General features: G+C 41.1%; 1 protein-coding gene across 1 annotated transcript; it reads left to right on the forward strand.

Moving 5' to 3' along the window:
- The first annotated feature begins 8,477 nt into the window (after positions 1-8,477).
- Positions 8,478-37,108, forward strand: LOC145412804 (uncharacterized). The gene is made up of 5 exons (XM_080282586.1): positions 8,478-8,542; positions 9,502-9,591; positions 15,816-15,839; positions 32,402-32,547; positions 36,680-37,108. Exons 1-5 carry the CDS (start codon positions 8,500-8,502, stop codon positions 36,899-36,901), a joined length of 525 nt encoding a protein of 174 aa, XP_080138712.1. The 5' UTR covers positions 8,478-8,499; the 3' UTR covers positions 36,902-37,108.
- Positions 37,109-72,089: the final 34,981 nt, after the last annotated feature.

Consider the following 72,089-nt stretch of genomic DNA (forward strand, 5'->3'; position numbering starts at 1 on the left):
TCCTGCAAAGGGACGAAAATCTCCGCCTGGTTAAATTGAATGAAGTACTCGTTGTTGCGATGGCTGTCTGGGTGGTTGACAGTGATAGTGGTTGGTCAGGTGCTTTTATCAGCAGTAGTTTGGGTATACTGTCTTCTCTTCACCTTTCACCTAAACATGGTCCTGATTTTTGTCCACCTGCAGCTCATTTCACGTAGCTCTGTGGCATAAAATATAATCCTACAGCCATGCATCCTCTCTATAGCATTGCTTCGTGACTAACACTATATTCTGGCGCTAATATATTATGAAAACTCAACATTCAGGGTAGAGAGATGGCAATTTTAGGTCAAGTTAGAGTAAAAGGAGAATACAGTACTCAGTCCGTTATCAGCAGTGGTTTAGTTGTGAATGTTGTCTTCTTTTCCCTTAGCACTTTAACATTGCCCTGATTTTTGTCCTTTTGCAACTCATTTCACGTAGCTGTGAGAGATGGCAGGTGATTGTGACAAAGAGCAAGGTATGTTGAGATTGTACATAATCGGTTTGGTGTTGTTGTCTGCAGTGTTTTAGGTGTGAATGTTATCTTGTTGGTTATGGTGATCTGGCTGGTTTGGTTAAGAGTGTCTGTAGTTTGATGGTGTTATCAGCGGTGATGAGTGGTATTTCTTGTAATTGTTTGTTATTGCCGTCTGAGGTGGTTGTGAATGATAGTGGTTGGTTTGGTTCTTACTGTCAGAAGTGGTATTTAGTGGGTTTAATGGATATTGGATTGCTGTCGTGGCGCGGTGTTGTCCACAGAGAGAGTATTTAGTGTTCGTTTCATTGTTGTAGACAGTGGTTGAATAGATGTGGTATGCTGCAGTTGCATTTCGACAGTCAGTGATTTGTGGACTGGTTAATAATGGTTAGTTGATTGGTAGTGATGGTGTGTTGGTGTAGTTCCCAGACTTGGCTTGTAGTTGACTTGGTTGAAGTAGTGGGCGGCTAAGTCCAGGTAGCTTGATATATTGTAGCCGGATGAGTTTGCCGGGTGGTCTGTGGCAATAGTAAGTGGCTTGGTGCTTTCATTTTCGTGATTGATCAAGGTTGATTTTGGTTGTGTGAGATGGCTAAGGATTTTCTTGTGTATTTATGTGTGTGTGTGTGTGTGTGTGTGTGTGTGTGTGTGTGTGTGTGTGTGTGTGTGTGTGTGTGTGTGTGTTTAATATAAAAACAAATTACCAAAGGCTGAGGACCCGCAAAAATTGTTCTTTCTAAAGAAAGTTTATCAACGGCGTACCAAAATCAAGATTCATTTATTTCGAGATGCCTGGACGCACTGTGTATAGAGTGTAAATGGAGGTCATGAAAATATGGGCAAACTTTTGCATTATATAGCTGTACAGCAGAGAGAGAGTGTGAAGGTCGATGACTGCTGCATGCCTGCCGTAAAGAACAAAGGATGCAGCAAATAGTTCGGAAAAACAGTGACCATTGTAGTAGCGATAGGAGAGAGAGAGAGAGAGAGGGGGGGGGAATGTACTTGTGTGTGTATGTGTCGTGATAAGTGACTACATTAGATGGAAAAGGTTATAGGGTGGTGGTCATTGCCGATTGGGTGCGGTAGGTGGATATTGATGTGTCAGGGATTTATGTTATTGACTTGTATGTCTGATTGACTACAAGTTCCATAATTTGTTGAATCATTGCAATAGTTACTTGTTCTAAATTGTGCCACTGTGGATTCTTATCTTTATATCAAGAATGATTGCTTTAGTTGAGTGTTTGGTTTTATTTTTCAAGGGTCTGTCATTCTGTTTCAGAATTAGGTTGTTGTCCGTTTTCTTTCTTCGATTATTGTTAGCGTTTTTGGGTTTCAAGGGTGCCAGGTGGGGTGGATGTGTGAATGTCACTTTTGAGTTTTTTTTTTTTTATACAACAACACTGCCTTTTTTTCCTTTCTCTCTTGATGTTTCATATATGCTAGTGCGATTGAATATACCAGGAAATATGAATGCCCGCGTGACTATGCATTTATGAATGCATGCATATAGATGTATGAATTCATGTATTTAGTCAGAGGCAGTGCTACCGGCCCGAGACAAAAGCCGTTTTAGAATTCCACCAACAAAATCCCGCCTGTGACCAATTTATAACGAGAGTTTCCCCGCGGCGCCCTTCATAAAAACATTTTCCTCTCGTGAACCCAGCCAGCCAGCCAGCCAGCCAGAGGTCGTGGTTGGGCCTTTGTGTTGGAGGTATTGTGTCGTTGGTTTGCAGGGGCTGGCCTCACGGGGAGCAACTTATGTAGAATGTGATCTGACTTTTGCCAGTATGGTCGCCCCGTGTGGCAGATTGTCTTGCAGTCTGTTTTTACAGTCTTCATATAGACGGGAGTTAAAGGAATGCTGTTTATGTTTATGTGATTGAATAATGTTAATCTGTGTAGTATCGGACTCTGCTTGGGTTTGGTCTGTTATATAAAATAACCCACCCTGACACCAGTAAGTGATGTCATCACACACACACACACACACACACACACACACACACACACACACACACACACACACACACACACACACAGGTTATAGGTCAAGCACACACTCTTTCATTGCTCAACCAAGAGACGCATGATATTCATATAAATGACTGTTTCTGTTACATTTCGGTAGGTATTTAGATTAACAGCGATAACTATCAGAAGCCAGACCCCTGCACTGGTTGACCTTTGTAGTCATTCCATCTCAGGAGCATAAGACGACCACTCCACAATTATTACCACTCTCTCACACCTCCACCCCCTACTGTGCTGTACAGTATGTGTGACCCAAATCAGCGTAGTTTGATGCAAGTTCATTTGCGTTGCGTGGTGTGCTTGACCCATCATACCCTGTGGAGGAAGAGGAAAGAGATGTTTTCGCCCTAAGGATTTTACATTAAGCTGCCTTTGTATTTTCCCCATTGCCTTTAGACTGGTGATAGATTTGAGTGTGGTCAGAGTTACGCTTTGTTCTGATACTCTTAGTGTCGTATCGTTAGTCAGACTGAATAATTATTAGTACTCGGCTCCCCACCGTAACCACACGACGGTAAGTAAAAGAATCATTTATAGAAGACGGAGTGTTAAGAAAGGAGATAGATAGGTAGGTAGATGCGTGTGTGGCAGATTGGGAACGACTGAGTAAATGAATGAGTATCTTGTACCAGTCAACTTACATGAGGGCTTTATGTAAGGATGGGAGAGTCGGAAGAATTTAGTTGACCTTTGTTTCATGGATAGTTGTGGATGTCTGAGAGGATAGCACTAACAACAGAGGTAAGCATCACGTATGGTAATTTATAATGATGGATGATTTTGTTAGTTGTCAGTGTTGGTGTTGCACTGCCAAGAGGGTGTAAGGGCGTATACATAAACAGTACAAAACTTAATTTTTAGTAACAGTGTGGAGCAATGACCACTTTATCGTCGGCAAAACTATTATCAAAGCAGCCGGATATCAGTACCAGTGAGTGACAGTGTCTTATCCAGAATGGGTGATGGTCCATGAGTGTCAGTACGTAGGTGGATAGTACTGTCAGGTTGGGTGGTCCGTTGCGCATGGGTGAGTAAATGTATTGCATCTTCGGAAAACGTATGCCAAAATACTTCATTCTGTCAGTCAGAGAATGCATTTTTTCTTTTTTATTTCAATCTTGCCATCCCTTGATTATTTATTCTGTTTAGGATGTGCATTTCTAACCGGAGGGGTCACATATAGCCTTTATTATCCCTTTCATCATCAGGAACCCTACTGTACTGAATAAGATTGTCTGACAGTAACAGGAACAAATTACAAAAATTCGTCTGTTTTGGAATGGTTAATGGTGGCCGTAGTGTCAGATGTGTGCCATTTTGTACCGATGTGTGGTAGTTGAGGTTCGACAGGGTGTCATTGTCAGTGTGGGTAGGAGGTGTCATTTTCAGGAACAGAGTTTGTTCAAAAAGTTTGGCTTTAAAATCACTGCTGATGCCAGTAATACAGGCTTAACCCTTCACTACAATGACGTCTTTATTATATACATGGTGCTGTCTGACAGTTTTATTCAGCTTAGGCGTGTCCCTAGTAATGAATGGTAAATAAATGTATTTAGCCCCTCCGTTTGGAAGTTTTTCGTAACCTAAATAATATCGTCTGGAAATGGCAAGAATAAAATAAAAGATGATTATTCGTACTTGAAAGTTATAAGACTGCCGTTGTGATTGTGTGTAGTTTACTGTGCATGTTTGTATAATGTATCCAAGTTTCAATGTATGTATACCAGATTATATGTGTTTTAATGCGTTGTAATTTGTTAATACTTATGTTTTAATGCGCTGTAATTTGTTAATACGATTCGGAGTTCGAGTGCGTGCGTTTACGTGCTCATGCACGAGCAATCGGGTGGGAGTTGTTTTGTGTTTGTCAGTCTGGACAGGGGTGAGGAGTGTAATTCCGTGCTAGTGTGTGTGCGTTTGCGTGTGTTTGTAAGTGCGTGTGTGGGTGGGAGTGAGTGTGTGTGTGTGGGTGAGCCAGGGCAGGGGGACATACAGTACAGCCGGCAGTTTTAATTACAGTGAGGCCGCTCGTTAGGCCCGGTGCAGCTGTTAACAGGGCGCTGGAGGGCTCTGGCTGCGACACGACAGGCACACACGATTGAAGAATTGGTTGTCGAGCACAGGTACCGCGCTGCAATTGTTGCTAACTGCCGGCTGCATCGTTTGTCCGGGTTGATTGGTCGTTACTCCGCCCGTTTTAATTATGGCAGAGGCGATTTGCAATATAAGCGAGCGGAAAGAATGGGGGCGGCGCGGGGAAATGGTCGGTGTGCCAGGGTGTCATAGGGTCGAGTTTGGCTCAGCTGCGGCCGCGGAATATGTCATCAGTGCCGCCCTGCCTGATAGACTAACTCTTCCCCTCTCGCTGTTGATATTAATATGTATGTGGAAATTACCCCAGCGTTGCCCGAGGCGCGATAATTGCCTTATTTCTCACTCCCACTGCCACTCCTACCCCTCGCCATCCCCTCTGTTTGTTTATTATCCGTTGGCAGTGTCCCGCCGTTCATCCGTGTGTTGGTTATCCGGTGGTAGGGTATTGAATGCACTCACTCTCTTCCTCCCGCTCGTTCTGTCATCCCTCCCTCCCTCCCCCTCCCTTCCTCCCTCCCTCCCACTCTTGTTCTCCCTAGCCCCCTCCTCCATCCAGCTCCTCCCTCTCTCCATCCCCTTCTCATTTCCCCCTTACCCTTCAGCCCTTTCCTTTCTTCAGCCCCTCTCTTCCTCCATTCTTTCCCTCTCTCCCCCTTCCAGCCCACTCCCCCAGCCCCCTTTCTCTCATCCTTAACTCTCTTGTCACTCACCCTCCTTTCCCACATCCCCTCCCGTTTTCCCTCTTCCCGTTCCTTCCCTCAATCCCATCCTCTCACCATCCCTTCCCTCTCTCCAGTCCCTCCCTCACCGGCCCCTTACCATTCTCCCCCTCCCAATCTCCATCCCGCCCTCGCTCTCATCTTCCCTCACTCCACCCCCCTCCTTCCCACTCTCCAGCCCCCTGTCATTTTCCCCCTCCCTCTCTTTCCATCCCCTCCCTCTCTCCAGCCCCTCCCTCTCTCCAGCCCCTCCCTCTGCCCCCATCCCTTCCCCCCTACCAGCCTCCTGCCCAATAATGCAGGAGATATTTGGATTTAATCTGAATCTACTTATCAGATTAACACCCCAAGTGCGCCCCGAATCCGATATTAAAGTTTGTTTGGGAATAAACCCGCGGCTGCCTTGCAAAACCCTCCCCGCCCCTTCCCTCCCTTTCCTCTCTCTTCCCATCCTCATTCCCTCTCCTCCTTTTCCTTTTCCCTATCCTATCCACTCTTACCCCCATCCTGTCTTCTTACCCTTCCTTCCCTCATCACTCCTTCCCTCCTTTCCCCTCCTCTTTCTTCCTTTCCTCAATAGGCTGCCATACTCTCCTTTACCCCATTCTTTCCTTCAGTCAATTCCTTCCTTCACTCTCATGCCTTCCAGTCACTCTCCTTCCCTCCTGTCACTTCCATCCTCTACTTCATTCCCCTCCTTTCCTTCACTTGCATCCTTTCCGTCACTTGCATTCTTTCCTTCACTTGCATCATTTCTTTCACTCCCATCCCTTCCTTCACATCCAATCTCTCCCGTCTCATCCTCCTGCCCCTCCCCGGTCCTCTCTTCTTCCCCTTCCGTCCCTCCCATCCCTTCCTCCATCGCTTCTTCACCTTCACCTCCTCTTCCGTTCCCTCTTCTTCCCGTGCTCTCGTTCCCGTCTCCTCTTGCTCCTAATCCTCCCCTTTTTATCCCCTCATCTACCTCTTACTCTACTTTCCCCTCATGTTTTCTCTCCTCGCACCGGTCCTTCTTCCATTCTCCTCCCTTCCTTTCCCCTTTTCCCCGCTCCTTCCCCTTCCCATCAATTCCCGTCCTCACCCCTCCCATTCTAGTTCCCCTTCCCCTCCCTCGCTTCCCCTGTTCCCTCTTTTTCTTGTCCTCTTCCCCTGTTGCCCCCTCCCTCTCCTGTTCCCTCCTTCTTCCTCGATTCCGTTACTGCGACCTTTTCTCTCCCCTACCTTCGCCCCCTCCCCCCTCCCCATCATTTCCACTATTCGTCGTCCCTTCCCTCACCCTCTGTCCTGCCCCTTCTCCTCTCTTTCCTGCGCTTCATCTCCCTACTCCTCTCCCTCACTCACTTCCTTTGTCCCCCTCCCCCCCCCTATATTTTCCTTCCTCCTTCTGTACTTTGCTTCTGTTTCCTCGCCTTTCCCTCTCCTTCCCATCCTCTTCTTCCTCTTTCGCTCACTTCACATTTCCCCTCTCTCACTTCCCTCTCCGTGCTATTTCCTCCACCTCCTCTCACCACGGCTCCCCTCCTCCTCCTCCTCCTCCCGTCTTTACTCCCTCCCGCCTCCAGTCTCCATCGCCCCCCCCCCTCCTCTCACCACCGCACCCCTCCTCTCCACTGCTTTTCCCCTTCCTCACTCTACCCCCTCCTCTCCTCTCCACTGCCCCCCTCCTCCTCTCTCTACCCCCATCCTTCCCTCTCTATTGCACCCTTCCTCCTCTCTCAACCCCCACCTCTCCTCTCCATTGCTCATCTCCTCCTCCTCTCTCTACCCTCTCCTCCCCTCTCCATTGCCTTAGTTATTTATTTATTTGGTTACTCATTTTACTTTATTACTTTCTCACTCAGCTCATGCAGACTGGTAGCATATAAATAAAGTATTATAGAATGTAACTTTTCCCTTGCAGTCTTTCCTATGAAATTTCTATGTCAGCTTTTCTATGCTGCATGGTGGTCCTCCTTACTTTTTCCTGCCAGTTTACTGGAGGGTTTGGAGGCAGGGGGAACCTTCATGCTTTACTATCCCTATCCTTCAGCATGTAGGATGAGATCTCGTAGTCATTGTCTACTCTGTAACAAGCAGCCTCGAGAAGACCGTAAGGTCTGTTGCTGTTTGCTTTCCTTTGTATCCCTTTGTATTCCGTGTATTGCTCCCTTCTTCCTCTCTCTATCTCCCTCCTCTCTCAACCCCCCTCCGTCTCTCTCCACTGCTCCCTTCCTCCTCTCCCTACCCCCTCCCATTCTCCAATGCTACCCTTCTCTCTCCATTAGCCCCTCCCGTTCTCCTTTGCCACCCCTTTCTCTCCATTACCCCCTCCTCCTCTCTTAACTCCCCACCCTTTCCTCTCTCCACCTCTTCGTCCTCCTCTCCATCGCCCCATACCCCCACTACCCTGATTCTCTTCCCCCTGTCACTCACTCCCTCTCTCCACCCTCCTCCACGTCCCTCATCCCTTCTTCAGCCTACCAGTCCCTCTTCTGCTTACTGTACCAAGTTTGTAGGTAGTTCACTGTGATGCGCTTTTGTTTGGAGAGAGAGTCTGTGCGTGCGTATGTGCTTGCATGCTGTGGTGTTGTTGCGTGGTTTTATAGAGTTAAGCGTGGTGTGAGAATGTGTAGTGGAGGGTGAAGTAAGGTGCTTGTGTGGTATGAGCGGCGGGGCCAATACTCTCCCCGGTGTAATATCTTGTCAGCCCTGCCACCCGACACCACCCCTGACATTCTTAGCTCACCCTGACACTCCACTTGATGCCTATAATACTGTAGTTTTAGTACTCGACACCTACAGAAAGCGATTGCACAGTGAGGAAAGGAAGCCATTGGACGAGATGAAGAATGTAGCATGTAAAAGTCCCATAAAAAGTTGGCTTTAATTGGCAGCAGGGAGTCGAGGTGAATGATGATGATAATGATGATGACCTGGAAGACGTTTTTGCCACGTGGCCGCCCTGGATGAACTCTGGAATAAAGCTTCTGGTTATAGACAGGTAGACGCACTGTACACTAACTGTGAGTTCTGTAACAGTGCACCTGTAACTGGGACCAACGTGTTTCCTGCATATAACCTTGCACCTGTTACTGGGACCAGCATGTTTCCATTATATAACCTATTCATTATTTGTTGCAGGGATACACGCCGCTACACATCGCCGCCATGTACAGTCGCACTGAGGTGTTCGATCTCCTCGTTCATTACGGTAAGCTTCACTGGTAGTGTTCTGAGAGTTTTAACTTATATCCTGCTTATTGTTCGCTTAAGCTGATGTGGCTTGGTGTTTTAGGTAAGTAATATCTCTTCTGTCCAGTTCACATGTCCACCAGTAGTGAAAGAAGTCAGATTGCCTTGATATAATCAGCCCCTTGTCTTGAAATTATTATGGTGGCAGAAAATGCAAATACTTTCCCTTTTTTATACTTTTGTTTTTCTTTTTTTTAGACACATCTTAGAAGCTGTATGTTTTTGTAATGGTTGTCAGTACTGAGCTGTGGAATACTGAGCCTGAAATTCGGTTGAATAATATACCGGTGTGTAATATATAGATAGATAGATAGTGTACAGTACTTATATAGCATTCATACTTATCTTCGCCAAGGAGGTTATGTTTTACCCCGCGTTGGTTTGTTTTTGTTTGTCTGTTAATTTGTCTGTCAGCAGGGTTACTCAAAAAGTTATGAACGGATTTTGATGAAATTTTGTGGAAGGGTGGGTCATGGGCCAAGAAAGAAATGATTAAATTTTTTATCCGGATTCATGGTATCCTTCACAATATCTTCAAAAGTTCTCAAAGAATTTCAATGAAATATTGTGGAAAGGTGGGCCATGAACCAAGAAAAAATTTATTAATTTTTTGGGCAGATCTGGATCCGGATGCGGATCCTTTTTAATGGCAATGACATTGGCGGAGGTGTGCGCTCTGAATGCTTTCTTGCTGGGTATTCAGGTATGCTGAAAGCTGTATCAATTTGAACTTAAGTTTACTGTAGCATGATATTTTCTATTTTGCCTGCACATTTAACTGATGATGGAGCTCATCGAAATATCAAAATACCATTATTTAATATGATGCGAGTTCATACAATATTTTAAATGTCTAGGCACATTGCTGTTCCTCAATATTTGACGAAGACATGGCTCATCTCTGCTGAACTGTTACAGGAGCTGATCTCAACATGCGGGACTATTCCGGCAAGAAGCCCCGCACCTATAACACCATCAACTCCACTGTCTCCGCCGACACACAGAAGAGTAAGTACATATTCGAGAGCCTCCCCAATCACGCCAGAGAGTTCAGGGAGGAACGATCCGGAGGCAGCAGCGATTTTACTGACGAGGATCCTGCTAGTCTTCATAGGACACGGTCACAAGGGCTGCCTGGGTTAGACAGGGCCAAAAGAGTGGGGTCAAAGAGGTTCGAGCGCATTAAGAAATCGCTAACCTTCAGCGCCAATGACAGGGCCAGATCACCAAGGCCTAGTCGCCCTTTGTCTGAAGTTTTGTATGAGGATTCCATTGACTAGATGAAAGGGACGACCTGGGGAATGGATATTATTCATGGGGAGCATTTTATTTTCTTATCACTTAACTCTTCCCAAGTAAAATCCACTTCAACGCCGTCCCTTCACTCCTAAGAAACAGCACTTCATCCCCATGTAGTGAAACCTGTACTTAGCAGTTTTACTTATACATTATTATGTTTTATTGTCACAAGTCTTTCCCCGATCAGACTCTTCGCCACACCTTTCCTTCACGGTTATAATGTTCCACTTTACTTTTTAAAAATATGTGTCACACATATATAGACACTTCACATGATGGGCCTAAATCTTATACTTTACTCTCACGATCAAAAGTACGCCAACAGTTCCCTTGTGGTTGTGGCAGTGGAAGGTGTTACATGATATATTTTTATGTGACAGTCGTAAGAAACCACAATACAAGAGGAGTGATCAGTGTGGAATCGAGGACAGAGTGCTGGCTAGGAATTGTTGGCGAATTTTTACTCGTGATAGTACATCCCCACGTACATGCAGTAATACATCTAGAGAACTCTACTGAAGCCATGCGAGCAAAAATAGGATTAAGACACAGGAACTGCAGGTCACATTTACCTCTTCACCTTTATTTATTTCACTCTTGCACCCTCCAGACGAAACCTTTCAGCTTGGAAATTAACTCCACTAGCATTGGAGGTTTATGTCTTACTTCTCCAGTTCGATGTCTCCTCAGAGTTAAATACAGTCGTGTAAAGATAGTGCTAACAAAATTTAAAAGATGTCTTCGTAGTGAAAGAGTTAATTATTTAACTGTACCATCCACTCGCTTGATGTAGTGCTGCTCTCATGTGACTGCCCTTTCCTCTCTTCCTTCCTATTCTGTCTGTCTTTCTTTCTTTCTTTCCGGTTCCTTCTCTCTGTGGGTGATTACGCTGAGTGACACGCCAAATGGTTTCCTGTACACCAGGAAACCATTTACTATGCTGGGTGGTAACTTAACCAAACTATGGCGCCTGGTGATTTAGTGGGTAATTAAGGCCCTCCAGCCGGATTGAGCCTGTGTAGGTTTACATCCAAGGGATGGTTGGGGTTTATTGCTCACTTAATGCCACACAGGGATGAGTGAGACTGGTCACTCTCTTCTCAAATGTCAGGACCAACTTACCTAGTCCCGGGCTCCTACGCTACTCATGGGTTAATGCAGGATTAGATGAGGAATATATGTATGCTCTAACGAACATACTGTAGATGATAAGTATTTGTCCAGGTATCTTAAGTCTTTACAATGATTTATGTAAATGCTTAAGAATAATTATATTGCATATATAGATTGTCTTAAGCACCATGTATAATTGAAAGAATATTATCACTAGTGTAACTTGAGTGTTTAGCTAGTGTGTTCAGTGACTTGCATGTGGAGTTTCAAATGGAGAGAGGGAGAGGTAAAAGCTCTTGGTCTGTACATATTAGTAGCTTAACTATTGATGTTCATAAAACTTTACGTAGTCTTTTGTGTTCAGATAACCCCCTGTGATGGCCGTTGTAGGCACGCTGATACGGTTATCATCATTTCCATCTGGTACTGGGCCTGATGCACAAATAAACTTATAATTTATCCCCTCACGTAAATCAGGTGTTTCTATTAAAATAAGATCAAAAGGTATGGGAAGGTTCATCGGTCTCCTTTCCACATCCTTCCTTTGAAGATTGATAAATAAATAATAATCCGTAATAGTTCTCAACCAATTACTAACACTCCTTATCTTTCCTCCTAATATGAGTGTTACGAGTGGGAGTTGATTGTATGTATATATATTATTTTAACCAGCATTCCATCCTTCACATCACCTAAGACAGAGTTAATAAGGGAATGTTTATATGAATGAACATATTTATGAATAGTAAACTGCTGACAAACGAAGCATAGCCCAATAAGCGACTTTTGGAATTTTGAAATATACAGTTACATGTTAAATTTGTTTCATGTTTTCGTTAATATAGTAGGTCATTTATTCGTGATTGCTTTGTAATTTATTATTATTATTATTATTATTATTATTATTATTATCATCATCATCATCAATTGCTGCATCATCGTGGGACTGAGTAAATCATCTGTGCTTTCTTGATTAGCAACGTTCATAGGAGAGATAAAATGCAACACAATTAAGCTTGCATGTCATAAAAGGCGACTGAAAGTAATGGGGAAAATGGTTTAGAATCCCCCCCCCCTCACTTCTTTTGCACAGGAGGTTAGCAAGTTGGCTATCTTGCCGCCCAGCACTTGTGTTGCAAGAAGCCCCTTACTTCCTGCCACACAGATTGGGTGTATATTGTACTGTGAAGGGGCTTTCTTTCTCTGATTCTTGTCGCCGGAAAAAAAAAGAAAATAAAGTTTGGTTCTTGATCTCACCAAGTATGAAGTTCAAAAACTGCTTACGATGATAGATAAATGGATAATTATGTTCACACTGAAATATTCATTATGATTAATGTATTGATCAAATAAAGTATTCACTGTGTAACGTATTTTTAAACCCCTTACATAATAAAAATCAGTATCATTGAATTAAAACTTGAAATCACTACCAAGGCTAGTCATATAAATATTAAAAAGCACAGATGAACACTCAAACCCCCGTGTTGCGTTATGCAGTGTAGATGGCAGCACCCACAAGGTCCACTTTATCTAAAAACCACGGAGATAAGGAAGCTGGTAATCTGATAAGGAACTTCCACTTCCCGTTCGACCACTCAGACCCCGCCCCACTCCACACCACTCCCTGCTGCTCACATCCTCTCGCGCTAGACTTATCATCCTTATCCGTCGTGCATGTTGATAATTCTAGTTTTTTCATCTTGTTTTAATGCAGTCGTGTGTGTGTGTGTGTGTGTGTGTGTGTGTGTGTGTCGACTGTTAGTATGCGTGACCTAGTGTATAGTTATTGGTTGATTGAAAGTATGTAAATTATTGTTCATTGGGGCCAGTACTATTTCTTAATATTAACAAACACTGCGGAAAACTTTGTAGGTTCTTGACGTTGTTATTATAACCATATTATGTTGACGTTGTTATTATAAGCATATTATGTACTGTGAATTACCTTTTTTTCTCTCCCTTTTTTTTTTTTAGCGTTTCATACAGCTCTTCCCATAAAAGTCTTTGATTCCACACCACTCCTTACCAGACTCTTTCACCTCACGTCCTCGTTTGGATATTCACGTTCACATTTTTCATCTAAGTTGTTTTTCTGTTATATACATGAATTTTGTTGTCTTGCCATTTAAACAAAGTGAAGCTTAGATCATGCTTCGTAGTACTGTATACAAAGAAACACACACACACACACACACACACACACACACCACGTCTTGGCTACACCTCGGCGCCTTGGTACGAGAGGAGGCGAGACTAGTGTATTAATAGGTGATAAAGAGGCCGGGGGAGGGTAATTAGCGAACATGGGGGCCGGTTCATATATTCATTCCGTCCCTGCTCCCCTAAGACGTGAGGAAGGGAGAGGGGGGCATCAGCGCACGAGATGGGGAGAGGGGTGATGTGTGTGTGTGTGTGTGTGTGTGTGTGTGTGTGTGAAAGAGAGAGAGAGAGAGAGAGAGGATGAGTAGTAGGCCTGTACGTGCACTTGTAAAAGAGTATTTGTTTGGGCTTGAGTACGTTTTGTGTGTGTGTGTGTGGGAGGGCGAGAGAGAGAGAGAGAAAGAGAGAGAGAGAGAGAGGGAGGATGAGTAGTAGGCCTGTACGTGCACATGTAAAAGAATGTGTTTGTTTGGGCTTGAGTACATTGTGTGTGTGTGTGTGTGTGTGTGTGTGTGTGTTTGTGTGTGTGTGTGTGTGTGTGTGTCTGTGTTTGTGTCTGTGTCTGTGTGTTCCATCCATAGTAGTGGTGAGGGTAACTTGTGTGAGGGAGTGTTGCAGCTAAATCGTTAACGAGGGAAAGTAAGGGATCCCGGGCCCTGTTTGAACTAATGGGTTAATGATGCAGGAAGAAGGTGGCAAGTAGACTGAGGCTGATGAGTAATGCAGGGATGGGGAAGGCTGCGATATCAAGCCCAGACGAGAGAGAGAGAGAGAGAGAGAGAGAGTGTATGCATTTATCCGTATTTGTGTTTGTGTGTGAGAAGTAGTTATGTTCATATTTGTGTGTGTGTGTGTGTGTGTGGTGTGCTATATTTCTGTCTTGTGATATGTATACGCTTTATAATTGCATGTGAACCTAACAACGCATAAAATGTCAAATTCTAATTGGATTATAATCGAAACGTCCATTGGTAACTTAATCAGGAACATCGAACCATCATTACCTTCAAATATTACACCATTTCACACCATGCCAGGATAGTTGTAGAGTTTGTGCATAAGCCATATCACACTCTGTATACCGGAATGTGATAAACAGCAGCCTCAGAAGTGTGGTACATTGTCATAATAGCTGATGGTAATAACAAGGTGTCATGAGCCTATCGCAGCATATTAGACCACTTGTTAGTTCCTCCTCTCCGAAGATTTTGTCTTCTTGTGATTTTTTTTTTTTTTTTCTTGAATCGACGAAGTTGGCTATAGTCTTCAGTAACCCTCCTCACCCTCAGGCGTCTTCCTTAAATTAAATAAAAATTATAGTCAGCACGAACATTATGCAAAATTCGTCATAGGATGGAAGGTGTTGAATGCTCTATGCTTTTGAGAAGTCATGAAAGCTGGCTTCACTAACAGTTCTTAATATTGATATTTCACGGTATGCTACAGTCTTTTAACATCTTCAGATCGATAACATTTTTCATGTAGTAAAGCTAACACCAGACAGTTTTGTTTATTGATTCCATTCAGCTGTAGCAGAGAAGGTATTAACTACTAGTAGCACCATATCTAACCCCTCTGGTTCGAAGTCTAAGCTGAATATAATCGTTTAAAAGTAGCAAGAATGGGATGAGAAATACGTCATTAGTATGAAGAGGAAAGGAAAAACTTATATCCATTATGAACCCTTTCCTTCAGGTGATGCATTTTTTTTCTTTTTTCTTGCTACCACCTGGCGGTTTTCCTCGTTTTAGGGCAGACCTCTAGTAGTGAAAGATTAACGAGGGCATTATCTGACTTAGATAGTTCTATATTTCTCTCCACTGGGTTAATTATAGAATGCAAAATGTGCGTGGGAATGAAGTAGTTAAATTGAAAGCATTAGGCCTCAGCGGTTATCCATCAATAATACCGTTGCCTGATTCATGTCGTGGTAGATGTAACTGAGACGGCTTGGTCTTGTTAACGATGATCTGTATGTATGTGTGTATGTGGGAGGGGGAGCGGTGTGAAAGCTGCCCAACACAACCTCACCACACTCATCTCATTACCATTACCCAACACACACACTTTTGTGGCGCTTCCCTAACCTTCACACTAAACCTTCTGTTGTTCTCGTTCTTACCTTCAGCTGTCATTATATATATATATATATATATATATATATATATATATATATATATATATATATATATAGATAGATAGATAGATAGATAGATAGATAGATATAGATAGATAGATAGATATAGATATAGATATATATATATATTGTGTGTGTGTGTGTAAAGCATGCCAGTGCTAAATAGTGTTTGATTTATAAGCTAAACGATTACAAAGTATACAATCAAACACGGTCATTATTTAATGGGCGCCTGGTGTCTGAATGGCCGACTGATAAATCAGATTGTATGTTGGCGAGCAGTTCAGAACGTTTGCAGGAGTGGGGATTTAGTAGTACTGGTTTACTTGCGACAGTGAGATTGTCTTTGTTGACCTTTAAGTGGAAAGCCAAAGGCAAAATTATATTGAACTACGTGTAGTATGTGTGTCATGGTATTGTCCGATCCACCCCACCCCAATGATTGTTTCTGTAGTAACGACAGTAACATCACTGTGCAGCCTGAACTGTTCATCTAATATATACCTTTCTCCTTTTTCAGAAATCGTTCAACGAAGAAATTCTGGTAAGAATACATCCATATTATGTATGATGATTGTGCAGACGTTTGAGGTAATGTAGCACAAGTTGATACATTTTTTGAGAGGTAATATTTCTCCCCGTTCAGTGCCATGAAATAATGCAGTACATATGACTGTAGCCCAAGAAGTCATAATAGTGGTCCTTTGTGCCAAACTAGTGTGATTTCTACATAATGATTAGGCTACATACCAATCATTACATTTTTTTTTTTTTTTTTTGGGGGGGGGGGTATTTTATGCTGAAATTGCTTTTTTTTTTTTTTTTTTTTTTTTTTTTTTTTTTTTTTTTTTTTTTTTTTTATGGTTGAAGGTTGGAAAGAAGGGTTCATTTTTCCTCTTTTCATTCTCCCAGTGCTTGCTGTAATATCCTTTCCCGCCGTCATATCATTTTTGCCATTTTCATTTAACTCTTTTTGCCAACCTATCCTCTTTTCACGTCGCTTCTCCCTTTGCACTTCTTGTTCCTCACCACCATCTTAGTCTTGCCTACATCGTTTTCCCTTTTCCACGTTGGTTATTCTCCTCACTTGCTCCTCCTCCTCCTCTTAGCTCCCCACCCCTGTATCGTGTCCTTTTATGCCCTCGTCTTATATTTCTGCTTTCTTCCTCTCTTCTGTGCACTCCTCATCGTCTCTTCTGTACCCTTCTTTTCCTCCATATGTGACGTCCTCTCCCTCATCTTTGTGTCCTTTTCTCCCTCATTTTATGCCTCACTGTTCCTCATTTCTGTACCCTCCTCTGCTGTCTTTCTTTGCCCTCCTATTCTCTTCTCCTTTTTTTCTGTTCTCTTCTCCCTCATTGGTGCGCCTTCCTCTTCCTTATTTCTGGGTCCTCTGTCTCTAATTTAATGCTCCCGTTTCTTCCTTTCTGTGCCCTCAGTTTCCACAGTTCTGTGCTGTTATCGCCCTTCATTTTGCTCCTCCATATCTCCACCCTCGTCTGCCTCATTGCTGTGCCATCTTCTCCCTTATTTCTGCGCCCTCCTCTTCCTCATCCCTGCGCCCTCATTTCCCTTATTTCTGTGCCCCCATTTCCCATATTTCTGCGCCGCCATCTCCCATATTTCTGCGCCCCCATTTCCCTTATTACTGCGCCTCCATCTTCCTTAATTCTGAAACTCCCCATCTCCCTTATTTCTACGCCTTCATCTCCTTTATTTTTGCGCCTCATTTCCCGTATTTCTGCACCTCATCTTTATTTCTGCGCCCCATTTTCCTTCTTTCTGCACCACATCTCCCTTATTTCTGCGCGCTCATCTTTCTCAGTTTTGTCCCTCTCATTTCTTTCATTTTTGTACCCTCTTGTCTCTCATTTCTATGTCCTCCTCTCCCTCTCCCCAGCCTTCTGTCCCCTCCCCTCTTCTCACTTCACCTCGTCCACACTCGTCCTCAATCACCACCACGTGAAAAAACTCTCTTAAACATGAAGCCATTAGAAACTTTTCTGGTTGGCTAATTATCTCATGAATATTGAGTAGGGGAGGAAGGGGACAGGGAGAAGGAGAATGAAAGTGATGTCGGAGAGGGTAGAGTAAAAGAGGGGGAGACTCGGGTCATGAGAAGTTAAGAATAAGTAGAAATTTAATTGAAACTGCGGAGCTGATTAGAAGACTCAGAATGCTAAGAAGGGTTGAATGATCTGGACTGGGTAACAGTGATGAGGTTGCTAATGGATGTCAGTAGAAGTAATGAAGGAAAATGAGTAGTCATACGGTACAGAGAAGTAAAGAAAACGAATAGGATATGCAAAAAACGGGAACAGAACAGTAGGGTAAGAATAATGAAGACTGTTGTAAATGATGGGAAATATTAGTGGAGTCTGTAGCTGAGGTACGATTAGAAAGGTCTAATATTAGGTGGCAATGCAGGAGGGAGGGAGAGAGCTGTGATGGTATACTGATGGGAGTTTGATATTAGAGTATTAAAAAAAAAAAAAAACGTAGATAATGCAGTCTAGGCTCAGTTAGATGACTATTATGTTAGGAGAGGGGTGAATGGGTGACGAACGGTATGTAAATGGAAAGCCGTCAAGGGAAACGGTAGTCATGATAAAATAATATAATGAAGCTGGGGACATTAAAGCAGGATAATAACAGTGGTATAAAGAGGAATCTAAAGTATAGATCAAAAGGAGCGAAAGGAAGTAATGTATGGACAGAGTGTAAAAGGTATTTAGAGACATTATATAGGCATAAAGATTGGTTAAAGGAAGACGATCGTGAAACTTAGTGATCGAGTTAAATTGAGCACTTTGATGATAATGTGATTTGAAATAAAAGGTTTAGGTACGGATGAACTTATCCTTATATTGCTCATCACCGTACAAACGTCGTCTTTAACGTGAAACTAGATTGATTCAGATGTTTTTTGCATCATACTACTTTCTATCACGTTTCCACCACCACCTCCCATTTCTGCATTTCCTTCTTTTTGACGCTTGCTTCTTCTTTTTGTCCCCTATGTCTCCTCATCCCCTAGTACCTCCCACATTTGTTTCCATTTCTTTTCATTTCCACTCTGTATCCATCACCTTCCTCCTCCTTGGCCTTCCCGGTTCATCCATCCATGCCTTTTGTCTATTCGCATCTTTCTTGATTATGCTTGTTCCTCGCCCTCACATCTCCTAATTCCTTGTATTGGCTATGCCCTTTACTTTTGTTGTTTTTCCTGTCTGAACCTCCCTCTCACCTATGTCTCGTCAGTAGTACACACACACACACACACACACACACACACACACACACACACACACACACACACACACACACAGCAGGAGAGGCGACGAATGTAAATTAAGGCGGCTGGGTTAAGTTAATCAATTATTCTTCGTAAATAATGAGTCGAGGCGGAGAGTGCGAGAGAGTGCCACTGGAGGAGGCGGCGGAGGTGACTGTAATTGACTCCTGCTTGTTTAATGGTGCACACACACACACACACACACACACACACACACACACACACACACACACACACACACACACACACACACACACACTCTCTCTCTCTCTCTCTCTCTCTCTCTCTCTCTCTCTCTCTCTCTCTCTCTCTCTCTCTCTCTCTCTCTCTCTCTCTCTCTCTCTCTCTCTCTCTCTCTCTCTCTCTCTCTCTCTCCAAAGTTAGTAAAATGTCTGACTTTATCACTCTGTTGTTTAGCATTGCCTCTCACTCTCGCCTACTCCGTCTCTGCGTGCCATTCGTTTTCCTTTGTTTGGTTATCCACTCGTTATGTGGTGTGCAAGACATGTAATCTAGCCATGCCTGTGTGGTGTGTGTGTGTGTGTGTGTGTGTGTGTGTGTGTGTGTGTGTGTGTGTGTGTGTGAGAGAGAGAGAGAGAGAGAGAGAAAGAGAGAGAGAGAGTATACTGAAAAACCTAAGTACAAAGTGAGGCTTGGGAAATGGTTGAGGATGAGACAGAGGAAGCAGTGTGGATGAGGATGAAGTAAGGAACACGAGTAAGACTGAAAAAGCCGCAGGGATGAGACAGTGAGGAAGAGAAGTAGGAATTAATAAAGCAAGGCAGGGTAACAAGTTGAGGGTGAAGCATGGGTAAAGCAGTGTGGAGATAAGGTTGAAATACATAGGAAGTACAGATAACAGGATGCTGTTTGGCCCATAAGGAGGTTATCTGTTGAGAAAACAACTTCCTATATTGAAGATTAACCAACGTGTGTGAGACAAGGATAGAAAATTGGTTGGCTCTCCCTCGATGGGTTAGCAAATCGGCAGTACAAACACACACAAAAAAAAAATGGTTGCTGGAAAGAACAGCCATGAAAATCTTTATAGGAAAAACAGCAAAGGAAATACTATGCATTGTGCAAATTCTGTACATAATTAAGGAGCATATATAATCGTACAATGCACACATAATCAAGAACCTTTTAATTTGAAAAATAAACATACTGTACTTGGTTATTGCCCACTGTCTCGAAATAATTACCTAGCCGAAATTGTTGTGTCTATAGTCCTTGCACAAACGACTGTTGCCAGTAGTTTATTTCGTTGTTCCACTACGCGAATATTAAAGCAATTTTCTGAATATCAGCGTTGCATCTCATTCCTTTAAGTGTCTTATCATAATTCCTCGTTGGAGTATCATTTTGTATTTCGAGCAAAGTTTCATACTTGATGTCGAACGTATTGCTTTTTAATATTTCAATTAAATCACCTCGGAGTCGACGCTTTGAGAGGCTACTAAATTCTGATATTTAAAGCAGTCAACTAATTCTACATCAGTTATGAAAATTTGTAAGAGGCTGAAGATGAGGCAGGGGGTGAAGCATCAAAAAAGAAGATGAAATACAGTAATGAAATATAAGTACTGTACAGTGTGAGGCAGAGAAAGAGGTTGAGGATGTAGCACTGAAGAAGAGGACGAAAGGGAGACTGGGGGTGAGTGAGAGACAGAGGCATTGGACGAGGAGGAGGGGGAAGGGACTAAGGATTCTTTCAGAGTTGGTCGTTAATTAGGAACACTTTGCTCGCTTAGCATTTTTTCTTGTTCGCCGTCTAAGTGATGTTTAAGTATGCAGAGGTGGCAGGGCTGAGAGTGAGGGGAAAGAGGGCTAACTAAGGGGAAGACAGAGGGGGAGGTGGTTAATAAGGGACTCCAGGGAAAACGTTAGAAAAAAGGGAGGAGTGGGAAAATGAAAAAAAAACTAAATAAATAAAGGAAGAGAATGAGAATTTGGAATACAAAACACATAGAACTAGAAAAACGGTGATTGAAGAGCACGAAAAGTGGAAGCGAAAAACGATTTAGTGAAGTTTTCACATAGGTGCAGGAAAAGTAGAAGGAAGGAAGGGGATATGAACTAAGATTGGAATGCAGGTGGTAAAGTGAAAGACTACTCCTAGGAGCAGATACAGGAAAAACACCGAAAAGGATGAGAATTGGGATTGAAATAAAATGGTAAGTGAAGTGGTCACAGAAGAGGACAGAAGATTGAGACGAAATGAGACAGTAAGTAGTAAGTGTCAGAAAAAGGACAGCAGAGTAGAGAAGGATGATGTCAGTATAATCGTAAGCCACCGTTCACATCATTACTCCCAAATATACTCTCTTATCGGTACTTCTTTGCCCTTTTCCCATCAGGGGTGGCTCGCTCTTGCGCATTTCCACGTCTCTGCATACCCAGTCTTCTCTTATCTCACTCCACACCATCTCCCCACCTGAATCTTTGTCACTTCTGGACCCTCCCTCCCCATACTGGCTCCCTTCATGGTGTCTTAACCGGTTTCTCTTTGTTCATTCACATTTCATACCTCTATCAGCAGTCTCGTCTTGTTCACCTTCACCGTTATGGGTATATCTCCCCCTTGTTTTTATTGTGGTTGCATTTTGTATATTTTGTCTTTTGTTTGTTTTTTCTTTTCCTCCACTCCCTTTTCTTCCCCCGTTCCTGTAATTACCTTCATTCCCATTTCTTCTCTCATTCCCGTAACTCCATTCCCTTACTCCTAGCTATAGCATCCATCCCTTACTGAGCGAGCACTGTTTTGCGCCTTCATTTCTCTTCCTCTTCCTTTACTTTCTTCTCTCCCTCAGTCTTCGCCGTCCACTTTCTCCCCCCTCTTCCTCACTCACCCGTCCGTCTTTCATATCGCCTCTTATTAACCCCTGTTATTCTATTGATCAAATATCCATCTTAAGCTCCTCATTACTAGCATTGCCACAGTGTAGGAGCGAGTTTACAAGAGCAGAAGGGGACGTCTGAATAAGTGTTTTATGTGACTGAATTATTACTTATCGCAGCTTGTATGTGATTGGTACATGTGTCATTATTTGGCATCCTGATATTTTTTAATGCTTACAGTTCCTGTGAAGTTTGAAACACATATTTCCGGTGTATTTCACGGAAATGAAGCTCAGAATAATTGACTTCATGAAATATTCTTGACTTTTAGCGTATAAATCATTAGAGTGAGGGCAGAATTTAAAAATGAAGTCAAGTGAAAGCGATGAAATTTTCAACCAAAGCCGATACAGCTCCAGACATACCTTGACTTCCACTTGATTTTTTATCTTAGTTATTAGTATGGAAAAAAAAAAAAAAATCAGATTCTTGTGTCTATTCAGTCATATTGTTTCCTCGACTCTTGTTACTGTCAAGCAACAAAAGAATACACTTTGACTTCATTTCACTAATATCATCATGAAACCCTGGTGCTGGTTAAGTTGAAGTCAAGCTGAAATTGACCCTTAAAATTCTCGCAAAAAGACAGCAGCGAAGTATGGCATGTTAAGTTAATCATATACGGAATACGTAGGATCAAAATGGATTCGAGTATCCTGAAGTTAGTCTTTGGAATATATTTAGTTGCTGAGTTAAACTATGCCTTTTGCACAAAGTAATATGAAACGTTCTGAAGGAAAAGCCACAAATGAGTGAAGAAGTGAGGAGGAAAAGACTTTAGGTGTAATACAGCGTGAGAGAGTGTAATGCTAACAAGTTATTGATAAGTAAAGTGAAGGAGGATACTCTGCGCTCTAATAAGAAATAGAACCAGGTTTGAAAGAGCAGCATTTCATCGTCTTTCCCTTCTTGGTGTTTGGTTGACCTCGTAGCGCCGGTCAAAGTTGCCAAGGTGATTCTTTTTTATTAATGCCCTGGTCTTGTTTATACAGTAACGAAACAACGCTTTTCACGCGGCCAATCTGTAGATGATACTGCACTTATTAATACTCAGAATAAAGGAATGAACTGAAAAGAGCCTGTGCCAGTGTGTTAGGATAATGTTACCGTGGTACCGTAGTTGTGAGGTTTCCTAACATCCGCATGCAAATGCACCAGGTGGCGGTGAAAACGGGGGATTTATGTCGAGCTCTTCTGTGTTGGGACATTATTTGTATTTTATTCTTGATTCTAACGGACGATTTTATTCAGCTCAGCAGAACTTTCTAGCAGAAAAGTGGTTCATGAAGGCCTTATCTAACCTCTCCTCTTCAGAAAGTTCATCATAATATAAATAAAAAACATCTGTAGTACCAAGAATATAAGAAAAATTATAAGAGAGCAAGGGTTAGGGTAGTGTAGGTTGTGGTGGGGAGACAGATGCCACAGGTCAGTGGGTAAATGTTGGATGAACCATACATGCTGGAGGAGGCAGCCTCAAACATGGATGAATGCTGTTACAGGCTTGTAAACAGGCCGAGTGATAGTGTCGAGTAGGACTCTGCAGCAGAATCTACCTCAAGAAACAAGGCAACATTGAATTTGAGATGAGGCAAAGCTAGCAGGATCATCAGAAACCTAAGTTTTGCAGTTATTCAGTAGTTCGGCCATGAGGTTGTCTGTACAGTATATATGGCTTTCTCAGATCGTTTATCCTTGCTAACTATATTATGTTCACTGAGTTTCATGCTGTCACGTCACGGAACTCACTACCTACGCGCTTGCCTACGCGTATGAGTATTAAATGGATATATATGTGCATTTGTTTCTGCTTACAGCAAAATTACTAACATAATCTCCCAAATTAATTCCGCCATCCTGGATCAGCCTGCTGTTATAGGCTGCTGTATATGCCTGACTCGACAGTTTATATTTGCTTTATAACAGTTTTTGCTACTGCACTTTTCACTGATGCTCATCAAATACCCTAGCATACAGTGGGTGGAATGTTAGCAGCAAAGGGCGGGGCTGAGCGGGGCGGGGCTGGGTGGCCATATAAGTGACATGCTATACAAAGTGGAGCTATAAGTAGGGAATTAGTGGCAACACCTCGCTAGGTCTTCCGTACGCTACCTACCACGCCGTACACCTTCCTGACTTGAAATTCTCTCTCTCTCCTCTTTCGTTTATTTCAGCAAAATGACTCATTTTCTATCCGATTTCAACCAAACTTGGTTAAAGGATTGAGGGGTCACCCTATGAGTAAACCTATTGTTTTTTTAGAGAAATAGGCCAGAGGTCAAGGTCACATGTTAGGTTAAACATGGACCTAGCAGACTCAGTTTTTAACCCATTTCTACCAAACCTGAGGGAACAGTTGAGGGTAAGACAAGAATGAAGTGATTCAGTTTTGAGAAGTCATTCAAACGTCATGGCAACAGGGCAAGGTCAAAGTTCAACTTATGTATGTGTTTGTTAACAACTCGCACAGTATTGCTCCAATTTGTAACAAACTTGGTGGAAGTATTAAGGGTCAGCCAAGGAATAAGCCCCTTTTTGTTTTTTTTGTTTTTTTTTTTGTTTTTGTTTTTTTTTTTTAGGTCAAAAGTTATGGTCATTGTCTCAGTTCGATTCAAAACAAACTTTGTGGAAGAGTTGAGGATAAGGCAAGAATAAGATTGATTTTTTTTTAAATCATTCCAAGGTCAAGGTCACAGGGGAAGGTCAAAGGTCATGGCCAGTGGGCAAGGTCAACTCAATTGTTATCTAATTTGAACAAAAATTGGTGGAATTATTAAAGAATGAAGTCATTCAAGTTTGAATGTAATCTATCAGAGGTGATGGTCACATAACAGAATCAAAATACTCGGCCCTTGGGCCAGTTGGTGGTCACAGGCGTTGCACTGTCATTGCTTAATATATATATATATATATATATATATTTATATATACCCAGAATCAGTTTTACCATTTATGGAAATTATCACTAAAATGGACACACTGTTTCATTGGATAACTATATACTTGCTTGTGGTTTGTTCGAGTCATGGGTTCAGGGACTCCCTCAAACTCACAGTCATGCTTATCCTCAGACCTCCCTTTGCATCATTTCAGTTTCTTTCAGTGGAGCTCTTTCAAGGAGCACCAATACACTAGTCCTGAATCAGTCTCATCTGTGCATTGATTAAAGGAGTAAGGAAGACCAGCCTTGTCTTGAATCTGTCTCATCTGTCCATTGGTTAAAGGAATAAGGTTTATGTAGGAGGCAGCAGGCACATAAAGGGAGCTTTACTGTATTGTCTATTGAAAACACTTTATTCTTTGGGGTTGCTAATGCCTGGGGAACTTTTGTAGATGGGTTAAGGGCATTGCCAGCATTGCACAGTAAGTAGGAAATTGGAAAACTTGTGGTTGACTACTTTAAAAGTATCAAAGAAAACATTAATGAACATGGATGCCATAATACTTTGTTCCTATCTCCCTTCCTTATCACACCCACTTGCCTGCCATTCTCTCAGAACGTGCCAAGCATCTACGAGTACATGAAGAGCTTAGTGATGATGACTCAGACTGGGAAACCTCCAGCCTTCTCAGTTGGTTCTCACACCTTGGCCAGCACCCTTGAAATCTCACTCATTCCCCAATAACATAGCCTTAGTTTAACACTTTGAATGCAGTGATGTTTATATTAGTTTATTCTTGCCACTTCCAGATGATATTATTCACTTATAAAGAGTCCACTAGTAGTTAAGAGATTGATCAGGGTTTTTTCTACCCCCTCCCCCCCCAGTTCAAATACTGTAATGTCTAGTTAAACCAGATGCAATCAGCTGGAGATTGCAAGAATAAAATTTAAAATGTCACTGGACTCAGAACATTAACAATGTGTGCTATTTAACCAGTCCTAATACTTGTTTATATGTTTGCCATAATTATAATGTTGTTTATACAGGTACTCTGTAAGTATCTGTGGGACTGTTGTGGCTGAGGATTTACATGACAAACCTTGACTAACATTTTATGTTGATAGAGAGTACAGGCAGCCTGTACTTCTTGCAAAGAATGATGACAGGAACACTTGCACCCAACAGTGCACACAGATGAAACTTAGTAGCTTGTGAAGAAAATTAATGTAGGACCAGAGTGCACATAGCATTCTTTCTGTTGGGACTTACAGCATTCAGTACAAAAATTTTACTGACTAGATAATTGTATTGCCTCACATGTAGGATGCAAAGACAGTAGAACATACTTCAAGCATTCTAGTAAAATTACATTTCACATAAAGTTCTTAATAAGAGAAGACATGTTAGATTTAAAAACAGCCATCTCTAGCTATGGGGTACTCATCAGCAGACAGTACTACAGTCATTCCCAAAATCTTTGCTTTGTTTATCTTGATATCACAGTGCCATGATTTGTTTTAATGGAAAAAACTATACCCCTGTGAATGTAATTCTTCCATCTTTGCATGGCGATACTCCCACCAAGGTTTCTAGTGTAATTATTTATTGAATGAATGGAAACAAGCAAGAAAACAAAATACAATGTGCTTACTGCTATTATTACTGGTACTGTATGTGGAGCAGGATGTGATGGGAGGAGAATGAAGAATTACATCACAGTAAACTCTCAGTTATCCGTCATTGCAATATCCGACCCAGTGCAATAACTGGCGCTGCTTGCTCAGCTCTATTAAAGCAATATCCAGCGAAACTGTGCAACATCCAGTGCCATAACTTGACGTAACTGGCAGTTCTATGCAATATCCGGCTCCAAGGTATATCAATCAGCTCGAAAACAGTAGCCAGCGGGTGCTCTATTACTGTATTACTGTATTGTATCATTATTGTATTTTGTGCTTAATTTTCATCGTTTACCCATGGGAAGGTTTTTAGGATTGAGGGTTGAAACAGATGATAACACAGTATCCGGCATGACACCGAATATTAAGCCGATGGGGGGTACTATGCAATATCCAGCATTTAATGTTACTGCACATGTATTCAGCACAAGTCTTGGCTGAATTACGCTGGATAATTGAGAGTTTACTGCACTGTACATTTATAGTGTATTTTGTACATGATTTAAAAGGGCCACCTTCTCATCAGTCTGTCTGGTCTGTTTTTGATCCTGAAGGCAGTTGCTCAATATCTGTATGTAAAAGTATTGAGTTCAAGATCTTACCTTGCCAAGTGTAGGCAATATAAAATACATTATGGAAGACTGCATTGCAGACAATCACCTATGCCAACAACACAACATACACTCTTTGAGAGCTCTGTGGGAAAGCCCGGTCTCGGCCATGGCCTTCCTAAGGGACTCGGGGCTGTTCGGCCAGACTGCCTAGGGAACAACTACTACTACTACTACATTCAGTATACAAACACGCTCGTAATGGGAAAGGAAATGCGTTTTGAACTAAGGACTTGGTGTATTGATATTCCAGATTTGAGAGATATTCCTCGACAAAGTAAGCAGAAACATATTTTGCCGGTTGCAGAAAAACAGTAATTGATTCTGAGTTGTTAGCCATGTTACCTAAGCAGTATGAAATGAACATAGAATATTATTTTTAAAAACTATAATAAAATATTACCTGATTTTCAAGTATGGTTGTGCAATAATGGAATTATTATCCATTCAATTTAAAGGTGTGCAACACTACTTGTACCAAATTTCTTGAAATACTGAACTTCCTGATAGTGTGTTCACCATTTGCCTGATAGTACAGTACAGTACTTTACTTTTTTTTTGGGGGGAGGGTTGGTGGGGGTGGGGGGCTTTATGCTTATTTTTCATTACCATCATTATCAGTTCTTACTTTTTCTATTAAAATTTTCATAACAAGTGACACTGAATCTCAGAAGGCAGAGCACTAGATTAATGAGGTGTATGGCAGGTTAGACCCTTCACTCTGATGATGCATCCTTTAATTTCATTCATGCTGACTTTGGACTGATATTTGCTAAGGCAAGACTTCTCAAACTGGAGGGGCTGAATGCAGGCTTCATTAATGCATTTATTTTAATAAAACCATTCGGAATCATCAAGAATAAACCATTAAAATACAGTATTTCGTCTGATTCTAGGGGTTAAACATATCATAACATAACAACAACACATAGAAATGATGCCATGCTTTATCTCAAGGAATCCCCATATTGAGGTTAGCCATGGTACAGCTGATGGTTTCTGTGGACAGGAAGCTGAACTAAGTGCCAAAACCAGCTATTTATTTCCCAACAGTTGCTGGAAGGTTGAGAAACTTGAGATGTGTAATATGTAACACTGTGAGACTCAGCTTATACTTTGACATGGACTCAAGGGGTTAAAGGTTATGTAGGAATATTAATCAGTCTATGACTTATCCATCTCACCTTGGACAGCTTCTGTGAAACATTGTGGATATGATTATAGCTGATATTTTTAGCCCTTTCGGCCCAGGGATGTAGTACTTATTTTCATATTCATGCCACCTATTGTTAATGTCATTCAGCTTAGGAGAGACTTTTTGAACCAGAGGTACAGTATTATTGATGCCATTGCTACGAGGGGTCTCCCCAAAGTTGACTAAAATCATCAGATTGAATGGTAAAAATCTATAACCATTAACCCTCTCATGTCAGGACAACTTTTGTGCTTTATTCCAGCTGATAGCAGACTTTCATTCAGTTGAGAGTGAATGTAGGAGCCCGAGAGTGTTACTACTTTCACCTTTAATTGTTTCAATTCCATGATTTATTACTGTATATTGATTGTTCATGCTGCCTTCCAATAGTTTCATTAAAGTTAGGGAACATGCCTTGCAGTTAATTGGTTGATGGATGCGGGGTTTAAAATAACTTTGTTTTAGAAAATCTCTCTTCAGTTGAGAAAAATATTCTGGCGGTAGCAGTGATAGAATATAGAATACATTAGTGGATTGACGAGCATAACTTTTTCATGATCAGGACACCTATAGTATCCTGTTCAGACAAATCCCAGATGATTTCATTCAGCTGAAAGTGAGTCACAGGAACCTGAACAGTTAATCAACCTCACATTGAGTACTCTGGATATAGTGAAAGTTGAGTGCAGTGTAACAGAAGTACAGTAACTTGATACTTGCTGAAAGAGCTGGTAATGGTGATGGAGGTTAAGTTGTAATGAATCAGTAGGTTATGTGTAACCTAATGCTTCAATAATACTGTATTATGATGTGTGATAATTTTAGTTTCCACTTTTAATGTTGACAAAAGTCATGTTGGTAGAAGTCATAGACTATTTGCTTACCATAATTTGAAGCATGTTTGTCCATGTTCAAACTCATAATATTGTATTTGGCACAAAAACTCGAAGTACTGTAGGTGGCTCCCCGTCCTTGCTGGAGGCTGCTAAATTACATACAGGATTTACACATAATTTTTATTCTCAAACAAATCTGTTAAGAAGCAACATGCATTTACCACTTATCCATATCCTGCAGTATAAATTATCATAATTCTTATGTACCTAAGCAAAAAGTACTTTATTGCATTGGAATTTTACAAAGCCACCTAATAACCATGATTTATATAATATGTTGCATATGGCAGTCACACGCATCCATTGCAGGTGTTTCTGTCACTTACAGTGACAGCACATGCAAAGCCACAGGGCAAAAAGAGGATTGGTGAAACTAAAAATATTGCTTGAATGTGAAGAAAAATTGTAGCTGTGTACCACAGAAACCATCTTCGGTAAATCTGATTCATGCTTAGTGCTGCCAGTTAAATGTGTTTGATGACTTAGTTTGTAATCAGCATGACCTGTAGCCTGTCAGTTGCAGTCATCCCTCTGAGCTGTTTGTGGCATCATTTTGACTGACAGACATGCTCATCACTTGTCATTGTGACAAACATATGTAACTCAGTTTTGTAATTAAAGACTACTAGGAGGACAATGCAAAATTTGAATAATTTTTACTTTATGGCTCTACACAAAGCTTTGATAATTTATCTCACAAAAGACAGATACTAATTGTTGTTCCTGTTGGTGATCAACCCTAGTCTGGCTGAGCAAACCCACCAGCCGTTGTCAAGCAACCACTTCTGCAGGGGTGTTCTGCATAGTGAACTGATGTCCCCTTGTGGCATACAGTGCTCCGCAATAGCAAGGCGTGGGGAATTGTGTGGAAGTTTGGTTCCTCAGTGGATACTGCATTTACGTCTCTCCTCCCAGTTAACAGGGACACCACAGTTGGTTCTACATCACCCCATAATTTGGTTATATGGCTACCCCCCAGCATTGTAAATGATTTCCTGTGTTACAGGAAATCATTGGGCTTGTCACTCCATGTCAAGACACTTGAAGTGGAAAGAAGGGTAATAAAAAATGGCAGGAGGGAAAAGGAGAAGTTGGAAGAGAGGAGGGTAAACTTAGAAATAGAATGAGATAGGGGAAGAAAGAACTAGGCAGCACTACATCAAGTGAGGGGATGATGGTCACCACAACCTACCACTAACATATAGTGGTAAATGGCAATTGTACTGATTTTTTAACAATTTTATATGAGAATGAAACCACTCAGACTATTTGTGTACACCCTGTAGATGTGCACTGTAATTTTTTGTGGCCCTACCCTGATATAAAGCATGAACCCAGTAGACTGCAGGCCAGGCAGTTGAACTGTGTAGTTTTATCGATATCATGATATGAAGGCGTTTGATGACACATGTTTAAGTGTGAAATTTGTGAACATTTTAGGTGGCAGTTTAGATACTTGTGAGGAAGCGTGGAGATATAAGACTTTAAATGCTTCAGAAAGAACACTGTGTATAAGACAAAGCTTATTTTAATTAAGTGATTTGTCATGGACTTTATGCCACAGTGGAAAATTGTAGTTTAATATTGCCTCACACAAATATTTTCTGAAGTGTTAATTTTGCCGTATGCCTCGCAATACAAGTGACACATATGCAAGCAGTGTCATATCTCTTACACAGAAGGAACGTGATTGGGCTTATGACTTCCATCTCTTGTGATTCAAGTCTCTAAAGGTATTAGAGTGCCACCTTTTGTTATCTTCCACTCCATATATGAATTAGAAAATGTTACAACAGTAATGGTGACTGACATCGATAAATCCAGTACCTAATCTGTTTCATTTTACCCATCTGCCAAGTTAGTTGTTGTGGTTCAACAGTAACTAATTGTATTAACAAGCTTTATTCTTATCATTTTGGCTTGCATTGTCCCTGTCCCTTACTAATAATGCTGGCAGGCAATATCCCTGTGCTTTACTGATATTTCTGGCTAGTGTTATCTCAGTTCCATGCATACATTTCTGGCTAGCATTATCCCTCTCTTCACTAACATTTCTGGCTAGAATTGTCCTTGTCCCTTTCTTTGTGGTACCTCATCTGTGGCTTTGAAATTGGTCTTTTCCATAACAAACCTCCTTGGGCTGTATCCTCCCACCTTTTCCATCTCTGTGACTGCCTGCTAGAGCAACACCGCCATCGCAATCGTCGCCATCACAATAAACAGCGGAAGTCGGGTCGGGGTCATGGGTCACGACGACACAGTTTTGGCGAGGCTGTGGCAGCAGTCATCTTCAGACAGGTAGCTAGCTGGATCAGGAAGAAATGGACATCAGGATGTTTTGTTGCCTTGAGTTGGTTTTGCCTCAGCCTTTTCTTGAATCATGATTTTTTTATTATTTTCCAGCCAGTGGTGTGGTTTAAGCAAGTGTTATTTTTTTACAGGATTCTTTATTCTGATATACTACTCTGTGGATTCTAGTTTTTTGTTTTATATATTGCACTGTAAGTTTTTTTGCATGAATTTTGATGTTGATTTTTATTGGGTTGCATCATTGGTGGTGGCATTAACCTTAGACCTTTGTTTAACCCTTGCTGAGCTGCAGACCTCATTTGAGAGCCACAGTGAAGATCTGCTCAGGTCAAGCTTCAAGTCTCAGATGAGGTGCGGTTTTCATTTGTTTTAAAACGGTGATTCAGGGGAAGTAAATTACCCTTCAAAGAATCAGCAAGCAGGGGCTAATATATACCAGGTGTTACTGTCATTTTGAGTTTATTCTCTGAAGGCAAGTGTACAATGCAAATCTGTACTGTACAGTATTGTTGTTTTCCCATTCACATTTTCTGTTCCCATTTTGTTTTCCCATTCTTAAGGTCCTGTTCTCACATAACAAGGTGTTTGATGTGAAGCTTTCTGCATGGTGCTACATTTACATTATGCATCAAACTGTGAATACAGTACTGTGTAAGGTTTACAGTCATCAACTTGTACTGACTGGCAGAAGCTGGTAGAAACTACTTACATCACAGAGTCCATTACTTAATTTTTGTAAGTGGATAGTAATATTAAGGAAAATCATAGGACATTGTGTGTACTTGATATCCTTTGGCATGATTATGTTATTGTTTTGTGAGTTTTTTTATTTACTTGATATCCTTTGGCATGATTGTGTTATTGTTTCAGTACTTTTTTTTTTTTTAATTACACGAAGTAGTTTATTGTAGTATGTCGTTCCCATTGTAAATACCTGTATTTTTATGTGCTGCACTTCAACGAGTTATATGTCACACAAACTTTGACTACTGTTATACATAAGGATGCTTGGTGTGTGCCAGAAGAAGTTATAAAAACAGCATCTTTATGGTTTACATATATTTTGTAGGTAATGTTGATCGGCGGTATGATACAGTAATGACGGTCTTTGACAAAAATCATCCAGAAACAACCATTATGATGTGTAGTAACTATTTGAGATTAATTTACAACTTACATATTCGATCCCAGACTCAGACATAAGTCAAGAGATATAATATGAAGTCTGTGGGCCATTTATCAGGAGAAGCTTGTTCATGAAAACTCATCTTCAGAACTCAGTGACTATATCATTTGTACAAGTGATTATATCAGTTGTTCCGACCTACCCACAGTAAAAGAGGCGGCGGGATTCCTGCGCATCGGGTCACTGAATGTCAAGGTGCGGAAGACAACAGAGGCCTTTAACAGTCTCCTCTCCAGAGATGTTGAGGCCAAGTTGTCTCGAGCCTGGGGATCTACTGATTCACTCCCAGATGCGGTAAGGCAGTCTGATTATTGTGAAACCATAGAACATAAATTGTGATGAAGGTTATGTGATTCTTAAGGATTACTCAAAAGGAGGAAGAGATTGGCTTACCAGGTGTAAAGGAGTTGAAAAAGAATGTTGAGTATTAGAGTGTACATTCTGTGATTTCATATTTAGATATGAAAGCATTTTTAATTGTCTGGCCAAAAAATTATTTTATTCTTTAGCTAGGACTGTGTGTTCATTTTTTTAATCACTGAACGAGGAGAATGGTAGGAGCCTACTGTATAAATTATTTTCCCCGTAATTAGCTATTTTAGCATACTCAACTAAATGTTAAAAAAACTGCAGCATCTGTTCCCAGGTAAATGAAGTACAGTACCAGTAATGTTCTGTAGATAAGACATACCAGTATGTTATTTTTCCCTTGGTGATGATGGCCTCCATCAGATTTTGAATCAGTAGCTATTAACTATGATATGCAAGTGCTAACAAAAAACCTGTATATGATGTGGGGGCATTCACCATCCACTCACTTGATGTAGTGCTGCTCTCAGGTGTCTGCCCTTTCCTCTCCTCCATCCTTCTTTCCATCCATCCTCTTCTGTCTTTTTTTCCTTCGTTCTTTCCTCTTTCTTTTGCCCACGGGTGACTTTACACTCCCTCTTGTGTCTTTCTTTCCTTCATTCTTTCCTCTTCCTTCTGCCTGTGGGTGACTCTACACTGAGTGACAAGCCAAATGGTTTCCTGTACACCAGGAAACCATTTACTACACTGGGTGGTAACCATATAACCAAATTTTGGCGCCTGGTGGTTTAGTGGATAATAACGGTGCTCCAGTCGTATTGAGCTGGTGAAGATTTATATCCAAGGGGTGGCTGGGGTTTATTGCTCACATAATGCCACTCAGGGATGAGTGAGGCTGGTCACTCACATCTTAAATGCCATGACCAACTTGCCTAACCCCAGGCTTCTACACTCCTCATGGGGCAACATGGGATTGGATGATGGATGGATGGATGATGTCAGACAAAGTGTACCCACCCATCTCTCAGACAGCAGTACTGGGATAACAGTAGACACCCTGCTTGCATGGATTGTCCTTATATAGCTGGAAAAATAATTGTTCCCAAGAACATCTATTATGTGGAAAAAGTACAGGTATATCATTTGCATGGTCCATATTGGATTGAACCAAGTCCCATGTTTCCCTGGGCTGTAGAACATCACAGATGCCATGATACTCCCAGAATCCTCCATGTGTCTTTCTTCCTTGACATGGGGGAGCATGTACAGTGACACCCATTGCAACAGTAGACCTAGAAAGTGATGCACACCACCTGTTAACATTGTTGATGCAGTGTAATCCCATACTGCCCTCTGTAAACTTGTTATCCAGTATGGCTTCACCTGGCAGTCAAAAGCACAAGCCCCCATCCTTAGGAGCCAAAAAAGGAAATGCAGCATTGCTCAGACAATCTTGAAAGAGTGCATGATGTAGCAGAGACTTGTGACGTGGGTGATTCCATAGTTAGAGCAATGCAAAAGAATTGAGAAATACATTAAAGTTAGGAACCTCAGATGTCAGTGAAATGCAGTTGATGGTGGTTAATCCTGTGTCAGTTAAAACTGACAAGATTTTGATAAAGTTCTGTGTGTCTTTGGGCAGAAATAGTTAAATATACCACCTGATAGCAATACCCTTAAGACAGAGACCAAGGAAATATGTCATAATGATGCAAATGATGGTGGATAATCATTTGTCAGTTAAGGCTGACAAGATTTTGACAAGATACTATATGTCTGTGCAACAAGATTTTGATAAGATACTGTATGTCTGTGGGCAGAAATTGTTAAATATACCACTTGGTAGCAATACCCTTAAGGCAAAGGCCAATGATATATGTCATAGTGATGCAGATGATGGTGGATAATCCTGTGTCAGTTAAGACTGACAAGATTTTGATAAGATACTTTATGTCTATGGGCAGAAAGAGTTGAATATACAGTACCACTAGATAGCAATACCCTTAAGACAGAAGCCCAGGAAATAAGTGTCATAGTGATGCATGTGATGCAAGTTGAAAATCTTCCTTTTGCATTTGGTGCAATTAAGGGGTGGTACCAGAAGTTTGTGCAATGTCACAAGTTCCAATATTGCAGGCATAGAGGTGAAACTGGTAGTACAGACATGGCAACAGCAGAGTCCTTTCCTCCCAAGCTTCATTGGATTATAGATGAAGGGGTTTGTTAGCTGTACCTGGCATTTAACATGGACAAAATGGGATTATTTTGGAAATAGCTCCCATCATCTTCATTGCTGATTCTGGTGGAAAGGACTGCTGCAGGGTTTAAGGCAAGTAAGGAATGCCTAAGCCTAGTCTTAATAGTAAATGCTGTAGGTGAGTGTAAGGTGAGATCACTCATTATTCATTATTATACCCAGATCAGGTCACTACCAGGAGTAAGTTTTGAGTTTGTGGGTGTCCACTGGCAACAATGTGAAAGGGTGGGCTCCCAGATAACTGCTGGGAGTGAGTTTTGAGTGTGTGGGTATCCACTAGCCACAGTGTGAAAGAGAGGTTTACAGTAACTCTAGTGAAAGAGTGCATTGACAATGCTGGTGCTGACAGGAAAGATCCTGATTAACATGAAGTTACTGTTCAAGATCCTTCTGTTGATGGATAATGACCCATACCATCCCCCCTACCTCATTAGCCTGCACTATGTTGTAGGAGTGGTGTTCCTGCAACCAAACCCCACCTCCAAGATCCAGTCCCTTATCCAGGTCATTTTGTGCATTAAGAGGTGATATCTGCAACTTACCTGCAAGCAGATGCAGTAGGCAACACAAAGAGGGAGAGACTTAGAGGAATGCCAGGAAGGGGTGTTAAAGGTGAACTTTTAGACTGTGGAAGTGTAATATCAGTGGAAAACACCTGCTTAGTCTTTAAGTAAATTTTGGAAGAATTGCACTTTAGAAATGCAGTTTACCACATCATGAAGGCATGGGAAAAAATCTTACCAGATGTGATAAAACTCAGCTGGAAGACAAAGGCCTGGGAAGAAATGTGAGTAGCACATCATGAAGGCCTGGGAGAAAGCCATACCAGAACAGATAAAACTCAGTTGGAGGAAGAATGCCTGGGAAAAGTCATACCAGAACTGATAAAACTGAGCTGCAAGAAGAATGCCTGGGAAAAAGCCTCACCAGAGGTGATATGGTTGGAGGAAGGTGCTGCTGCATGTGTATCCATCATTGTCACCACAGCCAGTCTTTGATGCCCAGTCTGCTGCAGCTGAAACAGCCTGCTGCATCCCAGGGGAAGGATTCACTGAAATTGTATGGGAGAGAATGCTTGAGCTGCTAGAGGAGACCACAAAATTACTGTTGTAAGTTATCATTGCCCAAGTTGAAGAGGAGTAAGCAGCAGAGCTGACAGCATAGGCGCAACATTCTGCAAAGCAGGCAGAGGGAGTCTGCGTCCCAACCACAGGAGCCATCCTGCCAGTTACTGTGCACCATTTTGCATCAGACAGACAAGATTAAGGATGAGCTGCTGAATGTCTTTGACCTGCTTCGGAGTCAGGTGTCCAGACTGATAACATCTTGCACCCATTGAAGTGGGCAGTGTAAAGATATCAACATTTTGCCGTTAGTTTGTAACAGGTAGTTAAATGTAAGTACACCTCAAAATGAAAATGCCATAATTGTGGTGTAACTAATACTCTACCATGCTGTACATACTGTAAATGTATGCAAAATAAAAAAGTAGGGATGAGGCTACATGTACTTTCACTGTCTTAGCCATTTTCCTCTGGTTTCAACACTGCATATCCCTACATCTTCATACTGTTCATAAAAAGGTCTATCTATCTATCTATTGCCAGACGCCTCAATCCCGTTTGGGGTGGCCACAAACAAATCGCCTCCACGTCGTCCTGTCCCCCGCCATTTCACTGCCCTGCTCCCAACTCACACCCCTCTCTCTCATATACCTCTCCACCTCATCCCTCCATCTCATCCTCTGCCTCCCCCTCCCTCTTCCCCCCTCATGAAAAGGTATTTTTTATATTTGCAAAAATGATTTAACAAACCTGTATGGTCAGTGATAAACATCATTAGTTTACTCTTGCATTTCAGGACAAAGAATCAAAATCCATGCCGCCCCCAAAGTTTGGCCCCATCAAAAAGAGGAGAACCAAGAAGGAGCGTGACTTTGCCCCAGCCCGCCCTCTGTCAGCCCTTCCTGCCCTTGCTCCACAAGATGATACTCCAGCCCAAAGTCCCTGCATGCCCACCACTCCCACAGCTAATGACTCAGACTCAGATTCTGCATATGGATTTGGATCTGAGTGGCATTAATAATTTTGTGTATTGAACCTATATCTGAAAGATTAGTGAAAGAATGTATGGGCCATTTCTCTGGGCAGTCTGTTGATATATCTGCTACATTTGTGCTTTCCTGTTCCTACATCTAGTACTGTTCCAAGTTATATATTGATGGACAGTAACATTAGGATGGTGCTCTATGTCCAGTAATTCTTAAAGTATGGTATGCATGAATGTAAGTTCTTGATTTTTTTTTTTTTTTTTCTTTTTTTTTTTTTTTAATACAGAATATGCTTACAAAAATTTAACTACCTAACTGTCATTGTAGTTGCATATAAAGATCTTTTCAACCAAATAGAATTATCTGTAGACCTTCTAAGGCAGTCAGAGCCAAAGTTAGAATATCCAAGTTCTACACTGGCGTGGATCAAGGAAAGGAGAGGATAGATGATCTGTAGTTTTCTTAATGATAGGTACCGAGTAATGCTTTGTGCTGGTAAAGTTTTTGTTAATACTGTATTTTATTACTTTCGGTGGTTGAACAGTGGAAAAACTTGACATGATGGTGCACCTCACATATCTGTAGATAGCAGTGCTAAATGCTGTACACTTGCAGCTTTAGCATTCAGGAGTAAGTTTCTTAAGATTTTTTTGTATTGTACATCGTACAGTGGGTCCTCGATAAACAAAAGGAATAGGACCCAAAAAAATGTTCGTAATTTGAAATTTCATATATCGGAATAATTTTCGCCATTGAAATATACATAGAAATGGGGGATGCGTCCCAGGATCCCCTCGGACCCCCACCTAAACTTTACCCCCCCTATTTTGAAGTAAATAATACCTGTAGATGTAAAGAACGTGGTGGCCATTTTCTTGTACATCTCCTTTTTCTTGGTCACACTCCCAACGGTGGAAGCTGCAAGGCCTAAAGCAAGTCCAATCTCCAAGACTCCCTGCCCCTCCTCGTGGCATCTTGTAAGTTCCAATATCCTCTCCAGAGTTAGAGTACGGTGCTGTTGCTTCTTTACAGCGGGCTCCCTGATGCTGGAGATTATGCAGGGCGCTTGGGAGGCATGTCTAAACAGTACAAAAAGGTGTAGAGCTGCGAAAATATCCTCACGTACAGCGAAGCTGCGAGGAGCGACGTGGACTCGGTCCTGGGACAATTCGCCATGAAGTCAATTTGCCATCAAAACATGAACGATTCCCTGTCAGGACAATTCGCATCCAAGACGATACCCTGTCATTCTATAAATATACTTAATATAAATTGATTACTACTATAATAATTAATTTTGGGGGGAACCATCAAGGATTATGTTCATTCAACAGCATAAGCTTTGGATATTATTTATAATTTGCACTTGTAGTTAATGATTAACTTGCTTCTGCCTCGCTGTAGTCGACTTTGAATTATAATCTGGCATCTCCCATAGCTGTTTTCAGTAGTTTTTATTGTAAGTTTTGGATGCAGTAGGTTGAGATTGATTGATTAGCTGAGAATATAGACGTACTATGAAGATTATTCGTATAATTTTAGAGTGTGTCAATTGTTCACATGAGGTTATTAGGCATTTATATAAATGCCAATGTGTCATATGTAGCCTTATGTTAAACGATGAAGTGAAACATCGTACGTTACCTGATTCACGTTTCAGTATACAGTATTTATATTTTTTTCTGTTAATACCAACTACTTGATTCCATATATTACATTTATTATAAAAAGAATAAACCACCATCACCTTTATAACTCTTGTAACTAGAAAACTAACTTGCTAAATAAATTTATTTGTAAATAAATGACGGGGAATCATCCTGATGGCAAATAGTCATGTTATTGTTGTGATGGCAAACTGACATGATGGTGAATTGTCCTGAAACCGTGGACTCAACTGAGAAGCGCGCAAAAAACTGTTTACCAGAGAGGGGTTAGTTCGTTTCCTCGCAGCAATTGAGCACCCATTTTGAATTTTTCATATGTCCTTTCATATCGCTTTTCATATCATTGAGACAGATACCTTCATACGTGGAATTTGTCCTATTGAAAATTTGTACTTTGGGTTTTCGTTTATCAAGGACTCACTGTACTGTCTGTTTTATAATACTGTATTAGACTTAGTAATTAAATGTACAATTAACGAAAGGGTGCATGGCAGTTTGCATGTTTTTATTACTGAGAACTTAATGTCTTGGAGATCTGACATGTTAGTTATTTTATAAAGTTTTGTATTTATAGTTACTCATTTTCACAAATAGATGTAATTTCTAAGTGTTATATATTGTGTACTTAAAATATATTATAGATTTATGTCATGCTAAATAAATTAATTGTTTGTATAGTAAAACTATTTATTTAGAAAAAACAAATATGGTATTTTTCTAATTTATGTAAGTGTTAAATTAGATTTTTATAAAACAGTGTTAGTACATATGCTAATGTAAACATCTATCAGTAGACAGTAGTGATTATTTGTTAGTACAATAATGTTGCAAACTTTTCCAATGAAATTTATCTTCTGTGATAGTGTTCAGTGCTCAAGCCATGCTAAATACCGTATTGCAGCAAATTTATCAACACTATTCAAAACTTGTTTTCCACCAATAGGTGCATTTGCTGTACTTCATACTTCTGTGGTAGGTGGTGGTGACCATCATCCACTCACTCGATGTAGTGCTGCCTACTTTTTCCTTCATCTTTACCAGTCTTTTTCTGTGTCTGTCCTTCTCTCATCCTATTTCCCCCATCTTTCCGGTCATTTTTTTATTCTCCGTCTTTCCTTTTCAGGTGGATTTACATTGAGTGACAAGACTAATGGTTTCCTGTAAGCCAGGAAACCATTTACAATGCTGGGTGGTAACCACATAACCAACCCACACGTATTCCCATCACGTCATCGTGGGGGTTGGCGGAGGGTTAATGTCCCTTTCCGTAAAACAAATAACTCATAGAGTAATGGCCACCCTTTACAGGATTGTGGCATCTGGCTCTAGATAGACATACTTCAGTCCATGTATGTAACATTAACCTGTTCAAAATAACCATTCCTTAGTTTACAGAGCGTTGTACATGAGCATCATTAAATATCATATTGCAGCTTGCTTAAATAATGTATTTAGCCTAGGTTCAGTACTACATTCAAAGGTGCTCAACTTCTGTAATTTTATTCACCCATGTAATTGGATACAGCAATATTGGCCATGCCTAAATTGTATGTCTTCCCTAGGGAGATAGCTGAACCACCAGAAGGGACAGTATGGTACATATTTGAACTTGAGAAAGCATGTTAAATAATACCTTTGAGTCTAAACATTGTATTGATATTAATTACTCTCCACAACTGAGGAGTTGCTATATTCTGCTGTCTTCACAGTGTACTTTAATTAAATTTAATCCAGAATCGTCTTGGTACAGTATACCTAAAAAGTATCAGACCCTGGAGTAGGGAGTCATTAACCCAATAATCTGTCTACTGTACTCATTTGAACAGTAAGGGGAAGCCAGGAGGCAGTGAGGAAAAGATGCTGCATTCAGTTAGGTAGCTACTTGTTCTTGAGGTGTGTTAGCAGCTCTGTTATTTAAAAAAAAGAAAAAAAAATGGTTTTGTTGTAGGAAAACTACTAGTTGGTGCTCAACACCTCTGTAGGAGAGTCAAAATGCTTGGGGTTTTCCTTTGAGGAGGCAGAGTGTCATAGGTAGTGGGAGGCAAGTTGTTCTCCCATAAAGAATTTTGGGAGAAAATTATTATATATGTATTGCAATTTCGTCATGAGAAAGAGAGAGAGGGAGAGTGCACATTTGGATGTTTGTACAGAATCCCATCAAGATGTGAAACCTGTAAATGACTCTCTTTCTACCTTTTCTTCCATTTTGATCTCTTCCTTTCCCTTAGGTAATATTTCATGCATAGTTCTCAAGGTATTGTTGATTATTACCTTGTATTTTTGAAGAATAGTGAAAGCAGGAAAGCTCAGGTTTCGTGCTTTAATAGGAACAAAATAGAGGCAGAGTAGTGCAGTGGTAAGACATTAGAGTAAAGGCAGGGAAGTGAGCTTATGCAAGGGAAGTGCAGTGAAAGCATGGAAGCAGTGAAGATAAGAAAATACCCAAGCATGGAAGATAGCGTAACATGAGGAAAGAACTTTTGAGCACAGTGAATATATGGATGTACAGTGAAGGTATATATTACAGAGATTAGAAACAGTCATAATGAAACTGTGGAATACAAAGTGAGGAGGGGCATTAAGATCAGTGATACACACTAAAAGAAACAAACTATAGAACAAGAAAGGTAGGACCTCAAAATCTCGATCTGTTACCAAGGTTTAAGAGAAATAGCATTCTTTGAGAAATGATGCCTTATAATGATGTGAAGAAAGTGAAGTCCTAACTATAGACAAAAATAATAGTCTGTAAATGAATATGATACTGGTATTAATACTAATCTGTGAACTGTAATTTGCGAACTCAGTGACTGCACTTTTATAAATGCCATTCATATTTCAAGCAAAATATTGGATGTGCCTTGGTGAGGGTGTAGCAGTTCCAGCAGCAGGTTTGTGCTTCTTGATTCTCCTTCATTGAAGTTTTTATGATGCATTGCTGCAACCAGTACACCAGTCCTGTATGAGACAGCCCTAGCATGTATTCAGTATGGATGTTGGGTGTTAGAACCAAAGTGGTGACATGTGGAGGTGTAGGAGGACTACTGGGCCCCAAGAGGACTACTGGGACTTAGGAATAGGCCCTGAAGCCTTTGCCTAGAGTCAGACACTTAAAAAAAAAAAAAAAATCACCTTGATGTTATTTACTACCCATCCATCCATCATTCAATCCCATGCCACCCCAAGAGGACCATAGGTGCCCGGGGCTAGGCAAGTTGATCCTGACATTTAAGATGAGAGTGACCAGCCTCAGTCATCCTTGAGTGGCATTATGTAAGCAATGAACCCCAACTACCCCTTGGATATAAACCTACAAGGGTCCAACCCGATTGGAGCGCCTTAATTACCCACTAAACCACTAGGTGCGATGGTTTAGTTATATGGTTACCACCCAGCATAATAAATGATTTCCTGGTGTACAGGGGACCATTTGACTTGTCATTAGTGTAGAGTCACCCATAGGCAGAAGGAACAGGAAGAGTGAAGGAAAGAAAGACAGAAGAGGGAGTGTAAAGTCACCTGTAGGCAGAAGAAAAAGGAAAGAATGAAGGAAAGGAAGGCAGAAGAGGAAGGAAAGAAGAGAGGAAAAGGCAGACACCCAAAGCAGCACTACATCGAGTGAGTGGATAAAAAATAGCGTAGGCAAAATATTGCTAGGATTGGAGATTCAGAATATGGATATTATTTAAGCATTAACTCATGAAATCATAAGGTCAAAATGGCAGTACTCAAGTAAGGAACTGTTAGTCAAAGGTAATTAGCTAACACTCAAGGTCAAGCAGCTAGCACTTAGTATCAAATTCTGAAGGCAAGCACTTGGATTGATTAAGCAACAGACAACCAAAACAACTTAGCAAGGATGGAAATTGCTAGTGATTTTACCAGTTCCTGGAGGTTCACAAAAAGAATGTTAGGGATGTATTTGGGCCATTGCCTCACCACCACTACCTCCAGAAAAAAAAATTCCTAGAATCACTACTGAGCAGGCACACATCTTGCACTAAATACCTGCACCATGAAGTTGGGGTAACACTGATTATATTAAGCCTTGGAGCCTGCGACTGACATGTTTAACATTTGTTCAAGGACATCTTTTGCCAGAGATCAAAGACTGCAGAGCATGTTTGCCAGACCAGCACCAAGACATCTAGATGTTCTCAGGGAATGCTGACCAACACTGTACAGAAAAAGCGTGTGATTCTGAGATGATTTGGTAATGGTGATACGTGTCCGTAATTTAAATTTAATGGATTGCTTGGTGCATTTATCATACCAGAGGTTTGTGTTCATGTGTGAGAAGGGCACATTTCCAACAACCTATTCATCCCTGGGATACAAGAGACAACCAGAGAGGTTGCAGTATACTCATATGTCACCTCTGACACACTGAAGAAGGGCAGAGAACTTTGACCTTTCATAGTGGGTGTGCCAGGCAATCACTGATTTACTGTCCATGATGAACCAGTGCATACTGTAGGTCTCGTGGGTCAAACTCCACATCAAAAAAGAACTTTGCCTTAGAGTTCCTGCCAGGACAGAAAGTGGAGCATCCCCACAGCAACCTAGCTGCACCAGGGAGTGCAGAGCAAGTCATCCTTTGTGAGCAGTTTTATCAGGTTTTCTTGATGGGATGTGCAGGAGTGTGAGTTGGGAGCAGGGCAATGAAATGACAGGGGACAGGGTGACGTGGAGGTGATTTGTTTGTGGCCACCCTGTACGGGATTAAGGCGTCTGGCAATAGATAGATAGATAGATATCTTGTAGGGACTCATGATGTGCTTTCTGAAGCTAAGCAGCAGTCAAAGTTGCCTGTTTTGCCATCTCTCACCATGTGAGTAACATGACGTAGTTGTCTGTTATTCACATGGGTTTTGTCAGCCTTCCAAACCTGATTGTTAATACATCATCTGTAGCAGTAAAAACATGCTTGCTGGTGGATCATGATCTACCTGTGTCTCAAGCTGTCTTAGTTGTATCTACATTTTAATCAGTCTGTACAATAATCTGAGCCTTTTCCCTTGATATTTCCTTTCCCACCATCTTAGAGAATCTATAGCAACTGGAACAGAGAGCAAGGTACATATAATGAAGTCTTAGAGTCCAGGAGCTGGAAAACTTTGCACTCTGCCTACATCGGTCTGAGGGACCCTTCCTTCCCTCCAACTCATTCCACCATCACTCGTATACCTCTCCGACTCATCCTTAGTCTCCCCTTTTCACCTCACTCACATAAACTTTCCAAGTCATTCCCTCATTCTCCATTCTCTCCACATGGCCAAACCATTTCAAGGTACTTTTCATACTACTTGGTTGCCCTGTTTGTTTTTTTAAAGAGATTTGCAACCCATATCGTGTTTGGTCATGGAAAAAAGTACAGCTGATAATTCACTTCTTGTCTTGTCCCCTGCTAGTTAATATTTTTATAGCTGAGGGAGATACTGTTTCTCTGCTCATAGATATTTCTCTTTGATATGATATATCAGGGAGGAAAGTGAGACATGCTTTAGGTGTGAAGTAGACCCAGTGGAATGGTAGGGAAACTTTTCTCCCCTAATACTCGTGTATATCTCCATATGTACCTCATCAGTCATTACTTTCTAACCATCCTCACCGTTCATACTCTATCCTTTTCTCAAACTCTCTCATATATACCCTTTTTACCACCTTACGTAATTTCTGTCTCTGTAACCAGACCATCTATGCTGACTGTGTGCTGCCTTTCGATCAGAAGAAATCATTATTTCACATGTCCTGAATTGCTAATTTTTTTAAACCATTCATCCAATACAACCAACATACATATTGTAGCAGCATAATTTCTATTGCTTTTGGTTCTGATTCTGAATATGCTTGGCATTTCAGAGTCTCATCCATACATTAATGTGGGAACTGTCACATCATATACTGTACTCCAGAGTCTTGTAACTTTTGTATTTTGATCTCTGTTCTGTACTGAATGTAGTACCAACCATTTCACTTCCCTGGGGTGTTTACTTACTACTTGATTTACACATTTACTTGTACCTTTCTTTCCTACCACCATATCTAGATATTGTATTCAAATTCTTCCTCCACTTCCATTTCCTTCCCATTCACCAACACATCACACATCTCTTCCAGCATTCTTTTTTAAACTGTATTTGCTTTTTTTGCACCTGCTTACAGTTACAGTATTAACAAACTGAACCAGCCTCCAGAGATTCCATTCACTTTTAACATGCCACAGGATATTGTTTGTGTACTTGAGGTATGATAAACAGGTGTTTGACCCACCATTCAACATCAGCTTCACTCCCATCTCTGCAAACATGCTTTACCTGTCTCATAACTTCATTCAAATATACATTGAACAACATGGAGATATCTTGCCAGGCCATTTCTTACCACACCATTCAGATGTAAAACCATCTTTGCTACGTAATATACTTTTCCAGATCCATAATTCCTTGAATGTCTTTAAATGCCTCTAACACAGTCTCCAATATCTGCCGTACTGAATGCATGTTCCACTCACCCTCTTACTGCTGTGGAAACCATTTTGTTCAGCACATTCCAAAGATTCATAACACCTGTCTCTTCTTTCCTGTTGCTGTTCTTTTGTATATACAGTACATCTATTTGTATATATTTATACTTCAGTTGCACTTGAGTACTTTCTGTGCATCAGCCCCATTGCCATCATAAAGTTTTTAGATGCCTGGAGGTCTAATGTGTTAAGGTGCTTCAGCCAGATATGTCTCATAAGGGTTTAATTGTGAGGAGTGGTTGGAATTTATTCCTCACATACTGCTGCATAGGGGAATGCAACCAGGCAGTCGCACCTTAAGTATTTGGATTGAGTAGCCAAGCCTCGTGCCCATACACTTTTGATGGGGCAGTACTGGATTAAATGATGAATGGATGGATGGTGTAAACATATTAGTGTGTTCCATGATGATTTTTGCACTTGCTGCTGTCACCATTGCTTTTATACAAACACATAATCACAGCTTTATTTGCTTGCACAATTGCAATTTTATTCATTCAGGCCATTTAGCACACAGTACTGTATTTTTCCACAAAAAGTCCATTTCTTAGCTTTCTTATCTTCTCATACCTTACATTTTGCAACCTTTTCCCATATTCATTCTTACACTTCCCACTTCTTTAAAAGATACAGTAGTTCACAGTTTTCTGAGAACTTGGTACTTATTCTTTTTTTTCCAAGGTCTTCATTTATCTTCTTTCATTTTACTGAGCCCTCTATCCACATACAGTATCCCCTTTTACAGAAACATTGTTTTAACCATAATCCCCTCTGTGTGTGTGTTTTTTTTTTTTACATATACAGGTACTCTTACCTGATGCTTTCATTTAAGCCTTCTGTGCTATGTATTCACCGACTACCTCTTTCTATATCCTTCATAGGGCATTAAGGCAGTGTGGCCCTATTGTTTTCATTTACCAGGTAAACCTTGTCTGAATTGTATTTACCCACTGCCTTTTTGTGAAACATTCATAGGGTGTATATGCAATGTGAAAAATACATAGCCATGGTATTAAGTCTGGTTTTGAGGTAGTACCCATATGCCACTTAAACTGAAGCCTTAAAACCACCCCTTCTAAGGCACTTCAAAGCAATATAATATACCCAGTTTCATACCAAATGGACAAGAATTCATATCAGGAAGAGCTGTATTCATTTCCCTGTATGCTTGACATCAGAGGTCAGTAATAAATACAGACATAAAGACACAGAAAACTGCGGTCAGTTTGTTTTTATCTGACAGAATCAGGCAACTTTTATAAATTGAATACTACAGTACTTTATGGGTGCATTAAATTCAATAAGCCTTTGTGATGAGGCAGAAGTGAGCTACCGGGGTTACTGGTCAGATTCTGTCTCTCAAGTCTGAATGCACTCGGTCATCAACCATCCCCCTGGGGTAGGGGGATCCCCTTGGTACAGGGGATGTAGAATACTACTCTCGTATTCCCTGCGTGTCGTAAGAGGCGACTAAAAGGGAGGGGGTGGTGGGGCTTGGGAGTGCCACTGCCCTCTGAGTTGGGTCTAACACATACTTGGACTCTGCAAACAACAGCTGTGCCAATGCTGGCTCTATCAATGTCAGTTCTATGAACACCGACTCTGTCACAGCAGACTATCGACATCGACTCCTCCAGTGGTGACTAGCCTCTCATCAATTCAGATAACATCAGCTCTGCCAATGCTGACCATCAGTGTCGACTGCCAACGCCGACTCTATCAACGCCAGTTCTATCAGCATCTACCCTATCAACGCCAATTATATCAACATCTACCCTATCAACGCCGACTCCGTCAACGCCAACTCTTCTGACATGATGTACTTCTTCCACTGACCCATTTCTTTCACGACGTCGTCCATGTTTGTGCTCCCAACCCACCCAGTGTACACAACTTATAGCCGATGATACGGCTCTGTGCTGGATTTTGGCACTATTGTTCTTCTTGGTCATCAACCAGACTAAAAGAAGTTATGGATCTGTCAGTTCAAAACAGACTGACTGACTAGTCTAGTATAAATCAGCAGCGGAAAAAAAAAAAATGAATGTTCAGTCGGCCACAGGAAAAAAATATTAAAAACCGTAAACCATATTAACAAAAAAAAATAATAATAATAAATGAAGTGCACCTCAGAATGCTCGTAAATGACACAACCCAAGATGCTCGAATCTTTGACACAAATGAAGGGAAGCAACTTGATGCTTGTTAATCTTTGATGTAATTGAGGGAAAACAAACTCAAGATGCTCATTAATTGTTGACATTTACGAAGGGATATTCAGTGCAGTAATTTTCCGTTTCATGGTGCCATTCAGAGCTGTAGTTTCTCTTCCCTGAATGTAGAGAAGAAGAAAGGCTGGAAGACTCCAATGTTGTTCCCTCAAAGAGCGCGAGAGAGAATCAAGGTACAGTACATTAATTTTGATATTCCTGCACACATTGCATTATACCATAGAAAGCGAGGAAGACCATTCCAGAATTGATCTGCATATTAAAATCTTCCATAACAAGGACTATAGGGTGTACATTTTTTCCTGAGGCAGTCTCTAGTACATTACAGTACTATGACATGGCAATAATAAATATGCACAAATAACATATTGCAAGAAAACAGACAAAAATGTAACAAACCATCCAAAACACGTGTATTGATTAAAAAAAAAAAAAAGAAAGCACTGGCTTTATCAGTAAGTCCTTTTATGACATTATCTTTTGGACTGCTAGTTCCTTAAAGTTTTACGAATAGTAATACCTGTTGTTGTGGTCCAGGCTCATCTTAATTATTCCCAAGAATCACAGTGCATAGTATGGAAAAGAAATACAGTAATGGAATTTATTGAAAATGGAGGGATGAGACAACTCCAATATTATCCTTACAACACCGACTATCCTCTAATTAGCAACACCTCATTCAGCAAGCTGTTCGTGAATAAAATCAGTGATAATGAGCAAACAGTTAACAAAATAACTAACATTGTTTTTGCTTTGTCAGGGAAGAAATACCGTATTGACAAAAATGCTGAAATTGACGATATATTCAGAGAAGTGTTTTGGTGCAACACAACCTCTGATGGTCAGGACAACAGCAGCAGCAATGCATAGTTGGCTGAACCGTAACACAGGGCTGCTCATATTTTGTGGGAACGTCTAGTCTGCCGGAGTGGGGAATGCAGGTATTTTGACTAACAGCAAGTCATCTATGCTTTGTTCAGTTTAGCTAGTCATTAAATTAAGATCTTTGTAAATGCGGAGTTGAAACATTACTGAACAATGGTGCTAATCATGAAGAAATTCTGTGGAAAGGATGTTGAGCAACAGCTGCCAGTAAAGTATGGGAATTAATCTGCACATTGACAAAAGTTTGTGTGTCTCTGTGGTTGTTCATTTTACATAAGGATGGAGTTATGAGAGATAATAGGTAAGGTAGTGGATGTTGCAGTGTCTAATGCGAGTGGGTAGGGTGTGGAAACTTCCTGTAGCCTACTTGTGTTTGCTGATGATACTGTATTAAGTGTGGATGAATGCGAACTGCAAGACTTAGCGAATGAGTTTGGGAGGGTATATAAGAAACGGAATCTGAAAATAAACGTGGATAAGAGTAAAGTTATGATTTTGTGTGAAGGAAGTTACGTGGCTGCATATACAGTAAGACTGGACGGTGGGGATAGAGTGAGTGCATCCAAGTGCTTGGTCAGTAAGGATGGAAGTTTAGAGGAGGAAGTGCTTGAAAGACCTCTCGCTACGATGACATGTTTTTTTCCCCAGTATATTTTTGCTACCACCCGACATTTTGACTGCATTTCTTTTCGAACTAGAGAGATCAGATATAGCTTTCATCAACCTCATCCCTAAAATGTTGCCATAAGATGCATAAAATCGTCTGGAGGTAGAAAGAATGAAAGACGCCACTGTATCGAAAGGGTTAATGGAAGATGACGATGAGAAGAAATAGGGTATGAGTCAGCTTCTTCCCATTTATTCACTAGATTTTTGTTGTATGAATAATGAATGTGTCCTTTGTATCGAAGACACTAGAAGTTATGATACAGGCTCCAACTTCACAGACTTAGGCTACATAAATTTCACCTCATAACTTACATTTTCGGTTATAGACACAAGACAAGGGAAGCTTCGAAAATTGGTAGGTTACAGCCTCCATACAAGGAATGAGTCAAACTCGTACTGTCTCGTGTTTTGAACCATTTTTATCATAGGTCTGTAAATTTGTGTGTGTGTGTGTGTGTGTGTGTGTGTGTGTGTGTGTGTGCGTAAACAAAAGTAAAGTTATGGTGTTTGAGAGGAATGAAGTCACAGAGTGTGCGGTGAGGTTGGATGGTGAGGATATGGAGAATGTGAGTGCATTCAAGTACTTGGGTAGTGTGATGAGTAAGGATGGAACTTTGGGGGATGAAGTGCGTGAAAGGGTACAGCAGGGAAGGAAGGTTGCTGGTACACTGAAAGCAGTGATGAGAAATAGGGAGGTGAGTATGGAAGTTAAGAAGTCATTGCATGATAGTATTGTGATCCCTACCCTGACTTATGGAAGCGAGGCGTGGACCTTGCAAGAGGGGAACAAGTCAAGAGTGAGAGCAGTGGAAATGAGTTACTTGAGAGGAGCATGTGGAGTGACGTGGAGGGACAGGTTGACGAATGAAGAAGTGAAGGAACGCTGTGGAGTGGATGTGGATGTGGATGTGGTTGAGAAGATTAGGAGAAATACACTGAGGTAGTTTGGACATGTTAAGAGAATGGAGAATGAAAGACTGACTTAGAGGGTGTATGTAGGTGAGGTGGAGGGAGGGAGAGGGAGAGGTAGACCGAGGATGAGGTGGAGGGATGGAGTTGAGAGGTATATGAGGGAGGGGGGGTGAGTTGGGGGGAAGGTAGTCAAATGGTGGGTGACAGCGACTTGGAGGCGTTTTGTCTGCGGCCACCCTTTGCGGGATTAGGGCGTCGGGCTATAGATAGATAGTGTGTGCGTGCTTACCTAATTGTATCTTTACAGGAATGAGTCAAATTCGTAGTCCCGTTTATTAAACCATTTTTATCGTATATCCTTAAATTTTTGAAAAGTTTGGCACACTTTCATTTGGTAGTGCATTCCATTGATCAACTGCCCTAGTTATTTGGGAAACTGAAATGTGTGTGTGTGTGTGTTTCTTAGGCTACTCATGTTTCCTTTTGTAGAAAGAAATAGAAAAATGGGAGGTTTCTGTAGTTTCCTTGCCTTGTCCAGTCTACTAAGATTAAGAAATAAGTCATGATAACTTTTCACGCATAACTTTTTTGGTAAGCGAGAGACAAGGGAAGATTCTCTCTCTCTCTCTCTCTCTCTCTCTCTCTCTCTCTCTCTCTCTCTCTGCCACCCGAAAAGTCCCACAGCTGAATCCACCCTCCAGATCGAACCTTTTAACTCCGAACCATGCTCAGTAGACGCCTAGACCCGCAAAAAATGTTCTAAAGACTTTCATGATTAAATTTCTGGCCAAGAATACAGAATTTTGTTTTATGTCTCCGCTTAAACTACAATGGACCTTTTTTTCTCTAGCTTACGGAACCTAGCTTGTATCAAAGGATCAGGAATATTACTGGCCTACAAATGAAGCCATTCAAAATCTTCACAGCCAGCTTCACCCTCTTCGAATCGTCTGAATCCCTGAATCACAGAACGGTACCAGCTTGACTCGAGAGGGGGAGGACCTGCATACAACGGAGGCGAGGTAAGCATTTTTTTTTTCCTATAACTAACTCAATACTTTTGTCATATGTAACTGACGTTTATTACTAATATTAATAGTTCTTTTAAAATTCATTGTTGCTTAGTAAAGTATGACATGGTAACTGTACCGCCATCTTTAGAGAATCATTGCTCGGAAGTAATTTAGTAGCATCAGTACAACATTCAGACCACTATCTTGGGCAAGTGGAGACGAATCGTCGAAATGGTGAGATCGGCGTAACGAAACGGTTGGAGACGAGCTGTATCCAACTGATGGCCAAATGCGATCGAACTCGAGGGTTGACTTGTCTAGTAACCAAGGCTGAGTGGTTAGCATCGTTGACCAGATGGAGATAAGGAGAGAGGAAGGAAAGAAAAAGAGGGGAGGGAGAACTAGTGGGGGTGGAGGGAAGGGAGGTAGTAAGGAAGGAGGGGGACTGGAGGAAGAGTGCTTTTCAGGGAGGAGGAAGAGGTGGAAGGAAGACAAAGGAAAAGGGAGGACGTAAGGAGGGAGGGGAACTGGAGGAAGAGGTGCAAGAAGGAAGGAGAGAAAGAGAGAGGTGGAGGAAAGAGGGACTGTGAAGAAAGGGAGGTGGTGAGGGCACTGGAGGGGGGGAGGAAACAAGTGGGGAGAGGGAGGGAGGGAAGGGAAGAATGTGGGGGGTAGGTGGAATGTGCCGGCTTTTGGTCAGTTAGGCTTCAGCAATCAGTGGTGAAGGGTCTACAATTTTGGTAAGATTTTTTTCCATTATCCCTCGATTAATTGCTTCTGTGATGATTGATTTTAATTTGTATTGTAAATGTACCTGAGTGTTATTAAAGCTTACTCAAATAATTGTAATAGTAAGAAAACAGCATAATAAACCTGAATGTGGACTTTAGGGTGGGGTGTAAGTGGAGATTCTGGTGTAGAAGTGTGTAGATTAGGGTGTGTATGTGTGGAGTTTGGATTGTGTGGATTTTTTTTTTTTTTTTTTTTGGGGGAGGGGGTGTATGTGTGGACTTTGGGGTGTTTGTGCATGTGTGGATATTTGGTTTTGTTTGTGTATGGATATTTCATAATTTTATGGGATTTTGTGTGATGATTTATAAGGAGTTTCTTTTTCAGGGGTGTGAGTTGGGGAGAAGGCAGCCTGATAGTGAAGAAAAGAATGACCTGAAGGTTCAGTAATTTGTGGGCATCCTTTCCAGCATGCTATGTAACTAGAGAGTTTGCTTCCACAACTACACTGCCACAACCATCACTTTGGGGGGACATTTAATTGGATACTTATTAGGTGAATGCCAAAACCTTTTCAGTTTTATTATTATTTTTTTTATTTTATACATGCTACTTCCACCTGGCTTTTGTGGAAGGGTTAGGTATACAACTTCCCCAGATAATTTCTAAAAATAATTTGAGTTTTTAGTGACATCCCTAGCCTTCAGTTACTTTATGGCCAAGTGTAGTCAGATTGGGAGAGTAATTTTGACTAGTAACCAAGGAGACATTCCATACTCATGACCAGATCCCTCTGTAAAATCCCTAACTCCCTTTCAGTTAATGGCTAAGTGTAGACAGATTGGGAGGGTAATTTTGACTAATAACCAAGGAGACTCATGACCAAGGCTCTTCGTAAAGATCTCTAGCCCTTTTTCAGTTACCTTATGGCTAAGTGTAGAGAGATTGGAAAGGTACTTTTGACTAATAACCAAGAAGACTTGACCAAGGCTCTTCGTAAAGATTCCTAACCCCTTTTCAGTTACTTTATGGCCAAGTGTAGTCGGATTGGGATGGTAATTTTGATTAGTAACCAAAGAGAATAATTTGCTTAGGCTAAAATTCCATGCAACAAGTGTGTGAAGATCCCTAGCCTCTCATCAGTTACTTTATGGCCAGGTGTAGTCAGATTGGGAGAGCAATTTTGACTAGTAACCAAGGAGACTCAAGATTCCTAGCCTCTTTTCAGTTATTTGATGACCAAGTGTAGTCAGATTGAGGATAATTTTGACTAATAACTAAGGACTCATTCCATAACTAAGGTTCATAAAATTTCATGCAATGACTATGTAAAGATTCCTAACTCCTTTTCAGTTACTTTGACTGTATAGTCAGATTGAGATGGTAATTTGGCCTAGTAACCATGGAGACTTATTCCTTAACTAAGGCTAAAATGCCATGCAGGAATTATGTAAAGATCCTTAAGCCTTTCTTTCAGTTAACTGCCAAGTGTAGTCAGATTGAGATGGTAATTTTGGCTAGTAACCAAGGAGACTCTTGACCAAGGCTCTTTATTTAGATCCCTGACCCTTTTTCAGGTACTTGATGGCCAGGTGTAGTCATATTGGGAGGGTAATTTTGGCTATAGTAACCATGGAGACTCATTCCTTAACTCATGACCAAGGCTCTTCATAATTTTCAGTTTATGGTGAAGCATAATCAGATTGGAATGGTAATTTTGACTAGTAACCAAGGAGACTCATTCTTTACTCATGACCAAGGCTTTGTAAAGATCACTAGCCCCCTTTTAGTTAATTGATGACCAAGTGTAGTAGATTAAGATCCTAATTTTGGCTAGTAACCAAGGAGACTTTGCCCAGATATTCATTCTTTTGTAAATTTCACATAGCTCATTGGTAGAAAAAAGCTGTACATTAATCCCATAGCACTTCATGACTAGCCTCAAATTCTAGCATCAGTCTGTTATTACAATTCATCATTCAAGATGGAGAGATGGCAATTTTAGGCCAAGTTAGAGTAAAAGCAGTCTAGTAACCAAGGAGACTCAGCACTGCTTCATGACTAGCCTCAGATTTTAGGTGTAAATTGTAGTAGTAACCAAGGAGACTCATAACTCATAACAGCTTGTCAAATGCAACCTCTTCATATTTTTTGTGGGAATGACCGATCAGATTTTAGTAATTGTAAATTGGAACAGTAACCAAGGAGACTCATTCTTAACTTATAACTATGGCTCGTCAAATGCAACCTCATCGTATTTTTTGCGGGAGTGACCGATTCAGAAAAACGGGCTATAGATACAGTATAACGACAACTTTGCATTTTGAATACTTAGCTGTAAGAAAATTTATTGGAATATGATGTTACGCTCCTTTTTTTTTTTTTTTCTTTTTTTTTCTTTTTTTTAATTATCTCAGCATCTTGAATTTTGAGTTGTAATGGTAGATGAAGAGTTAGAATGTTGCTAGTCATGAAGAAGTGCTGTGGCAAGGATAGTGTATAGCATTATCTTGTTTTGCCACTGAACTACAGTATGTGAAATGGAGTGTATAAGGAAATATATAGGCCAGGTAGAAGTAGCAGGGTTATCTACTGTATAAGTCTACTGTGAATATAAATAATTTCCACTATATTCCTACAATCATTGCAGTGGTGTTTCTATGGCGGCCTTGGGTTTGTGTGGGTGTGGACATAGTATCAAGATAGCATGGTTCCAGAGAGAGGGCATCCAGATGGTCTGGTTGAAGAGCGATGGGAGACTGCCTGGAGAACTCGAAGTAGCAGAGCGGTCATGAGAGAGTGGTACAAGTCTGTTCATGCAAGTCAAGTGCTGTCTGCTGTCTGTATCTCCTGTCCTCTTGTCTCTCTCCTGTCCTCTTGTCTCTCTCCTGTCTGTCTTGTCTCGTGTCTGTCTGTCTGCCTGTCTCTCTCGTCTCTTTTGTCTCTTGTCTGTCTCTAGTCTCTCCTGTTTGTGTCTCCTGTCTGTCTCCTGTCACTCCTCTCTCTCTGTTAGTATAGGCATGTAATTATGGAAGGTTGAATTGAGCAAAGACGTTCTTACATTATAATCAAGGATGAGATGGAGGGATGGTATGGAGATATGGGAGGGGGTGTAAGTTGGAGGGATGGAGAGTAGATATGAGTAGGTATGGGAGAGATGATGTGAGTTAGAGGGAGGAGTGTGGGTAGAGGGGGGTGTGAGTTGGAGGGGTGGAGATGTGAAAGAGGGGATGAGAGTTGGAGGGAGGGCAACGAAATGGCAGAGGACAGGGCAGTGTGGAGGAAATATGTGGCCACACCTTACGGGATTAGGGTGTCTGGCAATAGAGCAATAGATAAGCTAGATAGATATATAACTGAATTTTCAGGAAGCACAGAGTATTGATGTGGTAGTTATGTCCAGTGAAAACATTAGCAACCAAGGAGATTCATTCCCACCTCCATAACTAGAAAATTGATGAAACTGTAGTCAGTTAAGTATTAATGTTGTGAGAATGGGTCAGTTCCATCGGGTGAAGGACGGACTGCAGTATAGCTAATTGGGAAGATCGTTTTTTCATGGTTAAGACGTCTAAATGAGATGGATTCACCAATTTTAGCCATAAATTTGTATAGATTTTTGTCGTTTTGTAGTTTGATATAACTCAATACCTTGCCTGTACACCTTTCCCATATCACTTCTTAAATAGCATAATTAACAAGTCATTTAGATACAGATGTTAGACCAGTTAACAGATTATACTTGTACAGTAGACTATGCAAGAAAGATTTGGGAATAATTGATATCTTACGACCTGTAAGTTTTATCCAGTGTGAGTGAAGGCAGTGGTAAAGTATGTATCGACATAGGTGCAGTCATAGAAATTTAATGTCCATTTCACTGGGCATAAGGAAAGATTGGAGGATGACAAGGGTGCAGAGGGAGAGAGGTGTGAATGTTGAGGGTGGAGTTCAGAGGAAGGGATAGATTGAGGTGGTTTGGCAGTAGGGATCAGACTGGAATGTATTGGTATTGTGATGAGGAGGGGCTGATTGAGATAGTTTGGGAGGGAGGATCGGACTGGAATGTGTTGGTGTTGTGATAAGGAAGGGAAGATCAAGATGGTTGGAAGGGAGGATGGGACTGGAGTGTATTGGTGTTGCAGTGAGAAGGGGTAGATTTGGATGATTTGGGAATGTGGAGAGGATGGGGGATAACATTTGTGTGTGGAGAGTGAGAGGTGTGAATATTGAGGGTAGAGTTGAGAGGCAGTTGGAAAGACCTGCGATGAAGTTAGTGACCTTAGGGATAAAGGGCTGGATAGAGAAGCTGCTAGAGATAAAGCATCTTGGAGAACTGCCATCAGGTCATTAAGGCAGATGTATGGAAGCATCTTGGAATTTTTATAAATAAATAAATGAAGGAAGGAAGTTCCCTTTTTCTGTTCCATTAGGTGGGTAAAGAGGTTGTTATAAATTTAAGTGCTTCCTCTATTATTTCTTTCCCTGTCCTTGCTTTCTGCATCCTTCCTCACCCCATCATTAGGTGGTAAAGATCGGGGTGAAGGAAAATGAAGATTGTTCCTAGATAGTTCACTGTTTGCCTTAACTTGAATAGGGAAGTAGCATTGTACTGTATAAGAATAAATGCATTGGTTACTAGGGATATTTGGCTGTTAACATATTTCACTGAGAAACTTGTTTACTAGAGTAGAGCCCTTAACTCTGTTGTGGGTTCATGCCTATCTGCACGTGAATCTGAGAGACTTGAGACTTTAATCTTCTGCAGACCACCATCCTCCTTTTGAGAGTTATGTACATAGCTGTATGGCAAGAATATTAACTGGTAGATTCCTTGAAATGGCTGGTTTTATACAACCTTCAGTATGTCCTTCAGCATAAGATTTAACGTGTTGATTGCTGAGGTAGCACTGGCATTGTAGTTCAAGGGTTGAGTTGTAAAGCATATTTGTACTTTAGGGCAGTAGGACGAGGGCAGCTTGATAGCAGAGGCGGCCACCCCTGCTGTGATGATGTCTGGTAGTAGACATCTACCAGCAACACCACCACCTGTGATGTAGGGGAACAACTTGGCTGGTTACTAAAAGATGAGTACCTTTAAAAATGTTATACTTACTTAGGTGCCAGTCTGTTGAAATAACCATTGATGGGCCCAGAAGAGTGTTGTATACTTTAACTTGTACCTGATATAGTTTTCTTTAAATCTTGCTGTGGTGCCAGCTTTTACTAATTGCCAGTTGGTTGCAGAACTTGCCATGATAGGTGTTAGTCAAAATGCACTATAACCTTTGCTTAAATAGCTGAGGAAGCTAAAGTTGTTACAATCTTGCAGAATGTTTTGAAAAACTAAATTTTGCTGAGTGGAATTATCTGGAGTAGCTGTGTACCACTTAAATTGGTAGTGCTAACACCCATATCCCAGGAAATGATCACTGCCACTCCTTATGCCTTAGGTTTCATTTCATTCCATATAGTTGTCTTTGGAGACTTGGAACAGAGGACAGATAGCCATTATTACCCCATCACTAAATAAAATATCCCCAGAGCTGGATAAAACAGTTGGGTGTGGACAGGAGTGAATTAACAAACAGGAAGTTCCCTAACATCTCATGTGTAACGATTTATTTTAGGGGTCAAACCTAAGTCAGTTGGAGACCCCTGCATTCAAAAGGAAGCTCCCTAACACCTCTTCCTTAGCTATTTATGTAGGAAAATCAGTGTTGTGATAGTAAAGCCATGTCTTATATGATGATTTTTGCATTCCAAGTTCCATTGGTACTTGTTGTTCTCTCAAATGCCTTGATTTTGTTTTTGATGGAGAATAACAGTTGAGTGGAGGTGATAAGTGGCATTGTCACAATTAGGACTTTGTAGTTACTTGTAGAGAAGTTATATATTTATATATATTGAACTTGTGGACGAGCGGTTGTTATACTTGAGTAGTTTTTTAAGTAGATAATCTTGGTTCCCTTTTGTCATGCAATGACAGGAGAGGTAAAGAATAGTATGGGACTATTTTTATTTGTCTTGGAAATATTAACAAAGTCTCACACACACGAGTGAAGTTAAGTAGAGTCCTGCGAGCTACCTCCCTGTCTTGCTCTCTCTCTCTCTTCCATGTTGCTAAGCCCTTCTCCCTACTACCTGCCTGTTCTATGGCCTGTCTCCTTCTGAGCTCTCTTTCCTAAATTCTGGTGAAACAGGGGTCGTGTCACGTGTGTTACACTGTGGTTGGAAAGTTCCAGAAACCTGTGTGTGAGTATGTGTGTATATCACTAGGCTTTGTTCCCCTGCTATTTCGCTGACAAACTGCCTGCATCATCTCCTGACATTGCTACTTCCTAATCTGTCATCAGCTTTTCCTCAGTTAACTTGCAAGATCATCTCCCTTTCCCAGGCTCGCATAGAGCTGTCTATCTGTCTATTTATCTATCTATCTATTATGATTTGTAAATATAATATGGACTCATAATATTGCTTGGCCGCGCCGCTGAAGGTCCTCCGACAGCAATTATCATTGACATATGCTAATCTATTAGTACATAATATTGATTATAATATTGTATACATATAACATTCATAGTAAATAGCAATTATCCAGTAATATTACATTTTAAACAAGTTGTATACATATTTGAATAAATGCATTAAAAGTAAACTATTTAACTGTAATACAGTATGTACTTGGGTTATTGTAGTGAAATGCGTACATGCAAGAAAAAAAAGTAGTTTAAAATTAAGATTATGGTAAGAGTTAAGGAGGCTTTGTAGTGATGTACGAAATACAGAGTTGCTCAGCTTGAAATTTTGAGTTTATATGGTATGTTAGGTGTTGCTACAGCTAATTATTAAGCAGTTACCAATTTTGGCCGTAAGGAGGCATGTTAATGAAAGTTCCACATGCTGAGTTTCAGAAAAACATAAAAATTGGCTGTGGTCTGTGCAGATAGTCTTTAGTTGTTTAGGTACAGAATTTAAACCTGTGGTCTTGTCTAGATACTCCAGTTGGCTGGTGTTTGAAGGTTAGGTTGTGTGTGTGTGTGTGTGTGTGTGTGTGTGTGTGTGTGTGTGTGTGTTCAGATTAGGTAAGTAGATTAGGTCAGGGGGTTTGAGTGTAGATTGGGTCTGTGGGTGTGGGTGTAGATTGGGCCAGTGGGTGTGGGTGTAGATTGGGTCAGTGGGTGTGGGTGTAGATTGGGTCAGTGGGTGTGGGTGTAGATTAGGTCAGTGGGTGTGGGTGTAGATTAGGTCAGTGGGTGTGGGTGTAGATCAAAACACAGCAGCTAATGTGTTGTTGTATTTGCAGGAAACAGATGGCGTCTCTCAAGTTCTGTGAAGAAGATCTCAAGATGGCAAGATCAAGCCATCTGGGTAGAGGAATATGCTGTATGTCTGAAGAAGATTGGTAATGTGTTAAAACTGCATCTCTCTCATTTTGCTTTAACTTGGCCTAAAAATACCTTCCTAGTCATGAAGTGCTGTGGAAAGGGTTTAATGACCTAAAATTACCTTACTAGTCATGAAGTGCTGTGGAAAGGGTTTAACGACCTTAAATTACCATCTTTGAATCCTAAGTGTTTAGGTATACTGTATTAGATCAAAATTAGTGATGTTAGTCATGCAGTGCTGTGGAAAGGTTGTAAAGCCAATGTTTTTGTTTTTGCTACTGAACTAAGTAAAGTCAGCTGTCAAAGGATATGTCTTGGCCAAGTTTAAGTGAAAGAACTGTAGTGTGTACAGAAAGTCCTCGTTTGTGCTAGTTATGAAGAAGTGCTGTTTTCATGTATTTTAAATCCAAGTAATTGTCATTTTGTTCCCCGGCTGGTTAATATGGTAGTGCTGAAGTGGTGTATTTTGTGCCCAGGCTTATCTGAACAGGAACATGTTGGTCTGCTGGCTGAATTTGCCCTTATCCTGTAGTCCACCATTTTCCTTTATGGGATGATAGGTAGGTATTAGACTAGTAACCAAGGAGACTTGTGTACGCCACCATCTTCGGAGGATAAGAGAGAGAATTGAGGCATGTTTTGTTTGATGGCATTGTGAATTGAAGTACGTTGTTGATCAGCCCCAGTCTGTCTGGCCAAGCAGACCCATCAGCCACAGGCAAGCAACAGCCCCTTGCAGGGCCACCTCACATAATGACCCAGTGTTCCCTTGCAGGTGACAGTGCCCTGCAATGGCAAGGTGCGTTGAAAAGTGTGGAGGTTTGGTTCCTGGATGGATGCTGCATTTGCATCACCCAGTTAACATGGGCACCATAGCAGGCTCCACATCACCCCATTATTTGGTGATATGGTTACCACCCAACATTGTAAATGGTTTCCTGGGTTACTGGAAACCATTAGGCTTGTCACCTGGTGTAGAACCACCTGAAGTGGAAAGAAGAGAAGTAAAAATTGACAGGAAGGAAAGGGAGAAATAGGGGGTGAGGAAAAACAGAATGATAGTTGAAGGAAGAATAGGTAGTACTACAGTGCAGCCGCAAAAGTTTGAAAACCTCTAAAGTTCGATTGCCATAATTTATGAAAAATGTCATTTTTATATCCCAAAATGAGGTCAAAAATAACCAGAGATTAGTTAAAAAAAATAACCAGCTACACCTATCTGGTACTGATGACCTCACCATGAAGCGTGTGGTCACCCATAATAATAATTTCCTTTCCTCCTCTTGGTTAAGCTCTTAATTATTTGATTCAGTTTTATCGTATCTAGACGACCATAATTGTGGCTTCAAACAGGTGTCCTGGCTTTACCAATTAGTGCAGTGCTGTGAATAAAAATTAGGCTGTATAAGAATGCAGCCACAAGTACTTGGTGTGTGTGTGTGTGTGTGTGTGTGGTGAAATTATTTGTGATGGAAACTACCATGTATGACAAATTGAAAGTTCTCAGTGCTGTACCAACTGAAACGAGTAAATAACTCATTGCAGGTGTTCTCAAAGATAGTGGTGGTGTTAAACCTGACAGTGTATGACATTACAAAGCCGTGTGATAAGGTTTTTAAGTTGAGTGAAATTATGGTAAATATTCCTTCATCACACACCTCCATGGAACACCACTTGTCAGACGTCAACTGATTTTATTCACTTTTGACTTAAGCATGATTGTTGGTAGGCAGCAGTCTTAGTGTAATTCTAATAGTTCATTTGCATCACTGTTAAATCACTGTGCAATCTGTTTTTGAGTAGATCTAAACCACCACCATCATCTTTCATTTTTTTTCACACACACATATACTCGTTTATTCCATCACTGAGATTGCAGTATTTCTGCAAGATTATAGTAATGCAGACTGGCAATAATTGTACGTATCATAAAATGTCATAAAATGAAGTGTAATCAGTGCACAATATGTGAAGTGTATCATCACGTATGAGTTGGTTATATGGTTACCACCCAGCATTGTAAATGGTTTTCTGGCTTACAGAAAGCCATTAGGCATGTTACTCAATGTAAAGCCACCTGAAAAGGAAGGAGTAATAAAAATTGACAGGAAAGATGTGAGAAATAGGGAGAGATGAGGACAGAAACAAAAATAATGGAGATAGTGGGCAGTGCTACATCAAGGAGTGGATGGTGGTTGCTGAAAGATGTAAATATGTTCAGTACTGTAGTTTTTACGTAAATAAATGAATGCATAATTACTGTCCCTTGCAACTTATTGAGTGATGTTAAATATGAATACAACTGCAAAGTGTTTTAGAACAAGGGGACATACACAAGATGAGGAAAGGAAATGTGAAAGAAACACTCATGGTTTGTAGCGATTATTGTACTGATTCTTGAGTAAGAGATGAGAAAAATGGTAGTGTTAACAATGGAAAATAGGATGCCTGAAGCCAGCTAGTTAGCCCAGACAACCAAGCTTGTGTCAAAAGCATGTCTAAACCATGAGAATTAAGACTGCCACAGAAATGCTTTATTAAAAGTTCAAATTTTTCAAAAGTATCAAAAGGACACGAACTTCGAATTTAAGAGGTTGCACTGTATATCAAGTGAATGGATGATCAGTCACCTACCACCTGCAGGACTAGTAACCAAGGAGACACATGAAAGCAAGCCTCCTGTACCTGTAAAGTGTATTGCTATAGCACATTGATATGAATAGTAGCCATAACCAAGGAGACTGCCACCTCATGAAGGCAACTTTCTGCATTGTCTGTTAAATTTGTTATAGCATGTTATCAAACCTGACAGATCCCTGTTCCCTTTTGTCTCAGTTGATGGCAGTGTGTACTGTGATTGGAGGGTCGATACAACTAGTAACCAAGGGTGATGGTATCTAGGGCTGATGGTGGTACTGCCAAAGCTGAGGGGGTGTGGCCATGTGTGGATTACCACTAGGGTGTGGGAAGGAATTACAACTTGTTCAGTGTTGGTGAGAGGCTGTGTATGTGGTGTTAGAGGTAGACTGTGAAAAATGCTGACATGGTGTGTGCAGTGTGTGGGGGGGGAGCATATGGAGATTTCAGGCATGAAAGGATTAGTCTTGCTGTTGAGTGTGTAGAGGATTTTTTTTTTTTTTTTTTTTTTTTTTTTTTTTTTAGGACATGCTGTGTGCTGGAGGTGGAGCTGGTGTTAGCTGTGTGGCTAGGATAAGGAGTGGCTGGAGGAAGTTCAGGGAGCTGTTGCCTCCTGACATTGAGAGGGCTTTCCCTCAGTGCTAAGGGATCTTTGTATGTGGCACGTGAGACCTGGGCAGTGAAGGATGAGGATGTTCTTAGGCTTAAACATACAGTAATGACAATGATTAGATTTGTTTGTAGTGCATCCTTGAATGACGGGCCTTGGGAGGGGTGTTAGGACTGCAGTTGAAGAGTTGAGAAGAAGAATGGGACTTGAATGTATTGATGTAGTGATGATGAGGGGTAGGTTGAGATGGTATGGACATGTGGAGAGGATGGAGGGTGAGAGCTGTGATTGTTTAGGGTCGAGTTGTGAGAGGCAGACTAAAAAAAAAAAGACCTGGGATGAAGTCAGAGTGAGACCTAAGGGATACGGGACTGGACAGGGAGACTGCCAGAGATCAAGTAGTATGGAGAGATGCCATTAGGTGACCAAGGCTAACTTATGCAGGCATGTTGAAGCCTTTGTAAGCGATAGGAAAATAAACGAAGTAACCAAGGAGACAGTCATACCTCATAGTTAAGGACCATCAAACAATGCAACCCCTCTCCCGCCCCTCTCCATTTTTTTTTTTTTAATCAGTGCAACCCCTCTATCTATTTATTTATTTATTTTTCAAACAGTGCAACCCCTATCCCCCCTATCTTTTTTTTATTTTTATTTATTTTTTTTTATGCAACCCCTCTCCTTCCCCAGTGTCTTTTTTTTTTTTCTTTTTTTTTTTTTTTTTTTTTTTTTCAGTTGATAAGTGTTTCTGTAAAGCTTAGTCAGGGTGCAGAATTTGCCATTACCAGTTGTATGGTGGGAATACTGTTAGTTTAGGCCATACCTGTGGCTAAACGAGGACATCTGTATATGCACTGTACAGTATTTGTGGATGTGGAAGCATCTCTTGGCCAGTCAGTCAGACCATGCGATTTTTCAGCAGAACTTCACTCGTGAAGATTTTAATATATTGTGGCCCTTCATGATCCCACATCCATTACTTATATATTTATATGTGCTGACCATACTTTCTTTATTCCAAAAAATGCATCTTTAATGTAAATGCTTCTTTAATATAATGTTTCAATATTTTGTGTAGTGGAGTAGAGATTATCGCCTTTTAAGACTAATGAAAAACAGCTTGATTTTGACCAGGCAGTCTTATCATTTCTGATATTTGAGAGGTAGTAAAATTAATTGTGCTTGTTAAATCTAACGTCAGTTGCTTTGCCAATGAGTGAAATATTGCTGCAACATTTAATAAAAATACTAAACACACAACCAAAGAACTGCAGCTAAAAAAAAAAATAAATGCATGCTCCTGGTGCAGGCCAAAAATTATTTGAAACATCTGGACATATTGCATCAGTGGCACATAGTGATGCAGCGTGCCAATTTTTATTCCATCTGGCTACAACTGTTGCATGTTTATATCATTTGTACTGCTGTGTCAATGGTCACTGCTCCTCCGAAACGTCTGCTTGCATCCCTCCACCACCCTGGCGGGGGCATAGCACCTGTCTAGCAGCAAACTCTCATCCCTTTTCTGTCCAGCTATCAAATGCAGGAGTTAACCTTCATGTACGCAATAGGTCAACCCTGGAACTGCTTTTCACTCTTCCTACTGCCTATGACCCTCCAGTCTTTTTAATGCAGTGTCCAGGCATCTCAAGAACGATCTTGAATTTGGCCCGTAACTTAGTTTTTTGTTGGAGGGAACAGTCGTTCAGATTTTCTAGCATTTGGTTCCTTCTTCCTTGCATAAAATATTGATTTAAGTTGTTGTCGGAACAACATTGCCTAAAAATTACCTGCTGTAGTGTTCATCTGTCATGTTGGACTAAAAGACCTGTTGCCTGGGTATGAATGGCTTGGTAGGCCAGGAACAGCATTACTGATTTTATACATACAGTACTTTATTAGTTGCCTATTTGCACCAGACCATGAGCAATAGATTTAAACTTCAGCCAGTCTTGGTTAAGATGTGTGTCTGTTTATGACCAAGAAATTAACAAGGGTTATATAAACTGTAGCAGCCATTTCATAAGTAACCTTGTAATTTTTTAGAAGTGCTATTCCAAGCTTTTTTAAGGGAACGAAGTCTTAAAAGGCGAGAAATATTACTTCATTACTTTTAAAAATACAGTATAAGGTGGCCATATAGATCTGTTACTGGTAGGTAGGTTATGGCAACATTCCACAAGTTTAGTAAGAAATCATATGTCGTTTGGTTGTCTAGGCTCCATAAATTAGAATTGGGAGACTGAGGGATGGAGTGGAGTGGGAGAGAATTAACTAGGAGTGTATGTGAGTGAGGTAGGAGGGAAGACCAAGGATGAGATGGAGGGCTGGAGTGAGAGACTAAGGGCCAATTCACACTATACGGTTCGTCTTCGTAGGGTTACGGTTCATTTGCTATGTCACTGTTCACACTATATGTCCATGATCTCGTCAGTCTGCGTGCAGCTGTGGCTCCGACAAGAAGCCTCAGAAATTAGTGTAAAGCAGCTTGCTGCAACTTTCATTTTTGCACAACTACTTAGGTGACAATGCCACTGATGTTACAACCATGAATGTCACGAACAATGCAAGCTCTTTAGTAGACATAACTAGACAGGGAGGAAATGCTCCACAAGGTGCATTCGTTGTAAAAGAAATTTAAAAGAATCTTGAAGTCCCACTGGTTCTCTTCCATGGGCGTAAAGAGGGTTGAGAGAGAACCTACCAATGGTTATGAACAGGATGTTGGGAGAACCTGTGAATGGTAATGGATAGGGTGATAAAGAGATACTCTATGAATGGTAATGAATAGGATGAAGGATAAAATGCTATTTGTCACACTGTTATAATAAAATAGTGAAATATTTAAATATTTTACCCAATTTTTCCAATCCCTCTCCTATTAATTTCCATATTTTTTCTTTCACATGGTTATCGTTGTATTTTCTGTTGCCTGTCATATAGTTCCTCGTAGCCTCTGACCAGTTCTAATAACTTCTCGTCACTCATGACTGCTTATAGTACTGTTCACGGCCAAAAGCAGTGACAGGCTAAAGTTGTCCTCTGTTGTCTGTAAACACACTGTGACTGATACGTATCGATGTTCACATTGATCGGTGGAGGTACGGAGCGTTTCCATACGTATACGTTTCGTTCGTTAGAGATTTCTTCCAAACGTAGGCGATCCATACGAGTGAAAGCCGCACGAAAGATGAACAATAAACGGAAAATATAGTGTGAACAGCCCTATTGATTTCGATAAAATAATTAACGTACGAAAGCCGTACGGAGACGAACCGTGTAGTGTGAATATGCCCTAATGTGTGAGGTGGAGGGGGGGGGCAGAGGGAAACTGAGGGATTGAGTAGAGGATGTTGTAAATTGAAATGGGATGGAGTATGTGAGTAAGGTGGATGTGGGAGGGGGAGACTGAGGATGAGATGGAGGGATGAGTGGAGGTATATAGGAGAGGAGGGTGTAAGTTGGGGGTGGAGTATGAGAGTGAGGTGGAGGGATGGAAGAGAGGTATGAGAGGGAGGTGTAAGTGGGGGGGGATGGAGAGTGAGACTAAGTTGGGGTTTGTGTGAGTGAGGTGGAGGTGGGGAAAGTGGCAGGGGGAGAAGGATGAGATGGAGGGATGGAGTGGAGAGGTGCATGAGAGAGGAGGGTGCAAGTTGGGGGGTGTAGGAAGATTAATTCTGAGAGTGTATGTGAGTGAGGTGGAGACTGAGGATAAGATGGAGGGATGGAGTGGAGAGGTATATGAGAGGGGGGTGTAAGTTGGGGGAATGGAGAGTAGGAAACATAATCAGGAGAGTGTATGTGAGTGAGGTGGGGGGAGCTGAGGATGAGATAGAGATGGAGAGGTGTGTGTAAGTTGGGGTGTGAAAGACTAACTAGGCGAGTGTATGTGAACAAAATGGAGGGATAGGGGAGGGGGTGTAAGTTGGTGGAATGGAGAGTAGGAAACATAATCAGGAGGGTATATGTGAGTGAGGTGGGGGGAGAGGCAGGGGGTGTAATCTGGGGGGAGGGCAGGTAGATGGCAGTGGACAGGGAGGAGATAGGTACTCTCACAGGATGAAGGTGTCTGGCTATAGGTAGATATAGCATGTCCACACTTTCACATTGTTATAGTAATATGGCCATTATATATTTTTACAGTTTTATTTGTTTGCTTGAGATTATACTCTGAACTTTAGCTTGGCCTAAAATTTTAAATCTTTCCAGCCTGAATTATGAGTTGTAACTTTCTTAAAACAGGATAGTAGGCACAGTGTGAAAAGGATTATGAGTAATAGCATTGCCTTTCTGTGCCTCGAGTTACTCTTATGTGACACAGCTGGAAAAGACTGAAAAATTGGGCCAAGTTAGTGAAGAGTATTGTTCAGTGGAATGTGATTTTGTTCATATTTAACATGCATCACAACCAGTCTATGTTGGTATTTTTGAACCTCTTCAGTACTGTTACATCTTTTCTCAGTGTATTGTTGCTGTGTCCCAGATGATTTTATTCTTGCTGCTGCCAGACGATTTTACTCAGCTTAGGAAGGGGGTCTCATACTGAAGGGAGGCTATGTCCCCTCCAGTATGAGATCGCACTCGAAGCTGAATAAAATCGTGTGGCATCAGCAGGAATAAAGTGTCCTCGTACTGAAGGGGTTAATTGGCTCATGTCTTTGGTATACTGTATGCCATGTTGACCAATGGTGCATTGCTTCCTGTTTAACATGCCTTAGCAAACACACGTTGCGTGGTGCACACAGTGTTTAGCAGTGCATGTTAAGTAGCCCTTTTGATCACTCTGTTGTATGCCATGTGTTCTTGTATAGCTCTGCCTGGCATTAGCTGGGCAGAGCAATACAAGACATGGCATCTACACAGTGATTTGAAGGGCACGGTCTTGGAAGCATCTTGGGGTAGGGCGCAGAACCTATCTCGATAAATCGGCCACGAAAATACGGACTGGCAACCCTCCCTTGGGGTTCCCAGTCCTTATTTCTCTGGCCGATTTATCGAGATAGTTTTTTTTTTCACCTTCTTCACTTCAATGTATCTTAGTGGAAATAAACCCAATGTATTATTACCATGTCTTTATTATATACATATACCTTTTTGGTATATTACTTATATATGTATAGTACTTTGAAAAATATCAGAAAGAGAATACCAATAGACATGAATAGTATGAAGGAGACATCACTTCATACTATTCATGTCTATTGGTATTCTTTTTCTGATATTTTTCAAAGTACTATACATATATAAGTAACTTATAACATATTCAATATTTTGCACTTAGAAAAAATTATGAACTTAAAAGGACAATATACAAAGACACTAAAGAATAAAAGAAACATTAAAAACAAACAAAACAAGGCACATAGAGCAGGACAAAGGAAGGACAGCAGGACATAGCAGAGATAACAGGGCAAGAACGACAGGGAAGGACACAGCACAGATGACAGAGCATAGATGATGGAAGGACACAACAAGGCAAGACAAGCAGGATACAGCAAGAGATGGAAGGGCAGGACACCCTAGGCGAGAACAGCAGGACACAGGGTAAGAAAATAGCAAGGAGGAGAGGAGAGGACAGGCCAAGGATGGCAGGGCACAGCAAGAGTGCAGAAGACAGTGCATGGGTGTAGAGCAGGACAGAGGTGGCAGGGCACAAAGCAGGACATAGCACAGATGATGGAAGGGCACAACAAGGCAGGTCATAGCAAGGCAAGACAAGCAGGACACCCTAGGCAAGAACAGCAGGACACAGGGTAAGAATAGCAAGGAGGGGAGGACAGGCCAAGGATGGCAGGGCACAACAGGGCAGGACACCCTAGGCAAGAACAGCAGGACACAGGGTAAGAATAGCAAGGAAGGGAGGACAGGCCAAGGATGGCAGGGCACGGCAAGAGTGCAGATGACAGTGCGTGGGTGTAGGGCAGGACAGGGGTGGCAAGGTAAGGCAGGACAGGGGTGGCAAGGCAAGGCAAGGCAGGACAGGGGTGGCAAGGTAAGGCAGGACAGGGGTGGCAAGGCAAGGCAGGACAGGGGTGGCAAGGCAGGACAGGGGTGGCAAGGCAAGGCAAGGCAGGACAGGGGTGGCAAGGCAAGGCAAGGCAGGGCAGGGGAAGGAATAGCAAGGGTGTAGGGGAGGGCATGGCTGTACAGTGTATTGCATGGGTGTAGGGGAGGGAAGGAAAGTGCAAGGGTGCAGGGCAGTTAAGTGATGGCAGGACAGGGGTGGAAGGACAGGACATGGTTGACAGAACAGGGATGGAAGGACAGGACATGGTTGACAGAACAGGGATAGAATGACAGGACAAGGATGACAGGAATAGCAAGGGACACCTGGTAGGGCATGGCAAGGGTGGGGGTGGTAGGGTGGGTTGCAGGGTGGTAAGGTTAAGAAGAGGAAGAAACAGGGGAGGAAGAGGAAAAAAGAAAACGGAGAGAAGAACGAGGAGAAGAGGAGGCCTAATACAATAAGAGGGGGAAGAGGAGGAGAGGAAGCCTAATACAAAAAGGGGAGGAGAAGGAAGGAAGAAAAGAATGAGGAGGGGAAGAGGAAGGAAGAGAAGAACAACGAGGAGGAGAAGAGGAAGCCTAATACAATACTTAACTATATGAAGTACTAAAACACACAGAGAATAAACACTCAACTTTGTTTTCCTTTGTAATATTAATGCCAGCAAGGGGTATCATTAGTTTATGCTTCAAAAACTGCTTGTGGGTCAAATAATAATAATAATAATAATAATAATAATAATAATAATTTACTGGCAAACCCCTATCAGTAATTCCTCATTTAAGATACTTTCACTAAGCACAGTCTCTCTCTTAATGTCACTCGAAAAATACACTTTTCACAAACTTCTTAATTAATCTGAAAGGTGTGCTTTGAAAGATCACTGTTAATTCATCTAAAAATATATTTTTTTTAAATTTAACACAAATAAATCTTGCTAGTTAATTCTGTCTTGCATATGATCCTTAAATGCTGGAGCAAAAGTCCCTCTTGCTGGGACCCGACCCTAACTTCACGCAATCAACAATTTACAGGAATATATATCAATTATTAAATGAAGAATTACTGCTGGCATTATACACAAACAAAACTCACAATTTACACATATTCTGTTTTTACCTGTGTGGAAAATGTGCCACTAGATCTCGGATGATGTGTTTATATATACAGTATTTCAAAGCTATGCATATACTGTATATACTGAGGTGTACATGATGGGCCTGTAGAAACAGTTCAGTATTTTTATATCATTTGTATCGTACCATTCATGAAGGCTCCAACATGCATTCATTTGCCATAGTCACCTAATGGTGGCTGTCTATGCTGCTCAATCTCTGGCAGCCACCCTATGACCTTGTCTCGTATTTTTTTTCCAGTCTGCCTCACAACCCTACCCACGAAATTCACACTTCTCACCTTACGCACCCAATTGTTATAAAATTGCGGTGCAGGGCACACACCTTCAGGTGGTGGCACTGATATAACCAGGCCATGTCCAATGAAAAGGGCCAGATGCTCACTCACTGACCATTTAAGCCCCTGGAATCCTGACTACCTCACATATTTCTCCCTACATAAGTGCTTCAAAATTATCAACTCCAGGACTTTCCTATTCCAGACCAACACCACTACAATACCAGCTGGTGTTCTCAGTGCCAAAAATCCCTCGTGGCTAAACACACAGACACAGGACAACCCGGGGACTCTCAAAGCAGAAAAACACGAACACATAAACCACCACCACAACCCAACAAGACCTCCACACAAAGTTATAAGGCTGCCTCCTCCCCCCAACCTAACTATGTACCTCTTCATAATAATTAATCCCATGAAACAGTGTAATTTTTAGTACTGAGACAGGAATGAGTCTCCTTGATTACTAGCTCAACTGACCCTCCAGTCTGGCCCCACTTTGTCAGAGGAACATAAAAGCATTACGGCCATTCAAACCACCAAGGAAGTTGTACTGACCTATTACTTGACCATTGCCCCAAATTAGAAAGTTACCTAAATCCAAATAAAATGTGCAACCATTTTTATTTTTCCTCCTTTTTTTATTTCCTTTTTTTTCTGTTAATAATTTATCCTGTACATACTGCCTACCTAGCCACTAAAGCCATTCAAAGCCTATAACACTGCATGCCAGCACTAAATTTCACAAGATATAGTCAATATTTTTTTTCTCGCCCCTAAAACGGCCCCCATTCAGAAGGAACTGTGCTGTTAAAATACATGGAATTTCACAGTACAGGTCATCGGCTCCGACCACCTGCACTTGTCACAGTCCGCCGATGGCTGTGACCGTCAACCTCTTTTTTTTTTTTTTTTTTTTTTTATAATAAATTCCAGTACTTTATTATTTCAGAGTGTACACAGCTTTTTTTATAAATAAATAAATAAATATATATATATATATATATATATATATATATATATATATATATATACAGTACTTTATTTTTATTATTTCACACTGTACCTAGCTACCTATACACACAAGGCCACTACAGACATCCACATATCTGCAGCCAAACAGGACCCTTCAAAAACCATCACCAGACACCCACCCTTCACACACAACCCTACCCAGAGAAACACGAATACACCTACTCTCTCTCACCCTCTCTTTACTCTAACTTTGTCTAAAAATGCCTTGTCCTCTCTCATGGATCTATCTATCTATCTATTGCCAGACGCCTTAATCCCGTACGGGATGGCCACAAACGTATCGCCTCTCTCATGGATGCTGGGTTGTAAGCATAGTATATAAACACTAAAATACGATGCTGGTTATGAAGAAGAGCTATGGAAGGCATGTAATAAAAACTTGCATTACAAAAAGTACTTTTAAAAAATCTATAAGCCAAGAAACTGTTTACAATGCTGGGTGGTAACCATATAATCAAACCATATGTGCTCCCTATGTGTCAACAAGTGGGTTGGTGAAGGGTTAGTGCCCCTCCCCATAAATAAAAGTCAAATGGCCCCCCCTTACGGGATTATGGCAGCTGGCAGTAGGGAGACAGATATATAGATATTCTCATCTTATACCCAACACTAAAATTCACAAGGATACATATTTTCTTTCCTACCCTCTTAAAACGGCCCCCATTCCAACAGAACCATACTGTGAAAAACATATGGAATTTCACAGTACAGGTCACCGCCTCCGTCCACCTGCAATACCTGTAGCCGAAGTGCAGATCCACCAGTGGCTGTGGCCGTCATCCACTTTTTTTTTCTCTCTCTTTTCTAACTTTATTTCTACTACTTCAGACGGTCCATAGCAACTACCTAGATATACATGGCCACTACAGCCAAACAGAAGCCTTCAAAAACCATCATGAGACACCCACCCTTCAGACACAACCACATCCAGAAAAACACAACCTATACTCTCTCTTTTTACTCTAACTTGGTCTAAAAATGCCCTGTGCTCTCTCTCATGGATGCTGTATTGTAAGAATACAGTATATAAGCACTAAAATATGATGCTGGTTTTGAAGAACAGCTATGGAAAGCATGTAATAAGAACTTACATTACAAAGAGTACTTACAACCTATTCTCATCCTATACCCAACACTATTTTTCAGAAGGATACATATTTTTTCCTACCCCCTTAAAACAGCCCCCATTCCAAAGGAACTGTGCTGTGAAAAGCATATGGGATTTCACAGTACAGGTCACTGGCTCCGACCATCTGCAATACCGGTGGCCTAAGTGCAGTCCAATAGCCTAAGTGCAGTCCGCCAAGTGGCTGTGGCCGTCATCCACTTTTTTTTTTTTCTTTTTAAACTTTATGTCTACTATTTCAGACGGTACATAGCTACTACCTAGATATACAACAGAAACCTTCAAAAACCATCACCAGACACCCACCCTTCAGACTCAACCATACCCAGAGAAACACAACTCTAACTTGGTCTAAAAATGGCTTATGCTCTC

Source organism: Coenobita brevimanus, chromosome 94 (genome assembly GCF_032717465.1).
Source record: "Coenobita brevimanus isolate Jiangsu-jjx chromosome 94, ASM3271746v2, whole genome shotgun sequence".
Taxonomy (NCBI): domain Eukaryota; kingdom Metazoa; phylum Arthropoda; class Malacostraca; order Decapoda; family Coenobitidae; genus Coenobita; species Coenobita brevimanus.

Coding starts and splice junctions, on each gene's coding strand:
- LOC145412804 (XM_080282586.1), top strand. CDS start 8,500: ATGTACAGTCGCACTGAGGTGTTCGATCTCCTCGTTCATTACG. Junction 8,543..9,501: donor CGATCTCCTCGTTCATTACG/GTAAGCTTCACT, acceptor GAACTGTTACAG/GAGCTGATCTCAACATGCGG. Junction 32,548..36,679: donor CTGATTCACTCCCAGATGCG/GTAAGGCAGTCT, acceptor CTTGCATTTCAG/GACAAAGAATCAAAATCCAT.